Raw genomic sequence first — 72,089 nt, 5'->3', positions numbered from 1 at the left:
GACTAAAAAGTTCAATCAATCAATTCCAACTTTGTGAGAACTTTTTTTTTCTCACGAGAAGGTGAAATTGATTGATTGAACTTTTTTGGGGTACATGGCGGCAGAGGCCTAAATCGAAAAGGTTTTATAAAACCCAGCTGAAGGCCTAGGACTGGGGTGACGGCATGCGTGCCCACAGAGAGGGCTTTGTGTGCCACCTGTGGCACCCGTGCCATAGGTTCACCACCACGGGTCTAGTGGTTAAGACACCAGGCTACAAACTAGGAGATTGTGAGTTCTAGTCCCATCTTAGATATGAAAGCTGGGTGACTCTGGGCCCAACTCTGCCCAACTCACCTCACAGGGTTGTCATTGTGGGAGGAATGGGAGGAATAAGGAGTATCATGTATGTTTGCTGTCTTGAATTACTTCTAAAGTAATAAAGGTGGAATAAAAAATTTCTAATACATACACTGAAAATAAACTATAAAACAAAGACCTGGAAGCTATGTTCTGTAGATTTGTCTACTAATATAGAGAATGAGTTACTCTTTATACAGTGAGTGTTCTATACAAAAGACTAGAATTTATGTGACATTGTACAGAACAGTTTCCATTCTTTAGTAAAAGTAGAAGAATAAAATCTAGGCACTTCCATATTTCAATATTGGTCCAGTGTGTATCATCTGAACAATTAAGGAAAGTTGTGAAATTTTGGATGTGCTACACTGTGGATCAAATTGAACAAAATGTTTTGAGGAGAGATCTAAACATATGAAACATGAGAGTTATGTTTCTTTTGAAAAGTGGAAAAAAGTAAAGCTTTCAGATGGTTTCAAATTTATTAGAAATCCCCCAAACCTGAGGTGATTTCTAATTAACCCACAGAATAGACACTTATCTTTTATTTTATTAATAGTATACTATATAATACTATATAATAGTATCACAAACAATTGTTACATAAATTCAAGATTATGTGATGTCCTGGCTGGCCATCTATGATTGTTTGCATAGGGTTGTACTTATCAAAGTTCAGCTCCAGAAACAGGAGCCATTCTGACTAGTTGTTAACACTGTAGGAATGGCATGTCATGTTATAATGGCCATCAGACATTCTATTCTCATGGATTGTAGCAAAGCTTCTCATGAGAGTCAGTTCATTATATAGTTAAGGCATGCAGCTAATGGAGGAAAAGAATATTCATTACTGTTCTAAAGATAACAAAATAATAAATAGAGGATGCCACGAATGGCTTGAAATACTAGGAAATGTTATGTGTTTATCAATATATGGGGAACAAACTTCCCAATCTGACCAGTTCCAAAAGCGCTAGATTACAAATTCTATTGTTCAGAGATATATTGGTGGTCAATGGGTTTGATGAAGATGCTGACAATTACAGTCCAAGAAATAATAGAAGGCACAAGCTTGGAGGAAGGCTGGTGTAAAAAGATTCTTTACAGGGAATGTATTTTTGAATCTTATTCATCCATAAATTCATTTTTATCTTGAGAAAGTCATTATCTCAACAGCCATATTTCTCCCTTGCAAAATAGGCACAATATAATTTTTCTTAGGGCTTTTGTGGAAGAATACTAGAATACAAAAATATTTTAAAAATTCAGAAATTCTGTATGAATTATAGGTAACATAAAGCCTTGGTGTTAATATTGATATCACCATAAAAAAGTTCCAATTTTTATGTGGAAGTTAGAAAGCAATAAACTTTTTAGAAGTTTTTATATAATAACTAAGAAACACTATGTAACAACACTTTTTCCTTTAGGAATTGAAATTTATTAAGAACACATATTAGAGTTTGGCTTGGCATTATCTAAACCTTGTGTATTTAATACAGAGACAATATTCTTTTGAAAGAATATAATTGATTAGCATAATTGGTTAATGACTTTGCTTGATTTCTATGAACCAGTAAATTTGATTATTAAAATCATATTTTTAGGAACTCTTTAAAAAGATGTCAAGCAACAACTAATCAGTTACCCAATTATTGCTCTTTCTTGAATTTTCCTAGAGATTTCATACTGAGGATTGGTTCACACACTGAATTAATTCATTACATAGTTCCAGCCAACCATAGTACTGTACTTTATAATTTGCTTTTTTGATTTAGTACAATATGTTAATACAGGCATAGCTGATATTAAGAAATGCTCTATCTAGTTGCAGTTGGAAAAGGGTTGCATTAAACAATATTTAAAGGCATCTTCCAATTCTGATTGTAATATACTTAGACACTTCTCCAGTTAGTATAACCTCCCAAACTGTATTCTTAAAACAGATTGTGCAATTCAAGGCAAAATTCCCAGATAATTGGACAATGCTTTTACCAATGGACAAACATTGGCTACTATAGTAACAGAAATGACTATCTCTGGAAATCAAGTAAATCTAAGTTCGAATCCTCAATTACACAGTTCAATACGCATCACTGGGTCAGTCACTTATTAGGTGTTAATCTTTCATCAAATTGTTAGCCTACATGAAAATACCTACTGGATTTATAGGATTGGGGGTAGACTTGAATCTAGGTGCTGGCTCAAATAACTTTATACTACACTATGTGAACTATTAGGTCATAGTCCATGAACTCATTTAATTGTGGTTTAAGAAATCATGATTAATGACTATATGAACTCAATCTACTTCACAGAGTTGTTATTAATGTAAGAACTCCTAGCCTTGAACCAGAGAGCAATAGTGTCTTTAGGCATCAGTTTTTTTCCTAAAGTTTTTTCTCCTGAGAAGATCCAGCTGGACATTTTGTAATGTTTAGTTATTTTTTCGGTTACCCAATAGCTGAAGTTCTCTTGAGTGGTTTACAACCAAACGAAAATCTACAGCAGTCTGTACACTTTGCAAAAACTTACTGTCTGTGATCCCGATGAAAGGTATAACATTAGATGGATTACTCCTCCTCTTTTCAGAATTAAGTTGATTGAGAACATTAAAGGTTTTCAAAGCATGATCCCGATTCCCCAAACTTGGGGCATCATTGTCACAGTCTTCGCTTTCACAAGCTTTTAAAAGAGAAGAAACACATAAAATTCAGTAATGCCCACACTATTGACCTTCTAGGGCTATCACCCTCAGCCCTTACATTTTTATTAGATGATTTATTACATCAAGAAAACATATGCAGCATTTCTTGCATTTCCCAAGGTAGTTTTGATGAATGTTGTCAATGAAATAGGGATGGAGACACTCCAAGAGAGCCAGAGATGGACAAAAATAATGAAGTTTCCTTCTACTTAAGATTTAACATAGTTTTAAATGGGTAACATTGCATTTGTGTCCATTCCCATATATGACATAAGGACAAATTCAGACTTCTAATTTCTCCCCAATTTCCTGGGTCTCTAACTGTTGGGGACTAGTTGCCCATCCCTTTTAAGTGTTTAGCGTTCTAATCCTATGGGAAGTTGTTCTGGCTAAAGCTCTGTATCAAAAAAAGGAAATAGGACTATGAGGGACTCAACACTGCACCATTTGTTAAGCTTTACAAGGAATCATTTTACGGGGGAGGTTTTTCATGGACTGAGACAATTAGAAATCATTGCATAATTACTTACCGTATGCCATCTGAATTACATGTACTGACATGGTCATCAAAAAAATGAAATGGAAGAATCTAAACAAGCAGAAACCATAAGAGCAATTTTAGGACATTTTTGTCATCATTTTCAAACACCTTGCAGTCACAATACATACTAATAGAAAAATGCATTAACAAAAACTATTAATAACTAAACATTATGGTTAAAGCACCAAGCTAGAACCTGGGAGGTCATGAGTTCTAGTCTTGCCTTAGGCACAAAGCCAGCAGGATGGCAAGTCACTTCTAAAAACCTTGCCAAAAAAACGCTACAGGGACTTGTCCAACCGCTCTCAGAAGAAGAAAAAATAATACCCACATAGCACTATCAGTTAGATGGGAGAAAAATGCAGAATGTCATAGAAAAGCATATTTTAATTAAAATTATAAAGTTTGATTTGCATTTTAGGTAATGGGTTATATTCATTTACCTTAAAGTCTGCATGTTCTTTTTAGTAGTCTTCAGAGCAAACAGTCCTGCTGCAAAGTTTTCTTGTGGTCCAAAATACAAGCAACTCTTATAGAGGAATGGCTTTACAGTAATTTATAGAAAAAATAAACAATGGATGCTCTCTAGTTTTCTCCTCCCTTTCTGTCACATGACTTACAATGTAATAATCTGCCTGGGGCTATGTCCTGTGTTGTGAGGTAGGCCTTGTAATTCAAAAGCGTTGGCTCTGACATACATTTGATTTGGATTTATTTCCAAATAAATTAATAGCACTTATTCTGCACCTTTTGCTCTGCTAATAAGATTCTAAAATATATATTTTATATATTATTTGCATTTACCTGATATTCTTGATACATGGAAATGAACTATAAGGAGGTGAGCAGATCCTTTTAAATGATTAGTCTCTCCTTGTTAGCATTTTTAAAGGTGATTCAGCCTCTCTTTTATAGCATTTTAGCTGCTTAAGCCTTCATCCATACCAGGAATTAAACATTTATTAAAATAAATATAAAATTACAGGTCCTTCTGGATGAGTCTTTTTTCAAGTTATTTGTTTTTGCTATTTAAATTTTGTTTTGCTTGCTAGAATATATCCAATCCAGGCAAAATTAGGAATCCTCAGATCTCATGAAAGATGAGATGTTTTAAGCAAACAATCCACACTGAACTCATAGGGTAAGTAGAAGTATAAAACTGAAACATAATCTAACCAGCTGTATTTTAGTCTACAGTAGTATGTTTTATGAACCCAGACTATGTGGTGAGATGATTGATGAGTAAATAAGTAAAGCATAAGTAAGTGTGCCATGCAGAGTACATTTGTATGATCATTTTTTATCAGTTGTGTTTCTGTGCCAAAATTCCAGTATCTCTCACATTGGGCCATGTTGGTTAATTGTCATTAAAAACTATTGTAATAATTGGAAGCTTATTAATTTTCTATCTATGGTTATATTGCAGATGCTGCTAAATGTGCAGCATCCTTCGCTACTGGCCATGATTGCTAGAGATACTGTTATTGTTCATCAGTATGTAGGATGATACAGGTTGCCTGATTCCAAAGTAGAAAATGTAATAATCAGACATTAATTATTATTTACATTATTCAGGTACGTATGTTAGAATTGGTGCCTCACTGCTTCTGTGAATATAAATCCCTATTGATTAAAGTGAATAAAACTATATAATGTCATCTTATGAGATATGGAAAAACTACTTAAGCCAACTTCCACATGCTGGTTTAATTTTTTTAAAAAGCAATTGATATTTCCATTGTACCTAGAGAATAAAAGCCCTAATTATTTGCCCCTAATATGTGATCATCAACGACTTTGCAGATATAAAGCTAATGGGATATAGAATCTGAAATCTGAATGAATAATTAATGAGTACTTTTAAAGAACCAAAAGAGTTCTTTTATGCATAGGTATTGTGTTAAATTAATTCCCCTGAACAGAAATGCCTTTAGTCCTATTCTTCAGAGGGTTTTTTGTTTCCACTAGAAGCTGTTTGCTAAAGTTCATTAGGGCATTGTTGTGTGAGGGAAGATTAATTTCTTTAGACTAATTGTTTTATAATTGATTCTGAAACTACATTATTATTGATCATTTCATGTTGTTTGTTTCCATTTGTGTATCATTACTGCAAAGTATAATACCTAATGGGATTGCCTGCAATTAGGCTGTTGATGATGATGACTTGGGGAACAAAAAAAGGGAAAGAAATGGTTTCTCCTCTGAATTATATGAAATTTAAATTTAAATGGAACAATATTGAGAAAACCCATTCTTTGAGAAATGGGCAATAAGGATTAGTTGCTTGTTAAGAATTAATAGATCTAAATTGAAAAGAGCTGCTTCAGAGGTGCTCTCCTTTGGCCTTGCTAAATGACCAGAATCAAGTTGCCATTTTGCTTTTTCAAAGACAAGATGGAATCTCAGGTGTATCATATCAGGACCATTATTTATATCTCTCTGCCACTGCGCATTAGCTTACCCTAATGAAGTTAATAAAGTTTCAACATATTTATACTTTTGGAAGGTAGGGTGATCATAGCTTTGTTGTTCTTACCTACCTTCTCTGTAAGAAGCATTGCCTCCTTAACACATGCATAAAAGGTAGAAAGTGAACAAATGTCATGTACAGGCAGTGTTTAAAAAGTTTATATTTGATGGGTATAACCTTATCTCATAAATGCTATAAGAATAGAATGCATTTATTCAGACAATGAATGAATTTTGTGGAACAGACAAAAGAATGGTAATTAAAGGAATTTATTGCTACAAGACACAGTGATTAGCAATATTGGGAAAAGCAGAACAATAATATTCTGCATCTATCAATAAGAGCCAAATCAGTGGAGTCCTATATTCCATTGCATACAGTGACTATGTTTGAGTTCATATAAAAAGTAAAGATAAATGTTAATAAGGTGATTACAAGAAGGCATCCATGCAGTTTTCTTAGCAAGAGTATAGAAATGATTTTTTCACCCAAAGTCCTTACCTAGTCCACAGCTTGGATTTGCTGATTTTCTCCTATTTAGGGACTAACCAGATCTAATCCTGTTTAGATTTGTTAAGATCCTCTCCTGTTGCTTAGATATTGCTCCCTGCTCATTGCCTCTAGTCCAGGGCGTCCAACCTTGGCAACTTTAAGACTTGGGGATGTCACTTTCCAGAAATCCCCAGCCAGCCATGCATGGAAATTGAAGTCCACATGCCTTTAAGTTGCCAAGTTGGACACCCCTGCTTTAGCCCTATACAGGACAGATAACCATATTTTTTTAATGCACCAAAAAGGTGAAAGGGAAGAATGTCTTTAGGCCAAATGCCAAGAATAAAAAATGGCAACATGATGAAGTGAGGATTTGCAGCACAGTGGAAGAGGCACTATAGATTCTTTGTATTTACATTTTCTATTTCTTTATGTTCAGTTAGTTAATTTGTGTTTAATTATTTTCTGTATGCCATGCTTAGTTATGCATTTGTTTTTATCAACGTTATGTTTCCCTGAGAAGGATAGGATGCCTCTGTGTTAGATAAATGAGTAAATAAAATTTATTGTAAATAAGAGTTGTGAAAATCTATTTAAATAGAAAAATCATCACTACAATTCAATCAGTACATAGGCTAAAATACTTTTTCCCCCCAAATACCAAGCCAGTAACATTCCACATAAAAGCTTATGGTCAATAAAAAAAGAGATAATTCTAAAGTTTATAAGGAATAGACTTAATAAATATTCCAGTCTGTATTTGTTTTGTCTCTGTAGGAAGCTAATGTTTGAAATAATTTGTCTGCAAGATTGTGATGGCCCGGATATTTTCACTGCAGTGATATTCACAGTTGCATTAAAACATAATACTGGTAAATACTCTCAAAAATATTTATGTTGGTTGACAGACGAAATCTTAGTCCTGTGTTTTTCTAATGTAATTATTTGAAATAACTACATAAAGGCTGAAGCTTAAAAAGAATGCATTACATGGGTGAATATATGGGTGAATTTCTGCTGCACAGATATTGTAAACATTATCTAGTAAATAAAATTCAGTGAAAAGCAACTGAAATGTAATGATTCAGAAGTTGCATGTGAAACTCTGGTTTAAGACTACCAACAATAATAAAAGATCACTGAGCTTTTGGAGAAAGGGGACTATAAATCTGACAAATAAAGCCACAAATAGATATGAACAAAAGAAAAACTTCACTTATATTAAAGAGGTAATGATAGCATTCATTTCTTGCCTTTTAACCAACTTGTTCTATTCTCATTAATTTCATATTCTCTCTCTCTCAGTAGAAATTGACATATACATTTTATGAATACCTTCATATCTCATTATCACACTTATGTTATATTGCCATTAAACTCAGGAATACAAGAGAACAAAGACTTCTTAATTTTAGAGTACAAATTAAAATGTCATGTTGTTCAAATATTTAAGGCAAGAGAATGAATTCAACTTGACTAAAAGAAATCTAGACTAGAGATGCTCTATAAACTGCATAGGTCATTTTAAGACTATGGTCTTATAAGAAGCATAGTTGCATTAAAATTGGCAATGTTGCATAGATAAAATATTCAGAATGCCCCATTGTAGCCCTCAGTGCCTTCTGAGAGTGGGAGAATCTGCAACCTCCATGTTCTTTGCTTGTCAATAATGGTGGCTTTGAAGTCTATTTCACAACCAAAGAATTTCTTCATGGTCTCCCTTCCATGTAATAATTTGAGCCTATTTAAATTTTGAGCTCTACCAAACTCAGATAGGTGCTGCCATCTGGTGTGCATGGAATATGCTGGTTGGCATACACTCTGTGCCATTAAGTGTCTTGCAGTGGATGGGATCCACTTATTCTGGATATGGATCCAATGTCTTTATATCAGCTAAGTGTACAAATTCATGCTTCAAAAACCATGAGTGGAAAAGGTAACAAATGTTGCTAAAAGCCCTTTGGATAATCTTCTGAATTAGGATATTTTTCCTGTTGGCAAGGTTCCTATAGTTGGATATCTCATAATTGAGGGCAATTAAAAGGATGCTTTGCAGGCCTGATGGTTACAAATAAGAGACCAGGCTGATTCTGCTCTCTGACTTTGGTAATCCCTCTTTCTATAATAAACACCTAAATAATTATTTGGGATCCTATTGATTTCATTGATTGATTGATTGCATGCCATGTACGTTATCATTGCTGCATACCAAAATGTATGCTACATTCCCCATGAATAATGTCTTTGCTGTAATATTTGTTTACTGTCCTTTAAAATATAGATATATATCCAATCAAAAAGTGAAGCTACTGGAACCGAGACTTTAGATTTGCAGAAGCAGAAGGCTGACATTTGCTACAGAAAACATTTTCTATTTCTGCCTATCTTGCCAAATAATATGGTTTATTATTCAAGGTGTGAATTTTGCCACATGCTCCAAATATATGTATTTCTGACATAAATAATGCATATAGATCTATCTCAAAAATCCTCTTTGAACTGCAGTATTGCAGTTATAATATTGGGAGTTAGGTTTTAGATTTTACAATTTATCATTCTTATAATCTGGAACCACATCCAGCTGAATTTATTGAAGATTTGGGAATGGGTATAGGGTGATAGCAAGCAATTTTATATCAACATTTCTTTGAGGTCAGTATTCTAGCAATATAAGCTTTCACTTATTTTGAATTGCACCAGAATGGTATAAAATCTAACTAGTGAAAAACCTTGTTTTATTTAATGACGCTCTGCAACATATTTTACTGCACAGCCCTAGACATGTTTCATTTGAACTAATTGCCACTCTGTTTGGAACTACGTGCAGATAAATGATTATAAAATTGAATTCTTAATGGATTAATCAGTATATAGTTTCTGTGGTGGTGTTTCGAGTAGCAAAGTAAGATAAAATTGAACTACTTCTTTACAAAGGCCTGTTTTAATAGCGTTAAATTGTAAGTTTCATTTTAAAAAAGGAATATGCAAGTCAGAAGTATTAAAAACTTATTCCAGAAAGTAATTAATACATTAAAACGTCCCTGAGGGGGGAAAAGGGTATTTCCTCCACCTAGGGGCTAGGCAATAATGATGGTGTATATCCCTGCACAGAGAAGTGGCATACAAATTGCACAAAGTAGACTACAGAACACCACACTATGAGATTGACTGCTGGACTTCAGGATGAGCAGAAGATGACTTATTTACCAAGGGAAGGAAAAGATTTTCCTGTCCTCAACACCACTCCCTTAATTCCTGAGGAAGACCAGTAGCAATGGAGAATTCTTCAGGCAGCTCTTCATATAACCAATTTTTTTATTCCTCCTCTCTAAACTAGACTGAGAAGTTGGGGAAGCATTCCACAAGTAGGCAATGGTAAACCACTTCTTTGTTTCTAAGAAAACTACATGGACACCTCCTTGTCTTCAGGAATTATTCTCCCCGTGAGAATTTATTTTAAAATCAGTGAGTTGTGCTCTTTTTTTAAACCTGAAACTTTCAAGTCTATTTTTTCCCCAGTTTATAATACAACATATAATATATATTCATGTGGCTTGAAAATGAAATTATCTAGTAACATCAAATTAGAAGCACATCAAAGCCATAACTGATGTTCAAGCATTATACAAAGCCTCTCATGTTCCTTTTGAGTTTGAGCCCTGTGTACAGATTATAGTCTTTATGTGGTAATTATTATAAGCTACACTGTTGTCAGTTCAGGGATAGATCGGCCTTTGTGTGATTAATTCTTGTTTCAAAAGGGCTTTGCAGTTATCAGTGTTTCTTTTTTCCTGTACTCACACACTGTGGCACAGCTAAATTATTAGACTGTGAACTGACTGATTTAGGAACTAACTTGTGAATAAGCTCTCATTTGTTTGGAATGTTTATGTAACCAGGTATATTATTAAACAAACACCTGTATACTTTTGAACATGCCCAGGGAACCAGCCACTGCTCATTAAAAGTCTTATTAAGATAATGAATATTGCTGGTGTTTTCCAAACATGGTTAGCCCAGTCTTTGGGATTGTTTAGCTCCAGGGAAAAGCTCAGAAGAAAATAATCAAGAATTATGACATTGCTGGAGTTGTGATATATTCCTGGACATTTCATCACTCAATTCTCTAAGGTTCCTTCTAGTTTTCCTCTTCTTTTCTAATATTTCTTCTCCATCCTCATGTCACCAGCTGTCAGTCAAAGTTCTGCTGCAGTGTATGAAGTATTTGGTGTGGCTATTTGCAAGTCAAAACCACCGTAAATGAAAGACTCAGATATAAAGGCTCCTTTCACATTCTTAAAACTCAATCTTTTGTGTGTTTGCCTGGAACTAAATACCCTTAAATCAGTTGACTTCAGGATGGCCCCTTGGCACCAGATTTCAAATTTGATCACTAAAATGCTCAGAATTATGGAATAATATATCACCTAAGCTGTATAATCAATTTAAAGCAGAACCAAAAGGAGATTCCCACTTTTCATTTTCAGGAGAACTGAAGAATTTTGAGCCATAGAAGAGGCAAATGCACTTTTCACTTGCTAGATATTGGCCTCTTCAGCTGCCTGCAGGCAGTATCTCTAGAATAAAACCCAGGCTTATTTGCACAATGAAAGAAATACAAGGAAATTCTTAACCAGATGCTGAGGCATTTTCCCAACATGCTGAAGTCTTACTAGTATATATCCTTCCTGTAAAGAAATGTAAATTAAGAAGAGGATATTTCTCTTTTGTGGCTTAAATTGGACAGCACTACCATTGTAGTTCATAGGGCATGCAGATAAACTCAATGTAACAGAGCTTATCCTTTGCATCTCAGTAACTCTGGGAGCTCAGTTATTGTAAAGTATATCATACTATTGTAATACATTTTTAAGTACTATGATTGAGTACATCAAAATACTATTTTTATGAATGAGAGTTGAGGAGGTTCTGTGAATAGTTATCAAATTTTCAAGATGACACAAAATACCCTATTATAACTAATAGGCTAGAAAGTATAAATAACATGTATTACAATTATGACAGGCCAGAAAAATAGGTTGAAAATAAGAGAATGAAATTTAGTGGAGGGAGATTTGTTACTTAGGAAAAAAAGTAAACACACAGATATTCAAAAGTAACGGCAATAGTACTTGTGGGGAAAAAAATGAAATAGAAATAGTAGGATCATAGTGTGGCTGCAAAAAATGAATTGTAATTTTAGGCAAATTCAATATAAATATTATTTCAAAGTCACAGAAAGTAATAGTTCCATGATGCTCAATAGTGATCAAATTCTAGTCCAAGGACTGGATCCAGTTCAGAAAACTAGAACATGTTTAGAGAAGGGCATTGACAATAGTTAAGGGACTAGCAACTAAATCCTTGGGGACACAGCTGGACTAATTTGAGTATGCTTAGTCTTGAGAATGTAACATTGAGGAGTTGTGATAGCACTGTAAGTGTGTGAAAGGATCTCACATGGAAGGCATCATCTCGGAATGCAGCACATGGTATAATGAATTTAAGCTACAAGAAGGCAACCCAGTCTAAATGAATATTAGAATAAACTTAGTAACAGCAAAAGCAGGCTGACAGTGGAACCAATTACCCTTCACCCAAGGTGTTCAGACAAAGGCCGTACACCTATTTAAAAGGATTTAATTTGAATTTCTATCCTGTGCAGTGTATTGGACTTAATGTCTTAAATGCACTTTCCAGTTCTATAATTCTGTACTTAAAATCAAAATACTACTTTTACTTATGTGCTATTAGTGAGTTTGAATTAATCTATTGCAGCCTGGTCTTAAATAGGGTCTTTTTTAAAAACTAAAAACATTTAATTCAGTGGCACTTGATTGCAATTGAAGTTGCATTTTTAATAGGGTAAAGATAGGTTGTTGTTAACTAATACATTTATTACAAACTGTATATCCTGCCCTCAATCACATTTTGATAAAACAGTGAATGAATGAAATGATTTTATTGGTTACTAGACTGTGACAAAACAAAAGGCATTTCAAGTGGTCTCATTTGGAAAATACTGGTAAAATAGCCAAAATTCAAAGAAATAAAACAAAATGTCACAAAGAGTACATGAATTATTTATTTATTTACTTGTATCTTGCCTTTATTATAAATATCTCAAAGTGGCAAACATGTCCAACACACATTCCTCCTCCTATTTTCCTCCCAACAACAACCCTGTGAGGTGGGTTGATTGGACTGAGACTGACTGGCCCAGAGTCACCCAGCTGGCTTTCATGGACTTGAGGCAGGACTTGAACTCATGATTTCCTGCTTTCTAGCATGGTTCCTTAACCACTAGATCAAGGTGGCTCTCTGAGTGATAGCACATAATTAAAATCATTATTTTAATTATAATTAAAATCATTCTTTAAATATGGTTTCTTCATAGAATGCCTATGGATACTAATGTGACATTATCTGTTGCTCTAAGGATTCCATCAATATTATTCATAGTGTGCCTTCCATTATTTATATGCAACATCCTAGAAATGACAAAACAATAACACATTTGTCTAATTCATTTCTATTATATTGGATACATTCTGAACACTTTGTTTCTTCAGATGGTTCAACCACATAAGGATGACAGTGGCTAAGGGTGTAATTCTAGCATGTGATTATCTCATTTCCTTTTCTATTTTTAATAATTGTTATTAAAATGTGCAAATACAAAGACAAAAATGAATGTGTATGTGTGTGTGTATGATTCTTCCCTCCCTCCAGACAAGTGAAAACAGCTTCATCAACTTAGTCACTTTCTTTAAAAATACAACAAATGAAGTATCTTCTCATATATTATTTGTTATCTATAAACAAATCTTAAAAAATATCATTCAATTCCAGTAAAAAAAATCTATTGAGAGCTACCAGAAACAACATTCAAATTTTAACCTTGTTCAAATAAATCTACTTTATATTCCTTTTGTTTACATTTAATAAAATTAATCTTTAATTGCTTCAAGTAATATCCCCCAGTTTGATTTCTTATTATTTTCTCTTTGCCTCATCTCAGAAACTCATGTCTCTTATTTAAGTCCATGGTAAGAAAGCTGTTCAAGTTTTTCTTCTGACTTAATATTTGTATGTTCCCTTTAATAGTTAAGACATCAACTGGTTTCATTTGTAAATCCAATGTGGCATTTTTTTTTATTTGGCATTTTAAAATCCACATTCAAATCAATCTCATTCTCTGTTTTGTCCAGTAGAATCTGTTCCTTTTCTGTAGCCTCTTTTAAATCTATTTTTATAATGGTAGACAACCTTAAGGGCAATTTCTGACTGCATTGTTACCAAATATCCTTGAATTCTTCCATAATGAAAATATTGCTCCATTGTGTTAATGGTCTGTTCTTTAATTGTAATTTTTATTTCTGTCTTTTTCCTTCTAATGAATTTTCAAAGTCCCCTCTTATCCTGTGGTTTTTTTCTAACCAACATTTTCTCAAAGGAGGATTTCTTGCTATTAATTTCAAATGATATGTGTGTGTGTGTGTGTGTGTGTGTGTGTGTGTGTGTGATATCAAATAACCTACATGAAATATTCTTTCAAGTCTATCTGGTCCCTTAATTTATTTATAACTTTCAAAAATTAACACTCATGTAAGTTTACAGACCCCTTCATGGATTACTGCCTTGTCGTGGCGAAGGGGCTTGCGTAATTCAATGAAGCTATGAGCTATGCCGTGCAGGGCCACCCAAGACGGAAAGGTCATAGCAGAGAGTTCTGACAAAACGTGATCCACTGGAGAAGGAAATGGCAAACCACTCCAGTATCTTTGCCATGAAAACCCTATGGACAGTACCAAAAGGCAAAACGATATGACGCTGGAAGATGAGCCCCTCAGGTCGGAAGGCGTCCAATATGCTACTGGGGAAGAGCAGAGGGCTAGTACTAGTAGCGCCAGAAAGAATGAAGCGACTGGGCCAAAGCCGAAAGGACGCTCAGCTGTGGATATGTCTGGTGGTGAAAGGAAAGTCCGATGCTGTAAAGATTTTTTCTCCATAGGAACCTGGAATGTAAGATCCATGAATCAAGGAAAACTGGACGTGGTCAAACAAGAGATGACAAGACTGAACATTGACATCTTAGGTATCAGCGAACTAAAATGGACAGGAATGGGTGAATTTAATTCAGATGACCATCAGGTATACTACTGTGGGCAAGAATCCTTAAGAAGAAATGGAGTAGCCTTCATAGTCAATAAAAGAGTAGGAAAAGCAATACTGGGATACAATCCTCAAAATGACAGAATGATCTCAGTTCGAATCCAAGGCAAACCATTCAATATCACAGTAGTCCAGGTCTATGCCCCAACCACCAGTGCTGAAGAGGATGAAATTGACCAGTTCTATGAAGCACTACAGCACCTTATAGAACTAACACCAAAAAATGATGTCCTTATCATCATGGGGGATTGGAATGCTAAAGTAGGAAGCCAAAAGATAACTGGAATAACAGGCAAGTTTGGCCTTGGAGTGCAAAATGAAGCAGGGCACAGGCTGATAGAATTCTGTCAAGAGAATACGATGGTCATAGCAAACACTCTTTTCCAACAACCCAAGAGACGGCTCTACACATGGACATCACCAGATGGTCAACACAGAAATCAGATTGACTATATGCTCTGCAGCCAAAGATGGAGAAGCTCTATACAGTCAGTAAAAACAAGACCAGGAGCTGACTGTGGCTCAGACCATGAGCTTCTCCTTGCAAAGTTTAGGCTTAAACTGAAGAAAGTAGGGAAAAGCACTAGGCCACTCAGGTATGAATTAAATCATATCCCTGTTGAATATACAGTAGAGGTGACAAATAGATTTAAGGAATTAGATCTGATAGACAGAGTGCCTGAAGAACTATGGACAGAGGTTCGCGACATTGTACAACAGGTAGCAACCAAAACCATCCCAAAGAAAAAGAAATGCAAGAAAGCAAAATGGCTGTCTGAGGAAGCTTTGCAAATAGCTGAGGAAAGGAGGGAAGCGAAAGGCAAGGGAGAAAAAGAAAGATACACCCAATTGAATGCAGAATTCCAGAGAATAGCTAGAAGAGATAAGAATGCCTTCTTAAATGAACAGTGCAAAGAAATAGAAGAAAATAATAGAATAGGGAGGACCAGAGATCTTTTCAAGAAAATTGGAGAAATGAAGGGAACGTTTAATGCAAAAATGGGCATGATAAAGGACCAAAATGGCAGGGACCTAACAGAGGCAGAAGAGATTAAGAAGAGGTGGCAAAATTACACAGAAGAACTATACAAGAATGAGCTTAACGTCCCAGATAATCACAATGATGTGGTCACTGACCTCGAGCCAGACATCCTAGAATGTGAGGTGAAGTGGGCCTTAGAAAAGCTGAGCAACAACAAAGCTAGTGGAGGTGACAGTATTCCAGCTGAGCTATTCAAAATCTTAAAAGACAGTGCAGTAAAAGTGCTACACTCAATTTGCCAGCAAATTTGGAAAACTCAACAGTGGCCACAGGATTGGAAAAGATCAGTTTACATTCCAATTCCAAAGAAAGGCAGTGCCAAAGAATGTTCAAACTATCGCACCATTGCACTCATTTCTCATGCTAGTAAAGTCATGCTTAAAATCCTACAAGCTAGACTTCAGCAGTATGTGGATCGAGAACTACCAGAAGTGCAGGCAGGATTTCGAAGAGGCAGAGGAACTAGAGATCAAATTGCCAACATACGCTGGATCATGGAGAAAGCTAGGGAGTTCCAGAAAAACATCTACTTCTGCTTCATTGACTATGCTAAAGCCTTTGATTGTGTGGATCATAACAAACTGTGGCAAGTTCTTAAAGAGATGGGAGTACCAGACCATCTTATTTGTCTCTTGAGAAACCTATATGCGGATCAAGAAGCAACAGTGAGAACTGGACACGGAACCACTGATTGGTTCAAAATTGGGAAAGGAGTCCGGCAAGGCTGTATACTGTCGCCCTGCCTATTTAACTTATATGCAGAGCACATCATGAGAAAGGCAGGGCTAGATGAATCAAAAGTTGGAATTAAGATTGCCGGAAGAAATATCAACAACCTAAGATACGCAGATGATACCACTCTAATGGCAGAAAGTGAAGAAGAACTAAAGAGCCTCTTGTTGCGGGTGAAGAAGGAGAGTGCAAAACTTGGGTTGAAACTTAACATTAAGAAAACCAAGATCATGGCATCTGGCCCTCTCAATTCCTGGCAAATAGATGGGGAAGAAATGGAGGTAGTGACAAATTTTATTTTCCTGGGCTCCAAGATCACTGCAGATGGGGACTGTAGCCAAGAAATTAAAAGACGCTTGCTCCTGGGGAGGAAAGCCATGGCAAATCTAGACAGCACACTAAAAAGCAGAGACATCACCCTGTCAACAAAAGTGCGTATAGTCAAGGCTATGGTCTTCCCAGTTGCAATGTATGGCAGTGAAAGTTGGACCATAAGAAAGGCTGAGCGCCAAAGAATTGAGGCCTTTGAACTGTGGTGCTGGAGAAGACTCCTGCGAGTCCCTTGGACTGCAAGGCGATCAAACCGGTCAGTCCTAGAGGAGATCAATCCTGACTGCTCTTTAGAAGGCCAGATCCTGAAGCTAAAACTCAAGTACTTTGGCCACCTAATGAGAAGGAAGGACTCACTGGAGAAGAGCCTAATGCTGGGAAAGATCGAGGGCAATAGAAGAAGGGGACGACAGAGAATGAGGTGGCTGGATGGAGTCACTGAAGCAGTAGGCGTGAGCTTAAATGGACTCCAGAAGATGGTAGAGGACAGGAAGGCCTGGAGGAATATTGTCCATAGGGTCGCGATGGGTCGGACACGACTTCGCAGCTAACAACAACAACAAAAGTTTACAGAGTTTATCCATCCCCTCTTGCTGTTTATTAAAAATAATAAAGTCTGTAAAACTTACATGAATCTTCTTTCCTCAAGGATAGAAGAAAACTCAACCAGTGTAATGAAATCTGCCATTCTGAAGGTTCTTAACATCCCAAAACAGTGTTAACAAGAATTTTTTTTACGGTAGCCCAGAGAGGAAGTATGTAAACTTAGTGTCTGCTTGAAGCGCTGGATCATGGCTTAGTCAAAATTACTTTTCCCCTAGCACCTGTAGCATGGCTGGTTGAGTTGAAGATCTTAAACCCTGCCAAGGTTGGACACTCCAAGGCATAATGTTGATAAGTACACAATTGTAGATATAGTCACAACATCCTACATTATAAAATTTACACAGTCAGCATGATTTCCCTCTATTATGACTGATACTTTTAAGAAGATTGTGTTTTTGAACATGTCTTTTATTTTTTTTACAATTGTCAATTCTAATAGTCTCAGTTTTAGAAATCTTTTGTGAAAACTATAAGCTTTGTCTTTTCTTCCTTTGATATTTTGTATAAAGACCTTCATGAGGAATTAAAGTTTTGGTCTGTTGTCTTTTCAGCTTGTCATGGACTTTAGTGAGTAATGTTCCTCCTACTGATTAAGAAATTTTCTTTCTTGCCATTTTTAGACTTGAATTTTAGCTCTATTTCCCCCCCCCACTGATCTTAAATTATATTACTACAAGGGGAATACAGTATTCAGCTTTCAGTCATTTATAAAATTGTTCGCCAGATCACTCTTTGGGGGGAAAAAAGAAATTGAGTTTGGGATTTTGGTACTTGTATAAATATAGATAATGTGACCTGGAGTCCTAAATTTACTACCACCAAATCTGATTCTAAAATAATTCATTTAGACATTGCAAGTGAACTATAAGCAAAAAATGAAAACAGAGTTGAACCCAGCAATAAATGTTTCCAATGTCCTCATAAATAAAAACAGAAATCAAAGAAGCTTCACACATTTCATCTAATCTGTCTCACTTTATTTAATTGCTATAATTGTGGCCTCAGTCATATAATAAATAAAATGATGTTCTGATCACTGAATTTTGAATGTTTACATATTACATTTCACATTAAAGTAACACAACACAACACAACTCTAATTGCTCAACTTAATTTTAGAGTACTTTTGTAGGAGGACTCCACATCACTTCAAAAGTAGCTCTGTAACCTGTGATCTCATTGTGTTAGGCTGTGTTCCAGAACTAAGTTGGTTTATTTCTGGTTCATCTACAGTTTATTAGAAAATACTGTATAATTACACAGTTTTTTTTTAAAAAAATGCTGCGCTTCAGTCTGTTCTCCCATTTTTAGGAACTCTTGTTTCTCCATGCTTTCTGGTTCTCAAGTTTCAGGCCTTTCAAGAGGAAAGGCTGCTTGACAGCTGGGCAGCTTTTTCTCATTTGAATTGTTGGGAACCTGCCCTCTCCCGTTACAACTAGACAAAGGCACACAATGTGAAGTAAGGGAGTATATGAGACAGTTACAAACAATTCATTGTACTTCCTTGTTTCATGGAGAGCAAGGGTTTGGCCATTTCTGTGATGGCAAAACCTGTAGTAGCTTGGAGGAGGAACAGCAACATTTGCTTCTTCTCAGTATTACACTATTGGCAGGTTTGAAGATCTGGGATCATTTTAAAACTGCTTTTGAGGGAAATTTAGAAATAAAATTGGTGCAGGGTTGGAAGTGCTCCCAATAAATAGAGTGTAGCCCTCACTCTGTCTAACATCTACTGTTTAAATAAATTGGAAGTGTGTCCCAAGACCACTCTGCTTTGGGCAGTGGGAGAATTTGATTCTGTCAAACCAGATTCTCCTCACTGACCTTCCTGGCCCCAGGTTTCTAGATAAAACACCAACTCAGAGATGTGGATCAGCCTTGGTGATGGTAGAAATGGGGGAGTCTTTATCCTGGGGCAGCAGAAGATCCCTGGGGTGGCCCTCTTGTGAAGAATTGTTGAGAAGGGCTGCCTGGTGAAGCAGGAGAACCATTGTGGCTCAATTGTCCTGGTATCAAGTTTTAACACATGGCTCTACCTATCTGTCAACACTTAACTCCTTCCCCAGTTCCAAATCCTTCCCACGTTGAGGAAATTATTAATGGCTATTTGTTTCCACCAGCTGTTGATGTTTGGTGGGAGGGAAAGGAGGCAAAGCTGGGGAATCCATGAATCACTTAACTTACTCTGCTCACAGGAAGTAAAAACAGCTATTTGAGAGAAGACTACTTTAGCTGAAGAGGGAGTGATAATGGGAACAGCAAATTTTAAGGCATGGTAATTTTCTGTTGGCTGAAGGATGAGTTGATGAGACTTTATTTTGGTCCTGGGAAAAAGCCCTTTGTATGTCACCTCAGGTGGCTAGTGAATGAATGGGTGATGTCAGATTTCTTTGGGAGGAAGGAAAGAAGGAAGGAAGGAAGGAAAGGAAGGAAGGAAGGAAGGAAGGAAGGAAGGAAGGAAGGAAGGAAGGAGCATTTTATAAATATTTAAAATGCTTCTAACATCACCCATTATGGCAATCAAAACAATACAATTGCATCTCCTCTTATAAACATGCAAAGCCAATTTTCCTTAAACTCCATTTTAGATGAGATAGTGGTGATGAGTTATAGTTTTTATTTTATAAATCTACTTATAGATATATTGTAGTAAAAATATTGTATACTGTAACATAGCAGATGACTCTTACCATGTTCCATTATTCAGCATTATTTATTTGCTCGTATTTCAAAGGCATATGCATGTAAGGGAACAAGCAACTTGTTTGTTGTATGACTAAATAATAAAAACTTTATTGGATTTATATTCTGCTTTTTCCTCAAGGAGTGGAAGTAATAAAGGGAATAAAACTGATAACTTCATTCCAATCTTATCCTCCACTCTAAGCAAAAAACAACAACTGTATCAACTACATTTCATTCATTGATATTCACAATTCTGCCTCTGTAAAAAGGCTGATCAGTGATAGTGTTGTTTTTTTTCTTAGTTTTTGAAATGTGGAACAAGTTAAAAAAAAGCTATTGGTAGATTTTCCTATTTTTTTTATCCCTTACCACTGAATGCCATCAATCAATCTCTTTAACGTGTGCTGGGGCAAAGATCAGTGAAAAGAGGCAACTGCTTAGAACAGCTAGTTTAGTCAACTCTTACTGTCACCGACCAACAGATTGAAGACATGGAGGTGTTCCATGCCTGTTTACTATTAGTTTGGACTCTTTCCAAATATTGATTTAGTGCTTTTCTGAAGAAGTGCTAAACCATTATTAAAAAAAAATAGTTTGGCTGGCAGGTTATACATGTGGATAGGTGAGGAAGAACTGGGAGGGAGTGATCCATGATGAACGAGCTGTGTCCTCAACTAGTTCTGGAAAGAAATGGCACTAGTGTGAATAAACAGTCACAGCCAGCAGCACTTATAATATTCTGAGAAGTGGCAAAATACTATCAACCACAAAGAAATAAAACTAGTAAGAAGGCTGTCCACAAATTCTCTTACAGTAAAAGCCAAGTCAGTACACACTCACTGGTATCAGAACTAGCAAAAAAGATAGGTAGAGTTAGCTCTCTTTCCTAGTTTCAGTTGACCATCTTCTGAAGACTCATGCTGGGTTTTTTTTAAAACAGAGTCCTTGTGCTCTTTTTTCCCAAAGAGTAGACATCCATACGAAATTTGTGTAGGACCTGACAAATATTTTGTACACTGGCCATCAAACACTATGTCAGAGATCCCCAACCTTTTGGGCACCAGGGACCAGTTCCATGGAGAAAGGTTTTTCCACGGATCGGAGAGTGAGTGGTTTTGTGTACTGCCTGCATCCCATGGATGCAGCTTTGCTTGTTTGTCTGGACCGGTTGCTGGCATGCCGCAGCCTGGTACCAGTCCACGGACTGGGGGTTGGGGACCCCTGCACTATGTGGTAGATAACTCTGCAGAAGCCAATATCTGATGTCTCTTGCAATAGAAGCCAAACCGGCTATGATGAATAGTATGCAGAGTCAGGAGGAAAACAGTCATGCTAATTTGACTTTACAGAACTTAAGCAGATCATTACTCCTGCTTGTATAATCAACCACACTGTTGATGAAGTACTTTAGATGTACCCATTGGCAATTATTCTGGAAGCAGTGAAAAACATTAAAACCAGATGCCTAAAAGTGACTGAGGATAAGTTGAAGGCAGTGTCAGGAGAACATGAGAAAAAAATTGACCCTGTAACCATTTTATGAAATCTTTTAGGCTGGGAGATAGTGACTGTTCATATATCACCCCACAAACCCTACTTCCATATGATGAGCTTTCTGCCTCCTGGTTTGTGATTCTGGGATTTGGCAATCAGGAAGGCACAAAACTGGAAAAAGCTGCATATATCTTCTAATGTTGTATGACCAAATTCAGTAGATTGTATTAATGATGTCAGAATTGAGAACCACCCTCTAACAATACACCATTAGAGAACAGCTGATAATACTGTTCACATATCTCTGTGTGAATCATTTAAAAATGTACCTTGAACAAAGTTTTTCCTAACTCTTTGTCTTTTTCCATTCTCTCTTTTCTTGTTTTTCTTATGCATATAAAACATGTTTTTTTAAAAAGACAGTAAAACTATCACAAGGCATCAAAGATCTAAGACAGTAACTTGGCTTCACATTATTTATTTAGCTAATGCCTTTGGTTATGAAAAGCTAAGTCTATAGAGAAGGCCTTCTTACAGAGGAAAGCATAATTTATTTTAAAGGTCTGAACATAGTGTTTCATTTCATTATTTCATGTAATATGTGGGTTCCCTTTATAATTTTTTTAAGTGTGGTTGGAGTGGGAAAGTATTAGAACTACTTGGAAGGAGAATTAGTATGTTCCTTAGCCAAATTTGCTTTTGAGTTTTGCCATCCTATAAACCTGATACAAGACATATATACCCTTATTGATCTAGGAATCATGGTCTTCTAGTTACAGTTTGAATCAGCTAAATGAAAACAACTTTCAAATATGTATATCACAAGGACCATATTTCCCACTGATCTGCAAATAGTTAACATTGTATGGCACAGTAGTAACCACAATAAATAATCATTTCAGAATATGGATTGCTAGTAATGTAAGAGTTATTTTAAGCACAAATTTATTTTATAACATTTCTGTATTTACATATTGTTTCAAAAACTAGAATGCTATTAATTATGATAAAAATGTTGCATATAATAAAACCAGTTTCATCAGGAAAGTTTTGGAAACACCAAAAATTGGCATATTTTCAAAAAACTGTGTTTTATGAGTTTTTGCATGCAACCATTTTTCTTTTTTAATATTTTAACATTAAATAAAATATTTACTATAGGACGTGTTCATGCAATTGTGCACAGTATCACTGCAGTGGAATCCACTCATCTATTATCCTGAAGCTTCTGGTTATTCCTATGTTTCTAAAACTAGTTAGATACAGGCAGTGCTTTTTTTGTATAAGAAAAACGTGCCGGAACTCACACATGTCATACAACCCGCCTTGCCTACCCTACAAGGTTCCATCCAAAAAAGGTGCCAGAACTCCGTTCTGAGCGTTCTATGAGAAAAAAAGCCCTGGATACAGGCAGTGTTTGACTTACAACAGAAATGGGACCTAAGGGGGTAGTTGTTAAATGAGTCACGACTGATTTTATAACCTTTTTTTGCCATACTTGTTAAGTGAACCATTGCAGTTGCTAAGTGAATCACATAGTCATTAAGCAAATCCGGCTTCCCCATTGACTTTGGGAAGGTCACAACTGTGTATCCCATTACTCCAGGATGTTGCAAACATCATAAAATCAGGCCATTTTCCAAGACCCTGAATTTTGATCATGTGATCATGGGGATGCTGTACTGTAAGTGCAAGGCCTGGTTGTAAGTCACTTTTTCAATATCATTGTAACTTTGAACACTCACTAAACCAGAGGTCTTCAAACTTGGCCCTTTTATGACTTGTGGACTTCAATTCCCAGAATTCCTCAGCAAGGCATGCTGGCTGAGGAATTCTGGGAGTTGAAGTACACAAGTCATAAAAGGGCCAAATATGAAGACCTCTGCACTAAACGAATGGTTGTAAGTCAAGGACTATTTGTACTTATATAAATAATGGAAAATTGCAGCCAATGTGAGTGTTAAAATAATATTGAATTCTGTAAATGGAATGGAACAGGCCACCAGCTTATCTTTTGCAACAAAAGATAATTTTTCCAATATGTGAAAGCAATGGTGTTTGATTTATTTATAGTGCAATTCTATATGGAAATAATGTTGCTGGCAACATTGTGTAACTGTGTGAAAGGTTGCAGTTTTACAGAACTTTATAAACTCTCCAGTCCTGTCACCATGAACTTAGCAATATGGGAGAGACAGAGGAATGTCTTTTCCTCATTTTTTTTGTTCCTGGAATTAGTTTGCTTTATTTTATAGATAGCTTTGTATTGAAACTGATTTAAGGAATTTATTAGTCTTAGTGGATAGCTGGCACATCTAGAGTCTAGGAAGATTAGATTTACTTACTTCTGTGGCACCTCTTGTTATATCTCCCAATGTCAAAATAATAATGTTAACAATAATAATGCAAGAGGTGTGTGGATATAATGCAAGAGGTGTGTGGATATACTTCTCTTCCAAGAATAAAGAACAGGAGAACAGAGGATATATTTAATGTTCCAAAAGCAAACATTATGTTTTTAATAATATTTATCAGTTGCCTATCAATCTCAGGCATGCTAGGCAAATATACAAAATTATAAATTGATAAGAAAAACTGTATAATTCTGAAAGTTAGTACACTACACTAGACTCTAGACTCCAATAAAGTGGTGGATAAGAAAAAAGCAGAGTATTTTAGTTGAAGACCAACTCAAACTGTAATATAAGCCCCCCCTCTCTCTCTCCCTCCCTCCCTCCCTGTCTTTCAGGACTGGATCCTAGATTGGGGAGTCAAGAGAAAATTTTGGAAAAAGTCAAGATCAAACAGCCATACTGCTACCAAGAAAACCCATAAACCTATTTATGAGATCACTAGGAACTGAACTTCTCTTGCAGGAAACCTTACTTTATATTACATATATTTCCAGCATAAATTCAGGATTGTTTTTAAACCATTCTTCCCCTAAACTGGTGGCCTTCAGGTGTGTTACAGCTACCATGTTGACTGGGAGCTCTGGGAGATGTGGTCCAAAATATCTGGAGAGTATTCAGTTCTGGAAAGTTGTTTTAAGCAAATGCAAGCCAAACACTACAGCTTTGCCTCAGTGCAAATTTTCTTCTTTCAATTTCAGCCATTTTCCAATCAGTGCACATAAACCTGTGCTTTTTCTTCATTGAGGGACTTCTTTCTTTTCTTCATGTTCTTTTATCATTTTTAATCTTTTTTCTAGCATTGCTTTCCATTCGTTTCTGAGTCTGTTCGGAAAAAAGGCAGTTGGTTAGCAGAGGCATTGCTTAACCAGCAGGAGCCTTGCTTTGGCCAAATCAATGGAGAATTCACTCTTTCTATTTTAATTTCCCAGAACCAAGAAAGGTTGGTCTGCTAGCTACAACTGATTTTTAAAATTTTTCTTAAAACCTTTCTAGTCCTATATTTTTCCAATCAATTCTTGCTTCTCTCAACTGGGTATATCATCTTAGATAGAACATAAGGGAGTTTGTTGTAGTGGTTAAGGCATCAGGCAAGAAACTGGGAAATCATGAGTTCTAGTTCCACCTTAGACACAAAGCAAAATTAGTAACTTTGAGCCAGTCACTCTCTTTCAGCCTTAGGAAGCAGGCAATGGCAAATTACTTCAAAACCCTTTTCAAGAAAACTGCAGGAACTAGTCCAGATAATTGCCAGGGGTCAAAAATGGACTTAAAGGAGAAAGAAAGAAAGAAAGAAAGAAAGAAAGAAAGAAAGAAAGAAAGAAAGAAACAGAGAGAGAGAAATAATAATAATAATAATAATAATAATAATAATAATAATAATAATAATAATAATAATAATAATAATAATAATAATAATAATAATAATAATAATTTGGAAGGGACCAACTTTTTGGTCATCTAGTCCAACCCCCTGCTCAGGCAGAAACCCGATACCATTTCAGACAAATGGCTGTATAATCTCTTTTTAAAAACTTCCAGTTTTGGAGCATTCACAGCTTCTGGAGGCAGGTTGTCCCACTGATTAATTGTTCTAACTGTCAGAAAATTTCTCCTTAGTTCTAGGTTTCTTCTCTCTTTGATTAATTTCCATCAATTGCTTCTTGTCCTGCCCTCAGGTCCTTTGGAGAATAGCTTGACTTCCTCTTCTTTGTGGCAGCCCCTGAGATATTGGAACACTGCTATCATGTCCCCCCTCGTCCTTCTCTTCATTAAACTAGACATACCCAATTCCAGCAACTGTTCCTTATATGTTTTAGCCTCCAGTCACCTAAATCATCTTTGTTGCTCTTTTCTGTACTCTTTCTAGAGTCTCAACAACTTTTTTACATCGTGGTGACCAAAACTGTATGCAGTATTCCAAGTGTGGCCTTACCAAGGCATTGTAAAGTGATATTAACACTTCATGTGATCTTGATTCTATCCCTCTGTTAATGCAGCCTAGTACTATGTTGGCTTTTTTGGCAGTTGCAGCACACTGCTGGCTTTTATTTAAGTGATTGTCCACTAGAACTCCGAGATCCCTCTCACAGTTGCTACTATTGAGCAAGGAACCACCTATACCTGTGCATTTGGTTTTCTTGCCTAAATTTAGTTTTCTGGAATCAGAACTGTTTCAGTTCTGATTAACATAGAAAAGATGTGACAGGCTGTTTCAAAGGAAGAAAGGAAGGAAGGAAGGAAGGAAGGAAGGAAGGAAGGAAGAAAGAAAGAAAGAAAGAAAGAAAGAAAGAAAGAAAGAAAGAAAGAAAGAAAGAGAGAGAGACAAAGTCCAGATCTTCTTCTCTATTGGAGAACACAGCTGTGCCTGAAAAATCTTGCCATATTGCCATTGTAGGGAATGTGGTGCCATCTTTTCTTTCTCTGAAATCAGAAATTGCCTGGTCCCATTCTCACATATGTCCTGCATATATTGTTTATGAAATTTACAAACAAACAAAATCAAACACAAATGGTCAACTATGTACTCACTTACTTAGTCAATGCACTTCTCTGTAGACGGTCTTTCTCAGCTTTCAGATGTTGAGTTTGCTTCTCAATGGTTTTTTCCCAGAAGATTTTCAGCTCACCAGTCTCACAGGCAAGGACTTCATAGCGAAAATATTGATTGTTCATTTTCTGTAAAGGGGAAAGAGAAAAATTTCCCCACCCCAAATTAGAAGTTAAAAAACAGCTTCATTCTTCCATAATGTCACTATTATTGTGCAAGGCACTCATAATTTTCACAGAAAGATATTAGGTTATTTTTCATTCCTAAAGCTCTTAAGAATTGTGATCTGTAATTGTTCATTTAGTAGAGGCTGTGATTAAAAAAGCAAACCCTCCATCTTTTGTTTCCATGTAACTGTAAGTATAAGAAAGATGTACCGTCAAGTTTTGCCATCATCCAATTACAATACCTTCTAAAAAGAAACCAGATTACATAATTAGGATTCCATATGATTTGTCCCTAATATAACTAGACTATTAGATCATAGCAGAAATCTAAATGCTCAAAACCCATGATTGTGGAGAATATTCTGCCATTTTTGTATCCCAAAATTGTCAGATAAGAGAAGAAAGGAAGAAACAGCAAGTTAGAAGATTTTTTTGTGTGTTTTTTTAAATGAAGCTTGATTTCTCATGGGAAATTGACACTCTGGAACAACCACAGGGAAATTGAGAATCATAAGTAAATCCTTTCTGATCAAATTAATGGAGAGAAATGATGCAAATACTTTAGCTCACCTTATTTTTAACCAGCCTTCCAAAACATTTGCACTCCTGAAGCTGCTGAATGGTATATTCAGCTAAATATCTTTTGATTACAGAATTTGCATCAGATGCACTAGCAATATCTGGAACTCCTAAACTGTTATTTTTACTTGTGAAAAAAAAACTTGTGATGATTCTAAACCTTCAGAGTTTTATGATGGTACACATGATAACTTATGATAGCAGACATGATAATTTACAAGAAAACTAAAGCATTGAAATACTGTTTTACAAGTCAGTGGGGTAGCATGTCAAAAAATGTAGAAAGATGTCAGTTTGAAAATTGGCCTTATATTTAATGACTTTCTACTTTCTCCAGATTACTCTTCTTTAATGTTTTAGGTTTTAAGGAAAAACTACATGTATAACATGAGGGTGGCATATCCTTCTACCTTGTAATTACTGATAAGAGTTAGGGTCAGAGTTAGGCTCATAGCATGTGACAAAGGAAAATTTAAATTTCCCATGTGTAAAAGTTTTCTCCTCCTCCTCCTCCTCCTCCTCCTCCTCCTCCTCCTCCTCCTCCTCCTCTTCCTCCTCGCCATTGCCTATCCATTGCAGGATGAAGGCCTCTTCCTCATGTTTGTAACCAATACGGTCCTGAGCTTTCTTTTGCCAATTGCGCCCCCAATACTTGCTGATGTCATTAATCCATCTTGTCTTTTTCATTGACACTTTTTATCAAGTGGAATCAGAGAAGGGATTCAGCCGGTTCACACCAGTTCAGCAAAACTGATACCTAATTTTTTGTTGAGTTCGGCCAACCAGTTATGATAAATCTGTGTTTGATTTTCGTTCAACTTCCTTCCAGGCGGGGAAAAAAAAACCAATGCTCCCCAAATGTCCAAGAGAGGAGTGATGGAAACCAAATGGAGATGCAGTGGCTTTGATCACGTCACTCAGCAAAAACTAGGTGGTGCATCTCAGATATAATTTCAGGAATAGACGATTCATCTCTCTAGTTTCCCGATTGGTGCTTACAGGAAAGGGGACAAGGCCACCACGTATTAGCTGGGGTTGTGGCTAAGAGAACTGGTTGTTAAATTATTTGAATCCCACCACTGAGTGGGATCCATTCTATGACTGCCTAGGTCAGGGGTCGGCAACCTTAAACATTCAAAGAGCCACTTGGACCCGTTTCCCAGAGGAAAAAAACCAATGGGAGCTGCAAAACCTGTGCACACGTGTGCACACACACAAAGGGGTGAGCTTGATTGAAGAATTTAATTAAAAAGAAATAGAAGCTACTGTGCATGAGTTCTCTCTCTTTCTTTCTCTCCCTCCCTCTCTCTCTCTCCCCCCTCTCTTCCTCTCTCTGATCTTCTGCTCACCTGGCAAGCTGGCTTCACACTGTTCTTGGACAAGCTGACACACATTCTTATTGGGCTGGCTCTCCTGCCCTGCTTTCTGCTGCTTCCTGTGGAGACGTAGCAAAGGCAGGAGCCCTGCCCAATAAGCTTGTCAGCTTCTCGGAGAACAGCTACTCTCTTTTTCACACACACACACACACACACACACACACAGAGAGAGAGAGAGAGAGAGAGAGAGAGAGAGAGAGAGAGAGAGAGAGAGAGAGAGAGAGAGAGAGAGAGAAAGTGCAAGTGCCTGTCTCTGTCTCTGTCTCTCTCTCTCTCTCTCTCTCTCTCTCTCTCTGTCTCTCTGTCTCTCTGTCTCTCTCTCTGTCTCTCTCTGTCTCTCTCTCTCTGTGTCTCTCTCTCTCTCTCTCTGTCTCTCTCTCTCTCTCTCTCTCTCTCTCTCTCTCTCTCTCTCTCTCTCTCTCTCTCTCTCTCTCTCTCTCTCTCTCTCTCGGTTGCTGACCCATGGCGCCTAGGTCCACTGCCACTAGTTCTTCTTGTTATGTGACCAGCTCATTTCCATTTCAATTCTTTTAATATAATTTCAGTTGTATTAATATAATTTCAATTCTATTACTTTTACTGGCAGGAATAGCCAATACTCCAAAAGACAGGCTTAAGATACAGAAGGATTTTGACAGACTTAAACATTGGGCGCTATCTAACAAAATGAAATAAAATAGTGAAAAAAGTAAGGTTCTACATTTAGGCAAGAAAAACCAAATGCACAGGTATAGTATAGCTCATACCTTGCTCAATAGTAGTAACTGTGAAAAGGATCTTGGAGCCCTAGAGGACAATCACTTAAATATGAGCCAGCAGTGTGCTGCAGCTGTCAAAAAACCCAGTACAGTGCTAGGCTGCATTAACTTCAAGATCACATGAAGTATTAATATATTTTACAATGTCTTGGTATTGCATCCAGTTTTGGTTACCACGATGTAAAAAAGATGTTGAAAGAGTACAGAGAAGAGCGACAAAGATGATTAGGGGACTAGAGGCTAAAACATATAAGGAATGGTTGCTGGAATTGGGTATGTCTAGTCTAATGAAGAGAAGGACGAGGGGTGACATGATAGCAGTGTTCTAATATCTCAGGGTCTGCCACAAAGAAAAGGGAGTCAAGCTATTCTCCAAAGCACCTGAAGGCAGGACAAGAAGCAACGGATGGAAGCTAACCAAAGAGAGAAGCAACCTAGAACTAAGGAGAAATGTCCTGGCTGTTAGAACAATTAATCAGTGGAACAACCTGCCTCCAGAAGCAGTGAATACTCCAAGTCTGGAAGTTTTTAAGAAGAGACTGAACAGTCATTTGTCTGAAAAGGTATAGGGCTTCCTGCCTGAGCAGGGGGTTGGACTAGATGACCTGCAAGGTCCCTTCCAACTTCCAACTACTTCTTCTTCTTCTTCTTCTTCTTCTTCTTCTTCTTCTTCTTCTTCTTCTTCTTCTTCTTCTTCTTCTTCTTCTTCTTCTTCTTCTTCTTCTTTTTCTTCTTCTTCTTCTTCTTTTTCTTCTTTTTCTTCTTCTTCTTCTTCTTCTTCTTCTTCTTATTATTATTATTATTATTATTATTATTATTATTATTATTATTATTATTATTATTATTATTATTATTATTATTATTTAAAAGATTATAAGAAGTGTCAAGAAGGAAACAGCACCTGATTCTAATCCTAATTAGGAATCTGCTATTTCTTAATAACTATAAAGGTAAAAACAATGTCCTTGAGAAAATAAAAACCCATTTAACAAACTACTATTGTATTATAGTTGTCACAAATATTTTCAAAGGATTACTTTTAAAAAAATTTAGCAGTATAATTTTCTTGCTTACTTCTTCATATATATGATCTCGTAACACTATTTTATGAAAAAATATTGCTAGAATAATAAAAGCACGAGAGCTAGCTTGATTACACTGTAGCTTGAAGGAGATCAAGAGGCCACTTGGGGACTACCAGTCATGAAATTGAGATCTTAGGAGGTGGGTTGTTTTATTAGGAGATAATTTTTACTGAATGCTCATTAGTGTTTTTTTCTGAATGACAAAATGTATTGATTTCTCAATTTACCTTTGCAGTATGTAGATTAATTTCAAATTAGAATGAAGAAAGTTAACATTTACTCATGAATGCAGAATCATGTTCCCTTGAAAAGTATAATTTCCTTGGAAACGATAAGCCAATATGTTGCCTACTTTTCTAATGTTATTTCTTTGGCAATCACTTCTAGGAAAATACTGTTTTATATCAGGACAAAAAGAATGCATAGGAGTGCACATCATCACCATCTTCTTCCTGCTTCCTGCTCCTGATTGGTTAATGGCTCTGCAATCAAACCATTAATAAAGTTGAGAAATTATCCTGAGGTTTGTTTTAACAAAGCTTGTTTGCTGCACAATAGTTCTCAAGTTTATTTGTGTATATATAGAACAGCTTTCCCCAAGATAAACCTGGATCGCAGCTCTCATATTTTATAGTAAGCATGAAGTTAACACATTTGAATGGAGTAGCTAATGCTCTCAAAGTTAGGAATGAAATTCAAACTTATTTTGCTAAACAATATCCAATAGGCACTTTAGAGAGGATTCAGAGAAATTGGAACATGTTCAGAGAAGGGCAATGGGCATGATCAGGGAACTAGAAATTCAGCCCTCTAAAGAGTGCAATGGTTGAGAAAAGGCAGTTAGAATGAAGGAACACCTCTAATAGTCAAAGACTATAAAAGAAAAGAAGTATTAGGAATTGTTGTCACTTCATGTTAGACAAAAACTACCTGACAACAAAAGCTGTTCAACAAAGGAACCACTTATCCAGAGATGATGGCCTTGCTTTCCATGTATATGTTTAAGGTAGGAGAGTTGAACACGCTTTTAGTCTGGGGATCTTTAATTTGGATTTCTGCAATGAGCAAGAAGTCAGTGCTTTCGATTAGGGGTGTCCAACCTTGGCAACTTTAAGACTTGTGGACTTCAACTCCCAGAATTCCCCAGCCAGCAGAACTTAAAGTTGCTGAGGTTGGACACCCCTGCCTTAGATGCTCCCTTCCTGTTCAGAAGTTGGGATTAAATTCAAAGTAAATCATAAAATCAGAATGATTTTGACTTCAGCACCCTGCACTGATCAGGAATCCATTAAAGCAGTGCTTTTCAATCTTTTTACAGATTGTACCACTTTTAAGATATGGCAGTATTCATGTACCACCAGTCGCCTAGCAAGGTGTCAAAAACTTGATGGCCAAAAGAAAGGGAAAAAAAATGATAAAGCACACATAGTCCTCGACTTATAACTGTTCGCTTAGTGACTGTTTGAAGTTACAACGGCACTGGAAAAAGTGACTTATGACCATTTTTCACACTTAGGACCGTTGCAGCATTCCCAGGATCACGTGATTTATATTTAGATGCTTGGCAACTGATTCATATTTATGATGGTTTCAGGGTCATTTGATCTTCTTTAGCATCCTTCTGACAAACAAAGTCAATGGGGAAACAAGATTGTTACTAATTTAACAACTCCAGTGATTCACTTAACAAATGTGGCAAGAAAAGTCATAAAATGGGACAAAACTCATTTAACAAACTTCTCACTTAGCATCATAAATTTTGGGCTCAATTGTGGTCATAGGTTGAGGACTATCTGTACACCCACTTATCACACTTTTAATGGGAAACTTACGCCTGTTTCTCTGACACTAATCTTTGCATTGTTCTATCCCCTTCTCTCCCTCTGCTTGTCTCAAAGAAGCCTCTCCTCTCCTCTGTCTCTTTTTCTCTGTCATCTTTTTCTCTCTCCCTTTCTGACCAAAACTTCCTCCTTTTATAACCTCTCCTCTCTCCACCCTCCTCCTCCTTTTCTCTTCTGGGTGCGCCGTAAGCAGTGATCAGCATGTAGCCGTGTGCACAGATCCCTGGGCTTCTGCAGAACCCCGACAGCCCTGCAGCTCCAGCTGACTCTCCCTCAGGCTTGTGCAGTACTGCTGCTGCTTCAGCTCATTCCCTTCCCCCACTACACTTGTCTAGGATGGTCGCGTACCACCTACCAGTTGCCAAAGTACCACCAGTGGTACTCGTACCTCTGGTTGAAAAGCCCTGCATTAAAGCATCTCCAACAGAAAGCTTTCCAGCCTTAGTTCCAATGCATCAAAAAAAAAGGAAAAAAAGGGAGGGGGAAAGGGAATTCACCATCTCCCGTGGCAATCGGTTTAATTCCTGACATTTCCTTAGAAATGTTAGGTTGTACATAGTAAAATGATGTTATTTCCTAAGAAATTTAGAGGTGAAATTATATTTCCTATTCTGTCTGTAGTAGGTGACTGAACAACCTTGTGGGGAAAATAAAATGTATCAGCTTTTCAGTTGCTAGTTGCCTCCCAGATTGTGCCATGCTTGCTTCCTTTCCCCTCACTGTCTTCTAAATTTCTTTTCTTAGAGCAAATATGAAGACTTTTATAGTTCAACCACCCATCATCTCTGCATTCACACAATGATTTACTTTCCCTCTCAGTCAGAGTAAGAAACACAAAGCTGAGAACCACCAATCTTCATATAAATTAAATCACTGGAAATTCAAACATCTTGTATGTCAAGCGCAGAAGTAAACTCTTTGAAGTGGGCAGTTGTTTTCAAAGCAATTGCTTGAATGTGTGCCCTGCAGTGTTTTGGCTTTTTCTCTTTGGAGAACCAGCCTTGTGCCATGTTGCAGGTTTCATGTCATGCTCTGTTCAGTTCTGAAAAATAAAATGGATTACAACAAGGCAAGTGTTAGATGAAACACTGTAGTCCAAACCCCTCAATTCCTCCGGGGTTGCGGGCATTGGGTCTTTTATGGTGGGTTCCTCATGTGCATTTCTATGTGACTACTTAAGTATTATCCTTGACGTCTGAGGGAAGATTTGTTTTCGTACTAGTGACTTGTTTCCTGGATTTTGCTGCAAAACTCTGAAGCGCTATTATTGGATTTCTCAGTGGTTAGCATGATGGCGCCTAAGGGCCCTTCAACCCCTGTACAGTTCTTGGTTCCCAAACTCTCAAAAGCAATGTGAGGACAATCTGTGATTTTCTTTTACTGCCTGGAACAGCTTAGAACAAGGAGAGAAAAATGTCCTCTCCTGAGCTACTGCAGGCTTTGCAGGAAAAAAAAAAACCAACCAAAATTCCCAATAGAAATAATTGCCACCGGTAGTCTTATTTTTAATAATAATTTTATTAATGGTTATAATTAAAAAGAAAAAAAAAACCTAATACAAACTAAAAAGAGAGAAAATAGAAAAAATAAAAATGCAGTAAAGAAAGAAAAATAGAAAATAAAATAAAAAATATAGTAAAGAAAAAAAATATATATAAAAAAATAACTTCCCCTTCCATCACATAAAGTATAATTAGTTTTCATATCACTCTCTCTTAAAATACAACAAATGACCTCTTCTTCTCATATTCTAATCTTTTATTGATAGACAAATCCATAATGCATTGTCAATGCAGTCCTGATATCAGCAAAAGTCCATTAAGAGTTACCAGAGATAGCAACATATTTATTTTAACCTTAATCAAATAAACCAACTTTTGACGATCTTTTGTCTTGTATCCCTTCAAGCTTGATTTATTTTCATTTTTTTGTTTGTACGACAAATCTTATTTCCTGTTTCGGCCTAACCCAAGGCCATCCACAGGCAGTAGTCAAAGCAGTGACAGCATATGTATATATATATATATATATATATATATATATATATATATATATATATATATATATATATATACACATATATATATATATATATACATATACATACATACATACATACACACACACACATACACATACACACACACACACACACACACATATATATATATATACATATACATATACATACATACATACATACACACACATACACACACACACACACACATACACACACACACACACACACACACACACACACACACACATATATATATATATATATATATATATATATATATATATATATATATATATATATATTCACATTGTTCATGTCATTTTTATGACAAAACATACACCTATCATTTTAAAATGCATATTCAAATCAATTTCAGTCTTGTTCAGTAGAACTTGTTCTTCTTTCACAACATTAAATATACTGGGGTAGGGTTGGGTCTATCAGAAGCTAAACATGTTGGGATCTATTTCTTAAGGATAGCATAGCAATTTAGGCTGTTATAACTCACTTGTGTAACAGGACCATAGTTTAACTTAGTGCAATATGCAAATGAGTATAGTCATACATAATGTTAAGCCATAGCAGATTTGTCATTTGTTAATCTGGCAATTGTACATTAGATTTGTACAAACTTTGCCACTGTTACTTAGTAACCAAACCATAACACACACACACACACACACATTATATACACAATTATATGTATACATTTCTACCTTAAGAAGTAAAAAAAAGAATAATGGCTTGAAAGCTGCAAATAGCCTACTAGGTTCACATAGCCTACCCATTTTTGGGTCACCAAAAGTGTGTCTGGATCAAAAAAGTTGCTGTTTGGATTGGGAAAAATGGGCACCTTCAATAATGCACCAATTTTACCCCTTAAACAGACTATGGCCCTGCCTAGTTTTCTAATGCAATGCTGTGCTTCTGTACAACTGCCCTACCTCAATTTTGCCAATTTGTACTTGGAGACCATAATATAGATAATCTAACTACCAGCATACTACCAATCTTTCTTAGTATGGATGCTAAAAAACAAATAAATAAGTAAATAGTCCAAATCTTGTGAGATTGTTAATTCTTGTAAATGCTGATTTCTCATTCAATATCTCATGAGACTTCAGAATAATACTCTAACGTCTTGTGGTGTTTGGCGATTTCAAAACAATTCAGCTTTTTTTTAATGGAATTTTGAGATGTTATGGGAGAATAGGATTCTCTTGTATAGTGTGCTGCCTACAGGCATTGTTTTGTCAACCTTTTGCTTGGGCCATGATACTAAAAGACCTTTACTGACAATAGTAGATGGAACTACACAGTTGTGGGAGTCAAATATGTGAACAACCGGTTCTCTGTGTGGATGCTACTTCCAGAAGTCCATTCTGGGCAACAAAAGATTAGCTACTGCTTCTGCTGAAGTGGTGCGAACCGGTTGAATCCCACCACTGGAACTATGCAAATAAAAGGACTGGGAATTGATTCTTTACATGACAAGGATAATGAATCAAACAAGTTCAAAAACAGAGAATGTAGCTTTAAGTAGGAACTACTCATTGCCCACTTAAATGCTGGATTTTTAAATCTTTGAAGATGAACAAATAGTAATGTTCTGACAGCTAGGCAAACTGTTTCAGGTAGTCTTTCTGTAAATCTCTGGGGTTAGTCCTGACCTGAGCTAGCCTGTTACAGCTGCAGAAGTTCTGACTGAATGAGATTTAATTTAAGCCTACGGTGACAAGCATGCCAAAAGACGACAATGAGAAACCTGCTCCCAGGCAATCATTTCTGACACTGCACTAGTTGTAAACAGGCTGAGCAGATGCGGCGGCTGCCAGATGAAAGAAATAATCGGACAGAGGTCAGAAAACATTTTTACTATACGAGATACCGTAGGAAAGCTTATTTTTAGATTTAATCATATTAAATTGCACTGATTATTTTTAGACTGAATTTGCAAAGGTAGGCCTCGCAGGGATTGGACAACTATGTTACCAAAGAAGTAAATGGAAATTCGGAAATAGTACTAATGTTGTTATGTGGAAAGCAAGATAGATCAAATATATTTCAGTAGCTACAAGATAAAGGAACAGATGAAAGAAGAGGATTTTCCATCTGGCATTTACAGCTACGTCCAGTATATAAAGATTATGGCAGGATAGTTTTCTATTTCCCAGGAGCAGTTGATTTAGGTAATTTCCCCAGTGATCACTTATACCAGGGGTCTCCAACCCCCAGTCTGTGGACCAGTACCGGGTCACAGCATGTCAGCAACTGGTCCACACAAACAAGCAAAGCCCCATCCGTGGGATGCAGGTAGCACACAAAACCATGCCCCCTCCGGTCCGTGGAAAAAATTTTCTCCATGGAACTGGTCCCTGGTGCCAAAAGGTTGGGGACCTCTGACTTATAGCATCTTCTTGAGTCACCCAGAAAATATTAATATGAGTGTGGCATGAATATTTCTAATCCTCATAACTCACGCATAAAATACTTCAATTGGTACTAATCTTCTCTGGCCCTAATGGTTAAGCAGGCCAGACAACGAGCTTTCTGATTGGGTTCACATGCTGGGCTTAGTATGCTTACTTATGCTTGCTTAACTATCATTATTGATCCAATGAGAACTAGCTGGGTTCACAAAACACTAAACCAAATCATACATGTCACAGTCTGATTTAGCACAATATGTGAATCTAAGATATTATGATGATAAACCTCAGAATGTCTCCAAACAATCTTCCTCAGTCTGGTTCTCTCCAGAAATATTGAATTTCAACTTCCACTGTTGATTATTAATATGGTAAAGAATATGCCACCATGGAATTATGGGAACTGAAGTACATTTAGAGATCAATAATTCAGAGAAGAAAAGAACAGAGGGAGCATACCTTTACATAACTCACTTCAGAGTTCGTAATTGTGTTGCAATTTTGCTAAAACCTATGGTTGCAAGTAAATATTTTAAATCAGGAAAAATGTGTGTTCTAGCCTATTAAGGTCTAGAGAAAGCAGGAGAAAAGTATCCAGTTTTGGAAGCCATATATGGAAAATTATACTTTTAGAACATATAAGCTTCTTTCTAGCTTCAGGTTAATTTTTCATTCTTTCTATGCCATAAAGCTGAAAGAACCTTGGGGGTTTCCAGATGGAGACAATGGCAAATGCCAGTTCACTCCTACCATTTTCATTCCACTGAAGCCAATCACTAATCTTCACTTTTGTTTGACCTTGCAACAACAATAACATGCTGGAAGTTTTACAAGCCACCTAGTGTTCACTACCAGCAGACCAATAGGAGAATTAAAAACAAAACAAAAACCCAATCAAATGGCATCCTGCACTGAATTTGACATGATAAAAATCTGCCCATTTCCATTCCAGACAGTAGGGCAATAACATAAAATGCTGATACAGCCATCTATATTTCTTGAAACTGTGTGTGTGTGTGTGGGGGGGGGGGTTTCTGTCTCCATCCATCCAGCTACTATGAGGTGAAGCTCTCCAGCTGACATTCCTCTGTTGTACTTAAAAGGCTCTGTGAGGTACAAAAGGGAAATTGTCAGAATTTTATAAACATACTTTTTTCCCTTAAGCTAAGATGTTGTTGTAGCCAGTGGGAATGCAGGAGTGTTTGTGAGAAGTTCTAAGTACCAACCAACAAATTCCAGGAACTCTAGAATGTTGAACCCTTATGACAGGGGTCTTCAAACTTGGCCCTTTTATGACTTGTGGACTTCAACTCCCAGAATTCCTCAGCCAGCGTGCCTGGCTGAGGAATTCTGGGAGTTAAAGTCCACAAGTCATAAAAGGGCCAAGTTTGAAGGCCTCTGCCTTATGGGATGATGGTAAGGAGATACCTCCCTTGAATACAAGACGTTGGAGGTGGGGTGTTATGAACTAAGAGGGAGAGAGCATCTGGGTTCCCTGAATGTGGATTTCTCTTAAGAATATCCTGAGTTATAATAGAATGCAGGTGATAGTTGAAAAGTAGACTTTTTAGGAAGATTGACTGTTGTTTGCTAGTCACGAAAATATCTTTCCCTGATGACAAAGGTCTAGCTAGCAAATTTATCCAATGGCCAATCCACCTTCTTAATAAACTTTGGTTGAACAATACAGGCAGCAACTAGTTTCTACTCATTAAAAAAAAGGCTTTAGGGAACATTGTTGTGGCATGAGAGTCGGTTTGGTGCAGTGGTTAAGGTACTAAGCTAAAAACCAGGAAATTGTACAATTTAGTCCCACTCTGGGGGCAAACCAATTCAGAAAAATGTGCCAAGAAAACATCAGGGTCTAGTTAAAGGCAGTTTCAAGAGTCAAGACTGAATCAAAGGCACATATAACAAAAGTGTCATGCCTAAATTTAGGTTAGTTTGTTAGAATAGAATAGAGCTGGAAGGGACCTTGGAGGTCTTCTAGTCCAGCCCTCTGCTCAAGTAGGAGAACCTATACCATCTCAGACAAGTGACTGTCTAGCCTCTTTTTAAAAATCTCCAGTGATGGAGTGCACACGATTTCTAGGGGCAAGCTATTCCACTGGTTAATTGACCTCACTGTCAGAAGTTTCTCCTTAATTCCAGGTTGCTTCTCTGTTTGATCAGTTTCCAACCATTGTTTCTGGCCTGCCCTCTGGTGCTTTGGTGAATAATGTGACCCCACCGCCTCTTCTTTGTGGCAGCCCCTCAAATACTGGAATACTGCAGACTACCACACAGTTTACTGAAGAAAAATATAAGCTTTGTTGCAATTTCAAATACATTGGAGCAGAGCCTGACAGAGCTCTCCAAGCTGCTAATAGATCAGATAGGTAGAGCCATGCATTCAACCAGCATCTGCATAAAACTCATGGCCAAAATGAGGACAGAGTAAGGGAAGCGAAAAATATACTTGAATAAGGTGTACTGAAATGGTGCTGGATTATAATTATTGTATGAATCTCTTGCATTCTAAAGATGGTAATGATATATTAATTTATTACAGGTTGTTAAAAAGGTAAAGGTAAAGGTTCCCCCGCACATGCATGCTAGTCGTTTCCAACTCTAGGGGCCAGTGCTCATCTCCGTTTAAAAGCTGAAGAGCCAGAGCTTGTCTGAGGACATCTCCGTGGTCATGTGGCCGGCATGACTAGATGCCAAAAGCGCACGGAACTACCTTCCCACCGTAGTGGTCCCTATTTTTCTACTTGCATTTTTACGTGCTTTCGAACTGCTAGGTTGGCAGAAGCTGGGACGAGTAACAGGCGCTCACTCTTTTACAGGTTGTTATTTGACCTGAAATCAACTAGTATTCTTTTTAGAAAATAAATATGAATAATGGTACTTGCAATTTGCCTAATTGCTGGCTTAATCTAACGCTAGGGTTGTTGTGATAAAAAAAATAATTGGGAAGGAAGGAAGATGCATGGCAGTTTTAGCTGTTTGGAAGAAAGGTGGAACATAAGTGAGCATCACATAAAATAAACAAAAAGGCTGAATTGAATTTCTCCCATTGGACAAAGGGCTGCAAAAGGTGATAGATTTGCAGAGATGGCTAAACTGACTGCTTTGATTAAAGAAAAGAACACTATTAATTTTGTTTCTATCACCTTTGGACTTTGTGCTTAAGGTGGAAAAAATTAAACTTTGGTTTTGCTGATTAGGGATGTTTGGTGTTATAGAAATGGCTAGTATATATTATTATATAACATTAAAAAAATGAGATTTCATGTCATTACTGCACCAAAAGGAATTGGAAGTCAGTGCATTTCCCCCTCTATCCTACACTTTTCTCTCTTCCCCTTTTATTCCCCTATTATACCTTCATTTTCATTTTTCGTTATATATTTATATTTTATGCTTTGATAAACTAATATAATTTTGAACCATGGGAAAAATCTTTTGTTGCTATCATGACTTAAAATTGCAAGTTGGATCAACAGGCCAATGTAGAAGATTCCTGAAGATGTCTCCAACCCAGAGTATAGGGAAGAATCTGTGATGAAGAGCAAAAGAGGAAGTACGTTTGAAAACTGATAAACAAAACCAATCAGTGCATATTAATCTGGTGGATGGATGATTTTATTACTTTAATTATTATGGAAAAGTGTTTCATATTTGGGCTGGTGTGCATGATCAGGAAACCAGGCTTCAAAGAACTACAGATTCTAGTTGCTTCAAAAATGCCTCACGAAATATTCTGATTTTTGAAGGGCTTTTAGGTAGAAATTTATTAGCACTGCAGTGTTGTGCTTTCCTGTGGGAAGCATAATTATGATGGATGTTGCATCAGAGCAGAATGCAAAGCCTCTCCAAAGACATAATGTAGCGCCCGAACAAGTGAGGATTTGACATCCTGAGGGTGAAGCGGGCCCCTCCATGACATAACAGAAGGCTTACACAAGAAAGGTAAAGTGCATTTGACAGCTGCATTGTGCTCAAAGAGGTTCAGCAATACTATTTTGGTTAATCCCGAGGTTCAACCCAGCAGCATCACATTGATAAGAAGGTTTGCTCCAATGTTTCTTCGCCCCTTGTATTTTTCAAGAATAATTGACAATTCAGGTTTCTTCCATTCTGTATCTCAAACAGATAAGAATAAACAATCATTGCATGATTCTGCAAACATGCTATGTGTTTAACGCTAATTCAAATATTTCGTGGCAGATCCACAGTATTAATGCAATTTCCCGGTCTTATCTTAGTTATGTTTATGTGGAATTTAAAAACTGGATTTGATTGTATTTTTTTTTTACTTCTCCCTTATACTTTGGCTAGGCACTCATTTTCTGTTGTAGTTGTTTTTTGCTTTTTAAGTGACAAATGGGTAATCTGTTTATACATATAAAAAAAGTGTCATGGAATGCTGCCGGCAAAGGCTGAATGCTGCCGGCAAGGGGCCCTGGTTTGAATTTAACCTGTGATGTAAAGACAATCCAAGGCTGAAACAAGGAAATAAGTTTCCCCTTCCCTCCCATTTCTCTGACCAAATGAGCAAATCTTAAACTAAGAGTGTCCAACCTTGGCCATTTTAAGACCTGTGGACTTCAATTCCCAGAATTCACCAAACAGCATGGCTGGTTGAAGTCCACAAAACTTAAAGTTGACAAGGTTGGACACCCCATCTTAGATCTTTACTAGTAATGGGTCAGTGCCTTGCATTACATGTGAAGGCAAAAGATTGGTATGCGAGCTTGTGTGAGCACATCCAGCTTTATTCTCCAATATGTTTGCATTGCTCCTGCTTCCCCATACAGGCAGTCCACCCTTAGCAATCACAACTGGGGCTGGCAACTCCGTTCTAAGCATGCTTAGCAACTCCAGTTGCTAAGGGGAAAATCTTGTGACTGTGACTGGTTTATCGTCTCATTAACATTTGGTTGCTAAGCAAACCACCACTGTTTTTAAGTGAAACAGCAAGTGAACAGAACTTTTGATTTTCTTCTACTTTCTCCATTATCTCCTTTGTCACAGGTTGGTCGGGAAGCACATGAAGGGCAATTATGTGACTGTAGGACACAGCGACAGTAATGTGAGGATTGATTGCAAAGTTATTTTTTTACATAATTGCCATTTCAAATGGTCACTAATTAAGTCAATCGATAAACAAAGACTACCTGTATATGCTATTGCAATTGGGTTGATCTGCTTATTCTAAACTCACACTGGCTGGTTAACACTGTGAGAAGAATCCAGAGAAAGAAATATTTTGGGGGATATTAAAAAGGCAGAATATATTTCTCCAAAGGAATAATGGAGAAGATCTTAAAAAAAGCAGAAAATTCTCCCTTCCATCCCCCAGCCAGAAAACTCAGCAGAAACCAGCTTTTAGAAATGTAGATGTAATAATCCATTCAGGAAGGTTGGAGCCAGGAAGTTAGAAGCTGATAGGTTTAGGAAGACAAAGACCCCTAAAATCTACATACCCCACACAAACTCTAAAAAACATGACCTTTGGGAACATTGACCCACAAAAGGGCACACTCAGACTCAGGTCAAAGTACATGACACAGGAAATACAAAGCCTCAAACAGGAACAGGAAACAGGAAACAACCTCAAAAGCCCCAGAAGGTATAAAAACCCACCACTCCCAACTACATGTGGTCAGTTTTCCCAGAGCCATGCTTCTGTCTGGATTTGCTCTTCAGTAAACTCCAACCTTCTTTCTGAAGCAGTCTCCATTTTGTTTATTCCCAGCTTGGACTGGACCCTGATGAAGATTTTTCTTTCAACAACATTATATGCTAAACCTTAAAATATTATCTGTAGAGCACAATGATTGGATTTGCCAAATTCCTAACTTCAAGCCAAACCAGAATTTAGTGGGATGGATGAATTGATTTACCAAATATGGTCTTCATTCTTAAGCTTCCTGTTTTCCTCTGAATTTATTAATGTTTTAAAGGCAGTTGCCAAATGGCTAAAGAAAGAGAAACAGGAAACAGCTTTAGCTCAAGCCCAAAGATATTCACTGGAGTTGGATTTTTTGTATAAGCAGGTCAGGGAGAATGTTTTCAAATCACTTCCATCAAATCTAATAACGGATCTTCTTTCTTTTCTACATTTGATATTAATTTTACTGAGGATACTTACATTAAATATTGTTTTCCAACCAAATTTTTACCGTTAGAGAAAAATTCTCCAGCTTTATCAATTGAAAATAGTGCCAGTTCCACATTTTATTTTCATATTCTCTTGGTTTGCATTGTATATTTGATTGATGAGCAACAATCTTTAGAATGACAAGATGAAGCACGGGACCATTTAGAAAATCAGGGCTCTGTTACAATCTATACATGGACTATTTGCTTATCAACACTTTAAATGTATTCTCTTAGAAAGGAGTTCATATTGTTGTTTTCGTGAAATATATCCTTTAAATGTAATATTTCCTTATTTTCCTATGTATAGCTTCATGATTCCATTGGTATAGTAGCTTTTTTATAAGCATGACAGCTATTCTCTGTGGTGCTAAAACAGTGTCTCATTTTGAGCCAACATCAGCATTAACTAGTACAAGGAGCTTTGAGATGACTGAAGTGTATTTATGTGTGTGCTTAAGTATTTAGATACAATAAGCATGGAAGCTCAAGGACAAATTTATTAGCAAGCATTGACTTTCACTAAAGTTTTAAGAAGATAAGAGTTACAATGTAAAAGTCTTTAAAACATTTGCATTGTACATTTGATGTCTAGATAAAGATTTTAAAATTGTGGATTAATTACTCAACTAATAAGGACAACTTTATTCTGCCCCCAATACCAGTGTGGAATACATACTGTGATGTTGGCTATTAACTGACATTTATCTGACATGTGGTTGATTTTCTTAATTGAGTTTCCCAGTTATCGGAAAGGCACTTCAGTGGAGAAATAGAAATGTTAATTAATTATGTAAAGTCATTTCATCTACAATTGTCTGTGAAATGTTGCTTTTTAGGAATTCAAAGAAAACAATCTTATTTCAGTGAGGGTAGGGAAATCAGAAGTACATTTATGTTCTAGCTGAGATGTTTTGTGGCTGCTAATTACTTCTTTTCCCTGTGAGTTTAAGATTATCTATCTAACTTTCATATCTCACATTTTAATATTATAATTTTGTCAGGTACATTAGGGTAAGAGATGTGCTTCCTTTATTTTTTTTAAATAGAGAATTGATGCATATCTTTTTTGGTTTCATTTATGCTTTCATATATTAAACTTCGAAGACTTTAAGCTATTTTAGTAGCATATTTATTTTAAATTAAACATAATTATATATCATATTATATTTTAATCATCACAAAGCTATCGTGAAGGATATTCTGCACTTAGAAGACAATGCATGTGCTCAGTGCAGTTATACTACAATCATAAACTTCATAATAAGTAATACAGAACTTAGGCTGTAAACTAATACAAGCAATTTGCACAAACATGAATTAGATTTTAAAATATTAATTAGCTGTAATAACAAGTTTGGGATGCCGTATTTTCACATAGATTATAATTAGGAGCCTCTGTTCATATAGATTTTTACTGATTTCCAGACAAAAAGAAGACTTACAATAAACAAACATACACTTCAATTTTTAAAAAAGTTAATACTAACTACTAGAAGCCTAGATTATTTAGAAACTTGTTACCTATAATTTGTTTTGGAGCAAGCCTAACTGTTCCTAGTTAAAAAAATAGTTCATTTGTGCTTCATAGTTCTTTTATTCACTAAGATAATACCAAGCGAAGCTCTAATGAAATGCATGAGACTTTGTCCTAATTCATCCATCTATATCTGTCTTCATGATATAATGACCAACAATCCGAATGAATGAGTGATTCCAGATTCACTGTAAGTGCCGTAACAAGCCATTAAATATTGATTTGCATAAATGTAACAGCTGTTTATGGACATTTTCTATATCCAATAACTAGGCTATCACACCATCAGCTGCAAATGAATGAGTAATACATACGATGTACAGAAATCACTGCTCATTCTTTGTTTAAAGAAAGCATGGTTTGAGTGACTTGGTTCCTTGATAGACAATTACAATTAAACAACATTCTAATCTTGAAGGTTCACAAATCTTTGATTCAAGGTCCCATCTATATCAAAATCAGGAACTGTGTTAAGAAATAAGGTGAAAATCTCCATGTATTTTAATACTGCATATCACTTAAGAATGTGGCTCAATTAATATTACCCAGAAGCATTTGGGGCTATATTGTCCATTGGATGTGGTAAAGGACATAGTAGTCTTAAAATATCTCCTCTGCATCAACAGTGCTAAGTATTTCGGAATGGTGTTAAGCTGAGAATTTCCCCCTGGCTTTTCTTTATGTGTCTTAAATCTATTTACAAGATTTGTATTGATGATTTTATTCTAGTGTGGCCAGCAACATCTTACCTTTGGTTGCCATATATTAATACCACGTGTGATCCAGAGGGCAATCAAAAATGTCTTACTTACTTTTTAGATGTTTTCTGTGTGACCCCAACCGATGAAACTATTATAAAAATGGACCTTGCTTCAGTGAAAGAGGTGTGAGAACAGCAGTGAAATGCACACCTCTGTACTTTTTATTTGAAGTCAGAGTGGGGGAGGATGACATAAATCCTTCATCAAGGGAAGGCTATTTTAGAATAACTAGGAGACCAAACTCATTTCCTGAACATTGCAGCCCCCTGCCTGAGATAACTAAGAAACACAGCCTTCTTGAATAATGCTATCCCTCCTACATTATCTGATTCCACAGGGAGAGGAAGGTGTCCATTGCAAAGTCAGGAAATCAAAAGGACACTTTGAACAATGCTCCTCCTCTTGAGAACATTGTAAAGTATGGAAGGAAGGAAGGAAGGAAGGAAGGAAGGAAGGAAGGAAGGAAGGAAGGGAGGGAGGGAGGAAGGAAGGAAGGAAGGAAGGAAGGAAGGAAGGAAATATATAAATACATCTATCCTAACCTCCAGCTCTGATATTCCTTGATAATCTCTCATTCAAGTTTGTGCCAAACTGACATGAGATCAACCAAGATCCACGAGGAGGCTTATATATAAAGATTACGCTTACGCATGGTGAATATATTATTTTATAAGCCACATTGAAGGCTTTATAAAGTGCAAGATGGTGCAGAAAAGCCTAATCATGGAGGAAAATAAATATAATATATTTATAATATCTGTAGAGTGCTTTGGAAAGTCAAGATGTTTATTTTTAAACTGGCATTTTAATAAACCACATTGGTAATAGACCTATTTGCTCCATTTTGTTACTGAAGTTAGCTCAACCTTAAAAAATCCATGGAAGTCTTGTATCTATTTATTTTAGAAAGACTGCATTGTCTTATAGTATACTGAGTATTTATTGTTCTATCATCGAACATCACCAAATCTTACAACATACTTTCATTTTTTTATTTCTCAGTTAACCCATGCCACTGGCAAGATCTGAACATAGAAAATCCCAGTAGCCTCTTTTTCAAGGGTCCACTTTAACCCTCTAAACCAGTTTTATCATTAACTGAAGTATCAAACAGTCGGCTCCTTAAGAACTACCTGAGGTGAAATCTAAAGAAGGAGCAATTTACACCTCTGCCAACTTTTGCTCTCTGTACTCACCTAATTGTTTTCCAATAACTTATCTGAGATAACTAATGTGTTAATATCGGTGAAATAGCAGAGATTATTAGAATAATCTTGCACCAAAGCTTATCTAGTTAATAAATGAAAGCATTAACTTTATTTGCAAAAGTCAACATAATGCTGAGGTCAGCAAAGAAATTCATGATCATTTCAACATTCAGTGCTAGTTCAGGCTTCCAAAAAATTTTCAACTTTGTCTCTGGATAGTGTGATTTTTAATTAAACTTCTTTTCTTGACCATGAGAATCGTTAAACATTATGATGGAAACTAAGCAGGGTATACTGAAGCAGGCTTATCACTGCTTATACAGCTGCATTCTAGACCAACTGAAGCTTTTGGGCAATCTTGTAGGGCAGTCTCATGTAGAATTCATTGCAGTAGTCAAGCCATGAGGTGACTAGGTGTGAGTAATTGTCTGAAGTCCCACCTCCACCTTAATGTGATTCATCTCAGAAAACAGTTTTCTGTTGGCATTTATACTAAGTTGAAGAGGAACTGTAGATTCCAAACCTACATAGGAACATGACAGCCGAGAATTATTAATTTACTGAATTCATAAACTACCCATAGTAGGAGAAACAGCATTTTATACACTAAATTCAAGATGATGGTTGCAAGATGGAGTCCTAGCTATTTTGTGTTTACATCAACATCACATATAAGTAGAAAGGGGTGAGGCTTTGGTTGCTCTGTTGTAATTTTCCTCTTGACTTTTTTAATCTGCTCCCACTTCCCGCTACTAGATCAAATCTTTTGCAAATATATTCTATGGTACTGATTGTGCAGTTTTAACATATTCAGGAGTGATCAGATATAAGTTTGTAAAATAAATGATTAAATAAGAACTCTCTTATATTAGGTACAAATTCTGCACATACTAAACTACTCATAGTGAGAAACTGACCAGCCTTGTATACAGTTCTTAGTTATTCCAAGCTACCTTTTAAAATGAATTACATTTTCTTTAATTCCATCTTTTTATGTAGCTATGTAATAGCTCAGAGCCTGACCATCTGAAAGACTGCTGCTCCCATTACAAATCTGTCTTGACTGTTAAAATCTGTCCTATTTAAAATGTTCTGGCTGTCAGCGGCCTGTTCATCTGGCTTATAGAAAAGGCTTAGTCCCAGGGTGTGCCATGCAGTCTGTTGCAGGTCTCTTTTGACAGATTTTGATTGATTGCAAAGTAACATTTTCACTGATATTAATTTATACTTTTTCATTTTTAACTAATCCTGGATTTTGTTGATTGTTTCCTACATTCAATGTCCAGTTTCATGAGAAATGTGAGAAAATAAAGAAAGAAAGAGAGAGAGAGAAAGAGGGAAGGAGTGAAGAAGGAAGGAAGGAGAAGGAAAGAGAAAAAGAGAAAAAGAAGGAAGGAAGGAAGGAAGGAAGGAAGGAAGGAAGGAAGGAAGGAAGGAAGGAAGGAAGTAAGTTGAGTTGCTAGTAAAAAAAATCAGTACGTTTATGAAGGACAAATGTCAACCATAATCTCAGCTGCCAAAATTTTTATCTGCCTTGTCTTCCCCAGTCTGGTTCCCTCCAAATGTGCTAGACAACAGGTGTCCATCAAAAGAAATGTTAAAAAATCCAATCATAGACTTCCTGTGTCATTTGTAATCAAGCACTCATTAGAACATGAGTGTCAAACTCATGATACTGGATGCAGTATTCCAAGTGTGGCCTTACCAAGGTGTTATAAAGTAGTATTAACACTTCACATGATCTTGATTCTATCCCTCTAACATCTCTTAATCCAAAATATTAACATCAATAATAGCTCAAGTCTCCTTTTCTGTGTACTGCCTAGAGACTTACTGTCCTTGTTATCTATCTTTTTATTCTCATATAGCATCTGAATAAGGTCCTTGGGGGAGGGAGGGGAATCACAAAAATGGATGTCATGACATCACAGTTCAAATCCTATGATGTTCATACCAGCATCAGGATGCAAGTATAAAAGGCTGTGGTTTATGTCTAAATGTTGTCATTTTTTGTCATTGTGGTTTGTACTGGATACCCATGTCTATGACCCAAAGAGCTAGCAACAGTGATAAAAATGCAATAAAATGACATAACAATTTAACTAAAGAAAAACAAAATGGAGAGAACCCCATTCCATATGGAAGCTGGATTAAAATTTATAAAAATTGAGCTGTAAATAAAAAACATATGTCTAAAAGACATTGCAATTGTTTTTGTTTTTGTTTAAATAGTTGCCATAATGTTCATGGGGTAGGTGGAAAGAAAGTTATTTAGAGCTTTTTCTGGGGGCTAAATCAGCTATCCACTAATGGCTAAGTCAGCAGAAAACTCTAGGGACATGACATTTAAGTCACCATTCCAACTTTAGTTTGCTTCTGTTTTAGCACTAGCGCTAGCACTTAGACTTATATACCACCCCATGGTGCTTAACAGCCCTCTTTACAGAATTAGCATATTGCCCCTAATAATCTGGATCTTCATTTTACCAACTTCGGAAGTGTGGAAGGCTGAGTCAACCTTGAGAGGTCAACCTTAAACTGCTGGCAATTAGCAGAGTTAGCCTGCAATGCAAAACTATGGTGCAGTTTTAAATCATTACAGTAACAACTTTGATAACATCTTGTGGGTAAACCTGACCACCTCTATTTCTTTAACAACTGCATAGTGAAAGACATTTCACAGATGAGCTAGGATTAAAAGAAGGCAGTGTCATGGGAAGATGACAGAACAAAGATGATGCCAGGCCCTGCTTGTGCTGTGGTTAGATGCAAGTTGGAAAGAGCTGTGGGAGAAAATAAATCTGGTAACCAATGTATGGAAGAAGCACATAAAAGGGGGATTAAAAGACTTTATGGTGCTGAACTTTCTTAGAACAGTTCTCCTGGAAATACTACTTTTTCTAAATACCTGAGTTCCTGACCATGCATAGAGGGAGTGCTGCTGTGTTCATGTCCATCCTGTTTCAACATTTCTTATAGGGCTCTTGTGCACTTCCATGGGAACAAAGTGTTGAATTATCTTAAGCCAGGGATGTCCAATCTTGTCAACTTTAAGACCTGTGGCTGGCTGGGGAATTCTGGGAGTTGAAGTCCACAAGTCTTAAAGTTACCAATGTTGGACATTCCTGATCTTAGCTGTAGATTGGGCTAAGAGGAACCCTTGTTATCATCTTATGAGGTTGAACATTAAAATAAGAGGTAAAATGTCAAACAAAGCATAATTTTGAAACAGCCACATCCACAGAATACAGATTTAAGAGTTACATGGAATCTATAAATGGAATCAGCATGCAACTAGTTTACTGTCACCAAGTCCAAATATTGTAAGTGCCTATTTAATACTATTCACATCAACTTCTGTAATATTAATACACTGTCTAACCATGCAGCATTAACTTTTGCCAGTGGGGATATGTTACTTTATGTGCAGCTATCGTGTTATCTTTTCACGTTCAGGTTGCATTCTGATCTTTGTGTGGGTGGATTGTCTGAATTTAAATGACAATGTATTTGCCATTTCTGACAATCATGGAAAATATATCAAATGGCTTATTAAATCTGTGTTTGCAACAGCAGTTGTTCTGCTGTGCAATTGATATCATTAAAAATGAGGCGAAAATTATGCACCTTAGGAAAAAGTGGCAGTTGTCAAAACAAGCAAATTCTGTTTATTGCTGATAACTGTTTAAATGTATAAAGTGCATATAATATTATATGCAATAGAATCCAGATGGGAGATTCCACAGAAGATTGTGGAGAATAAGAAGTACTGTGGGACTTCTAGATTAGACAGACAGGCAGGTACTAGCTAATCAACCAGACATTGTGGTAATAGACAAGACATTGGTGGTGATAGATGTAGCAGGACCAAGTGACAGCAACAACAGGAAGAAGTATGACAACCAGGGGAAATTATGAACTAGAGAGGATATAGAAAGTAAAGATCAAATTGGACCCAGTAACGGTAGGACCTCTTGAGGCTGTGACTCTTGGGAGATTGGCTCTAGTAGATCCTAAGAACAAAGAGTCATGGTATAATAAAAATGCCCCAAATTCTGCTTCTTGATCACACTTAGAAATGAGGTTTTTTAAAGGAGGAATATGCCCTGCTGTTTTCTTTTTGTTGCAAAATCAAGTGGCTTTAACAACAACAAAAATAACACATACCTCTCCAAAGCAGCTCATAATATAGAAAGTGAAGATAAAACAAATTTTGTTGTTGTTGTAATTTCTCAGCTCTCTCTTCTTCATCTTGTCTTTCCTCAATTTCAACAAATAAAATCAGTCCAAAGTCAAATGCTATTTGGGTGTGTCCTGTAGATCAAATGAGATGTGATGAGCAGGGCTCATATTTACTGAAGATTCTGGACATATAGGAAAGTTTGCATGGAAAATTCTTCATATTTTAAATCTTTATTTAGAGTCAAGAGGTCACACTATACAGCCTTCTCTTTCTTTCTCTGAAACCTGTTCCTAATTTACACTTCCCACAGATGCAAAATAAATGCACTGCCAGCTTGGCTGTGATTCAATGCCTGAGAACAACAGCTGAAAGAAACTGACATATTTCTTGGCTGTAATCTCTGATCATATGATTCCTGCTCAAAACCAAATCTTAATTGTTCAGTACAGTACTATATACTACTCTGTCTCCATCCACTTTCTTTCTTTTTCTTTGTTCTCTTTTTCAAAGGAAAGATGAACGATTGCCAACTTTCCAGGTTCAAGGATTTTGTAGATACTCCTCAGTGAAATTTCCAATGAAGTACAGCTTCAAATATGCTCTTGTGATCTTGGCTGATAATACAGACCTGAAGGTCAATAGAATAAATGATATCTTGTTTATCCTATAAAATCTGCTGGCAGTTTTGAATCCTATTATTTAGGAAGCGTTTGTTCATAGATTGTAAAAGGTAAAGGTAAAGGTTTCCCCGCACATGCGTGCTAAATGTATTGTTTTAGAATATCTCAAATGGCTGAGCGATGCAACTGCTCATCTTTTCTCAGCATACATTCTGTATAATTTCTTTTGTCTTTTATGCCTTGTCTGTTGTTCAAAACTAAGCACAAAATTAGAATGTGCAGTGTGCTGTCACTTGGTTGAGAGGATTTTCTTTTGTTTTATTCTGTAATCCACATGATTCAATTGCAGATTAAAAACAAAAGATATTTAAAATGAGAGGCCTTGAGTGTGGGTCTGTGTGTACTGTATGTATGTATGTTTCCATAAGAATCACACACCACACAAGTACATTTGTACAGAAGACACCAAATAGGATTGGTACCATGTATGGGCCCTTTTTCATTGCCATATTTCTAGTCCAAATCATGACCTCTCTTTGGCACCAATGACACTTTCTTCTCATTAGAAATATGCAATATGAGAATCACTGATTTTGATGGACCTATTAGTGGGATACAGATATTCCTCAATTTATGACCAAAATTGAGCCTCAAATATATATTTCTAAGCAAGGCAGTGGTTAAGTGAGCTTTGTCCCCTTTACAACCTTTCTTGCCATGGTTATTAAGTGAATCACTGCAGTTGTTAAGTGAATCATATGGGCATTAAGCGAATCCGGCTTTCCCTATTGACTTTGTTTGTTGAAAGCCAGCTGGGAAGATTACAAATGGTGATCACACATGATCCCAGGACAGTGTGCCATGAAAAAACCCAATGAAAAAGACACGAGACAGCAACACAAAACAATAATTCTTACTTTAAAATTCTAATAATTTGGATCATAGCAAACATAATAACACATCACTTACATTAATAACTCATTGCAATGTGGTCCAATGACATAGCAATTCCAATAATGACAGCTATATAGGTCAATGGCAAATCAATCAGGTCCAGTCCCAACTCTTTATACCCTTTCCTGTTCTAAGACTGTAGTCAGATGGTCAGCAATCTTATACTTTCTGCTGAGTTTTTTGCTGACTTTTTGCTGACTTCCTGCTGACCCTCTGCTGAACATAACTTTCCATGTACTCATGTACATTGGAACCCGCATCCATCAGCTACTTTCAGTTCCCTATTTCTTACTGTTTCAGTCTTTATATTCTAAATATATTTAAAACAAGCAAGCTTAGCAAAATCATATTAAGTAAAGTACAATTGCCAGGGACGCGGTGGCTCAGTGGGTTAGGACGCTGAGCTTGTTGATCACAAGGTCGGCAGTTTGGCGGGTCGAATCCCGAGTGCCGCGTAACAGAGTGAGCGCCTGTTACTCGTCCCAGCTTCTGCCAACCTAGCAGTTTGAAAGCATGTAAAAAAGCAAGTAGAAAAATAGGGACCACTATGGTGGGAAGGTAACAGCGTTCTGTGCGCCTTTGGCATCTAGTCATGCCGGCCACATGACCACGGAGACGTCCTCGGACAAGCGCTGGCTCTTTGGCTTTGAAACGGAGATGAGCACCGGCCCCTAGAGTTGGAAACGACTAGCACGCATGTGCGGGGGAACCTTTACCTTTTACCTTAAAGTACAATTGCAAACTGCAAAATTAAGCATAGCACAGACTTCGGTTCAATACTTTTTCCATGAGGCCTGGTTTAGTTTACCTGGGCCTAAACCTTGCATAGAAAATTGATAGCCAATATTTTCATTTTCCACAAGTGCAACTGTCATTGGTAAGCCACTTTGAGGTAAGGTGGGCTGCCTATAAATTTTATAAATTAATTCATTAACACATGCCAGTTGCTAAACATTCAAATTCTGATCACATGACCATGGGGATGTTGCAACTGTCCTAAGTCTGTTTCAATTGACTTTAGGTCATTTTTTTTCCACTGACTTTGTAACTTCAAACAGTTACTAAGTGGATGGTTTTAAGTTGTACATATTTAAACCTCATCACCATACCTGCCACAATGGAATTAATCCAACTAGTAACCTGGTTACATCCTTTGTTTTAAATTAAATGCGCCAGATGGATGTTGCAGCTAATATTTTATCTTTTAGTATTGAGGTGCAACCGAAAGAAACATCGAACAAAGATTGCATTATTTTTTTGGGGGGGAAGATCCTAGTTTTTCAGCATTTGAATTAAATAGGAATTAGGTGGTTTATTGGGGATAGTGATATTATATTTTAATCTTACATATCATATATATTTTCTCTATGGCAAGCTGATACAATTCACTCTTAATCCTACTGTTAGAAGTACTAATATTCAAACCAAATAATAATATAGGTTATTTAATCCATGGCGTATTTCTAAAATTAAATTAATCTGTTGGCAAAACCTATATAGGAAATGTAGACTTTCTTATTAAATATTGAACATACTTTGTAAATTTATAATGCTCCTATTTTTCAGCCCAGCTCAGAACAAATAAGCTGTGCTACCAAATTAGGATTATAAAAGTATTTCTCAGCAATACAAAAATAAGAGCAATATATAAAAACAAGCACCCACATCATTGCCTTTTAAGCTTTTTAATACTACCCTGAAAATTAGGTTTTGACTTTGCTGCTATCTTTGTGAGATTTATACTGATTTTTTCCCACTCCTGTATTAATTACAAGTCTTCTCTTGGTCTCTTTGGTTGCTGTTGAAATATAAAAGTACATATCTGATTTTAATATTGTTTTACAGAAATGCTGAAGGTCAGAAGTCAGACCAGACATTTTTTTAGCTGACTGCAAGATGCATTTTTTATGATGAAGGTATGGGAGTTACACAGTCACTTGGTGTTCATTGCAACAATAACCTTGCTTTTTAGGTAAATAGATGAAACAAGAAGCTTGCAAAGAAAATATCTCTAATATTTGAATATTCTCCTAAAGGAAATCAAGCCTGACTATAGTTTGGAAGGAGAGATAATGAGCTGAAGTTCAGATGCTTTGGCCACCAAATGAGAAGAGAGGACTCATTGAAAAAGACCCTGATGTTAGGAAAGATTGAGGGCAAAAGGAGAAGAGGACAGCAATGGATGAGATGGTTAGATAGTGTCAATGCACTGAGCATGAGTCTGGGCAGACTCTGGGAGATAGTGGAGGACAGGAGCTTGGCGAACTGTGGTTCATGGAGTCAAAGAGAGTCAGGCATGACTATGACTCCACCGCAACAATCTAGTGTTCACTGCTTGGCCATTCAGGAGGACAAGGACTGAATTCCAAATGTGTATGAACATGTTAGAGGCAGCAGAATGGACACTATTGGTGAAACTAATTCTTCCTCCTCACTGCAAGCTACTGTATATATCTGACACAGTTGTCTCAAAGGATTGGAGAATTCTCCAGAGCATTTTTTTAGAAGGTATGCAGAGAAAGAAGAATGAAGAGACTTTCTCCATAATTAGGAGTCTGCTGTAATGACATAAGATGTTCCTCAATGTCTTTTTGATATTCTCCTTCTGATATTCATTCTAGATGATGCTGCTGCACTTGGATCTTGAACTAATGCTGGCTGGGGAATTCTGGGAGTTGAAGTCCACAGGTCTTAAATTACCAAGACACCTCTAGGCTAGAGGTTAAGGTTAATGTTTTTCCCCAACCACTTTTCTGAAAATCTGTGCAGCTGCAATTATTCATTGCAATCTCAGTGTATGAAGCAGTGTCATCTGCACATTTTCTTTGATTGACAAAAATCCATGCCCACATACTGTACTTTAGAAAACTGAAAGCACATCAGAATAATTTTAAAGGATACGATTAAAGATAACAGAAATCTCCTTTGTTCTACTTTCTCTTCTCTACCATGCAGACATTTAAGTAATGGCTACCTAGAACAGGCCTTTTCCTTTTTTTGTACAAGTTTTATTAATTTTGTAATATTTACATTCAAATATTTGTGAAGCAATACAATACGGTGGTTGGGTAATCAAAAATAAACAATGGCAGATAACAAGTTATTTGTAAATAGTTCATCAACATCATCAGCATCAAGAACTCCCTCTCCGATTCCCTTAGTTATAACATAGTCAAAGTAATTAGATTAATATATTTCTAATTGTAACCTAGCCAATTAAAAGAATTTTCAATATATTTTCACTAACATATATCAATATCCTGTTTTTAAGTTTTAGCTAATTGCAATAAAATAGTCTAGAGTAGCCTATGATATATTGAAGAAAACTTAATTTTTGGGTAACCCACATTTCCCTTTTTCAGTAAAGAATAATTATCATGTCTACAAAACTTACATTGTTCATTTCAAACATTCTTATTTTTTAGCAGTAAAGTCTATTTATCATCTTAACAATTCACCAATTATTAGAAAGATATCTTTTGTTATACCTTTCCAAATTCTGTGATATACATCAATTCTAATAGCCAACTTTCCTTTAAGGGTTAAATATAAGATGATTTTCTATCACTATCATTACAACTAATATATGCTATATGTCATCTTAACAATAGATAAATTATTAAAATACTATCTTTTGTTATATCATTCCAGATTCTATAATATAGTTCAGAATTATATTGTAAAAGCTTAATTTTGTTTTCCCTTAAAGATCTAAAGCCTAAATATAAAGTCAAGTTATGTTTTTGTTTTGAGATTCGCCTTAATCCATTAAAAGAAGTTTTTTAAGCTCTATCCTTACAAATCCCAAAAAAGAGACAAATTTAATTTTTTAAATCTGACTCTCGCCTTCTTTTTGTGCCAATCAATCTTTCATATTGGTGCCTTTAAATTCTCAAATGCATCTTCCTTTCTTCCTGCATCCCTTATTTGGATACAGGGAGACCATCCAAATATCAGTTTTGAAAAAAAAGTGTACCCTTTGTAATCATTGAAGTGTTGCTTTAATAGCTCAGTTTTTGATGTTTGATGTAAAATAGTTGTCATTAATTCATTCTGGTCTTTTTCTTCTTCCAGTTCCATCTGGCTTAGGTAGAAAGTAGTAGCTGGTGTTAAAGTTATAATTTGATTAGCTGAATCCTCAATGTACTGTACTTGAAGGCTTTTAATATCTTCTCTCTTAATGTTGGTTTCTTCGGGTGGTATATTTTGAGTTGTAAATTTTGTAGCTGAAGTTGAAGTTTGGACTTCAAGGTTGTCTGTAAGTTGCATTTGTTGTTCTTTAGAGCCTCTTATTTTAATACTAGTTTCCACTTCTTCTGTTTGTTCTTGGATTGTCAGTTCATCATTTAGAGTTAAAGTTTGATTTGGTGACTTTAAGTTGTTCAATTATTGCCAAGATTGTGTCTAGTATCAGTTTATAATCAAGTGGTGGGATATATTCATCCATTCTGTTGGTGTTTACAGCTAAGTCTTCCATGGAGGCTATTTTAATAAAAGTCAGTGACTATCGACCTTCAATATTCTTAAGAGTTGTTTTCAGTGCCAGGTGTTCCCACTCTTATCTTGAAAATACTGTCAAGGACAGCTCTGTTATTCAATCAGCTCTCACAATAGGAAAAGGTTTACTTGCTGTACCAGGTTTTGCCACAAGATGTCATCAACAGCATGTGTTGATTTCTTTTAAGGCTTTAAGGCTTCATGGTTTAAAAAAATTGTTCCCCAAGTATACAATTGCCGTTCTTTCAAAGGAGGGGGAGGAAATTTTCGGAAAAGTTCCACAGGAAGATGGTCAGGGGAATAAGAAAGGTAAAATCTCACCCATGTCCTCCAGATTGCTTCTTAGTGCTAGGTAGTGCTTTGGGCTTTCAGCAGGAAGCAGCTTAATGATCGGCCATGTTAATGGCTGATATCTTGTTCGGGTCAAAGGAGCTGCTCTGGATTCTAGCGGAGGGCTGTCACCCTTCTGTGATCACAGGGAGGGCCTCCTCATGGTGGTCACCCCTCCAGGGTGACTTTCGACTCTTTTCAGGGTCCTCCAAGGAAGAGAGATAGGATGGCAGGGAGCGGACTCTTCCTGCACATCCGCAGGCGCCATATGCGCAAACCGGAAGCCTCTAGAACAGGCCTTTTCCATGGTCACACCACCTCCAGAATTTGAAACATTCTGCCCAGCAAAGTGTTCCTACCACTGTTATTGATTTTTCCACTTAATAAAGACATGTTATTCTCGCAGGCCTTTAAATATATTCATGCCTTAATGTTAAATGCATTGAAAGGGACTATTGCTTTTATTGTTGGTGTGACTGTGTCATTCAAACAATTGTGTTTATTTTATCACACATTTTAATTAGTTAAGTGTTGATGTATTTTAATCCACATTGGAGGGGGAAAACTAAATGTGAAAATGGTATACAAAAATTAATTTGTTAAAGCAATTCAAAAGAAAGAAAAAAAGTTCCCTGGATAGAGCAAAACAAGAAAAGTCAAGCAAACCATAGAAATAGGAGGCATCATTTAGAGGACTCTTTTGCTGTTGCTGATAGTTCCAGTCACATGAAGATAGAACTTCTTCAGTCAGTCATCTTGTAGCAATGCAGACCTTTCACATGGGAATAATATTAGCCCAGTATTGTACACCAATTAATTAGCAGCATAAATACTGTACTCCTTTGAAATCCATGGAAACGTCTTAAATTCTTCAAGACAATCATCATGTAGACTGCATGATAAGAGTTTTTCTTTGCCTGTTTTAAATAGGTTTGGCTTTCTATCATAGCTAATCTGGAAGGAAGGAAGGAAGGAAGGAAGGAAGGAAGGAAGGAAGGAAGGAAGGAAGGAAGGAAGGAAGGAAGGAAGGAAGGAAGGACCTGTGTTCTAATTATATTATTATTTACCCGAATGTGTTTGCACACTAGAATAATTCATAAATGTGTGGTGTTTTTCTGTTGCAGCACTCAAAAATCAGTTCTGTTGTCTCAATGTCACAATAAAACATCACAGTTAAAGCTACAGTATCCTATATTGTAGTATTCTGCTGTTGTAAATTTTGGAGGATTACTAATTGAAATATTTATGGCTTGGCAGAATCAAGAACATTACAGCAAAGTCAAAAGAAAAGAATTCTTTTCCTCAGATTGCATTATAACAACAAAAGATACTGAACAGATACTAAAGACAGGCTCTCCTTGGTATCAGTGATTAGACCCACAGTTATTTAAAAGAAGGTCTCTCGGACTTTCCAGGATGGCACTGTATTTCACAGAGAAAGTACACTTGTGCCTTTTCTGTAACTCAATAACTTAGATTAATGAGAGCTCTTTAATATTTTCTTCAACATTATAAAGTTCACTTGGCATAAGATACTAATAAGCTTTCATTTAAATCAGTGTATGCTAATTTAGTGGCTAATGAATGTAGTTGAAACCCTGCACTTTGCTTGCTTGAAGATGAAAAGAGATATGGCATGAATCAGGCTTTTGCCAGCAACTTTTCTGTTGTAAACAAGGGGATATCAAGCCTTAGAAGTCTTCGTTAAAATATGTTTGATGTGAACTGCCCTTGGAACAGAAAACCAGATGTGAAATGGAACATACAAGAACACCTTCTTTACTAAAAAGCCAAAGTCTTAACTATTATATTGATGCACAAATATCCACATTTGCTAACAATATTACATAGGAAGTATCAGTTACTGATAGATCTTTCATTACTGTTAATTTTAAGGTGAGGTGTTCATCAGAACTTTATCAGATGAACAGAAACTTACTTGTGCGATTACATGAATTACAGAAGTCTTCATTTGGTGAACTATTTATATCATATCTATTTTCTGAAATGATGTGAACCACATTTTCTCCATTCATTTATATTTATATCTTGTCTTTCTTCCAGGAGCTCAAGTCATGTACATTTTACTCCTTCCACCTATTTTTCCCAAAACAGGTATTCTATGGGGTAGAATAAATTGGTCTTAAAGAGTCTAGGTGGCCAAGTCACTCAATGAGGTTCCATGACTGATGGTAGATCTAAATCTGAGTTTTCTGCAGCCACAGTCTGATACCTTAATTTCTACATGTAAGGGGGTATCTAGCTGAGTATTATTCTTATTTATTTTGGTCACCTCCCCTATTTTAGAATATACAAATTCTATAGATGTAAATTCTACAAGCAAATTTTATGTGCCTATTACGCTCATTTTTTCTTGACTTTTTTTCATGACAAAAATGGAATTTGCATACTGCCTCCAGTTTCTTAAGACAGTGTACAGTATATTATTCATCCACACAATCATCCATACCTTTGTGACACTACAGGTAGTCCTCGACTTACAACTTAGAACAGTGCTTAGTGATCACTCGAAGTTACAGTGGAACTGAATAATGTGATTTATGACCATTTTCACACTTATGACCGTTGCAGTATCTCCATGGTCACATGATCAAAATTCAGACACTTGACATCTGACTTGTATTTATGACTGTTGCAGTATCCTGGGGGTGGGTGGGTGTCATGTGATCACCTTTTATGACTGGCAAGCAAAGTCAAAGTCACTTAACGGGTGTTACTAATTTAATAACTGCAGTGATTCATTTAACAACTGTGGGCAAGAAAGGTCATAAAATGGGTCAAAATTCACTTTACAAATGTCTCAACAACAGAAATTTTGGGCTCAGTTGTGGTCATAAGTCAAGGACTACCTGTATTAACTAAAAGGGGAGGAGCAAACTAAACTAAAAGTGCCTTGTGAGGTTTCACCTAGGACAGCTGTGTGTGCATTAAATGTGCTTACTAAAGTTATACATGTTACAAATTTAATCAGATGTAATGTGGGAATCGTGGAAACTGCAGTTTTGTGAGGTAAACTAAGAATGTTTTCTAGAACCATGAAAATTCTCACCCGTTTTTATTATCCAGAATTCTTGAAGGCCCAGAAGAAATCTTGTATTGCAGTGCAGTGATATAACTTATCACACCAACATTTTCTTTTTGCATGTAATTTATTAATGCGCCCATGCACTTAGACACATTAGTAATCAGGACAATGGAGAAATATATAAAATAATGGTAAAATGTTAATTACCAATAGCGGATGTTGTGGGAAGAAGGAACAGAAATTCTATAGGCTGAACCTAAACAAAGGAAGAGCAGAAAGAATGGTACATATGGTGCATATTTTTAATCTAGATTGAAAATTTTAAGAGAGGTGGTATTCTCAAAGGGAACCCTAGGGAAACAGAATGGCCCTGAAAGAAGGTGTCCAGGAAACATAAAGAAGAAGACATTCACTGATGTTTTTATATATGCCATTTCACATTTTGTTTGTTACTGGGCATTTTCTTTTCACAAAAGAGATTGGGCATTTGTGCATCTGTCAAGGCAGATATGAGAACAGGCTGACCTTTTACAAAGATCGCAGAGAGTCAGGGGGAGGGCAGAAAGAGGAATCAGTTATGAGGAATAACTTCTAGGAAGTTAGCTTCTTTTAAAATTAGGGAAAGAAAGTAAAATATTTATGCAAGATCGAAGCTGCAGATTTGCATTTTAAAGCCAAACATTCATACTATTGAGTGTTTTTTTAATGTTTGATAGATAAAGATAAAATAGTCAAAAAGAAAAAGAATGTATTTATATGCAAGAAAAAGGGAGAAAAATAAAAATAAAACATTATAGAGAAACGCAGTGCTTTTTTTGTAAAAGAAAAAGGTGCCAGAACTCACACATGTCATACAACCCACCTTGCCTATCCTACAAGGTTCCATCCAAAAAAGGTGCTGGAACTCCGTTCTGAGCGTTCTATGACAAAAAAAGCCCTGGAGAAGCATCTTAGGTCCAAATTATACTTTTCCCTATCATTATGCCCTGATATTTGCAGTTAAAACATTTATAACCATTAGAAATTGTCTCTGATTTCTATTTCATCTCTTCCTGTCATGGAAATTGTCTCTAAAGCAGGGGTGTCAAACTGGTGGCCCATGGGCTGGATGCGTCACATGCAGGCCACGCCCACGCCAGCTTCACAAAGGTAAAAAACATTGCGATACATCATGATACGTCACGTGAGGAGATTGTGATTGACACCCCTTCTCTAAAGTATCTAAATTTGCCTTCTGCTATGTCTCCTTTTAGAATAAAGTTGGTAGTTAAAGCACCAGGCTGTGAGTTCTACTCTCAACATAGGCAGAAAACCATCTGGATGAGAGGTGTGTTACTCTCTCTCAGTCCTAGGAAAGAGGCAATGGCAAAATCTTTGAAAATCTTGCCAAGAAAACTGCAGGGACTTGTTATTTTTCTTAACTCAGCAGTATTTAGCAGGATGCTAATATGATGCTTTACTGCCAATTGAAGATTAAAGTACATTATTTCTTCATTGTACCTGCTGCCCTAGGTGAGTTCTTAGCATTCAACATTATTAAGTATAAATTATTATTTGAATCTTATTATACTAGGAGTTTCCACTGGCTGATTGTGCCTGAGCTAATAATTCCCTTATGTGGTAATGCTATTCAAATAAAAAATTCCCACTTGTTCTGTACCAGCCTGCTACCGGCCCTGCAGAAAAGGCAGGGACAACCCCTTTACAAACAGCAAGAGGCTGGAATTAAGCCTGCCAAATTTATTAACATAAAACAGAGCAGAACAAGACACCAACCATGAAACAGGAGCTATGAAACAGGAACTATTCAAGCGGTTGCCTTCAGCAAACCAGCCCTCCCACGCATTCCCCTTTTATACAGTTCAGGGCATGGCTTCTCTCTGCCTCCTTCCGAGGTGCCCCATTGCCTTCCTCTGTTTACTCCTGATTGACTGCGTCCTGCGTCGGGTGTCCTTGAACAGGGCCAGCTGTGGGTCATCTTCATCCACGCTGTCAGGCTCACACAGCTGGGTCTCCGTCGTGACCAGGTGGGAGGGGCCTGGCTGAGGGCTCTCATCAGCAAGCTCTTCAACCCCCTCAGCAAGCTCTTCAACACCCCCCTCCTCCTCTGAGTCGTCCGACCCAACTGCCGAACCCACAGGCTGACCCTGAATCACAACACCACTGGAGTTATGTATGGAAATAGTATAAGGGGAAAAAAAGCCCAAGTCCAAGGCTGTCAGTCCAGCTATAAGCTAATATTGATTCTTCCATAACAGCACTAAACTGGTGTTTGGAAAGCAGTCTGAACAACAGCTGATGGTTGTGGGGTGAATTGTACTATGAAGCAACAGAGAGATGCTCTTTCTCCTCTTTTCATTGTGCAGCCTTTCTTTCCACTACTCATCTACTAATGAGACTGATCAGGGTCTTCAAGATGGAGACTAGTTTGGAAACCTGTTGGGTTCTGTTGTCTTGGTTTGCAGCTCTTCCTGTCCTGTTTCAGTCCTCATGCAAGACATACATGGGAATTTTCAGGACTTTATTGACAGTCCAAGTCCTTAATGTTACTTCTCAGGTCCCCACTCTCGCCCGATGCATAATCCTACTGAGTTCAGCACTGCTGAGTCTAGGCATAGAGTTACCAAGTCCAATAGCAAAGACAAAAGTCAAGAAAGTCCACATGTGGTAACTAACCAAGGTATGAGTTCAGAAATAAATGAACAAGTTCTGAGGTCCAAATACACAATCCAACACAGCACGAGTCCAGAGGCAAGGAAACCGAAGTCACAAAGGTGAAGTATCCACCCAACAGGAGAATGGGTAGTTGTTTCTAACATCCCCCTGCTCCACTCGTTAGACTAAATAGGTGTTTGCTGCTGTAGCTCATTAGGAGGGGTGAAGCTGCCTCCTTGCAAGTAGCCTCACCAACATCCATTGTGCCTACCACCTTTCTGCTCTACACATCTGTGGATCTAGTGGAGGAGGCATTTCCTCCTCATCTCTGTTGACTGGTTATAGCTGTGTACCTTCTCCACCACGTGTTTCCAAAGGGGCCTCTGAATTCTCTGGCTGCAGCTGCACTTCTCCTTTTTTCTTTCCAATCAGGCATTTGTCCAGTCACTCTTAGAGCAACCCTTCCAATGTACCTGACTTCTCCACTCCTGACTCGGGGGCCTCAGCAATTTCCCAGCACTCATCTGCACTCCTCCAATTTACTGTAGCCAGTTCTTCCACATCATCCAAGCAGGCATTCGCAGAAGCCATCACACTTTCTCTTGTTCTTCAAGGTTTTTCTTCAGCTCATTACAGGCACAGTGGCAGAGCTAGATTTGAAAGGACCATGCTCCAGAAAGAAATGTCCAGGAAGCAGAAGAAAGAGGATGATGACACACCTGTCTAAAGTGACCATAAGTGTTGGCTGATGTCATTTCCTAGGGGGGTACCTACAGAATACTTGCTGCAGTATGTTAGCTTGTAACCACAGCAAACTCTTTATTGGGATGAGCAATGGCAACAGCACTTAGATTTATATACCGCTTCACAATGCTTAACAGCCCACTCTAAGCGGTTTACAGAATCAGCATATTGCCACCAAATATCTGGGTCCTCATTTTACTGACCTTGGAAAGATGGAAGATTGAGTCAACCTTAAGATGGTCAGGATCAAAGTGCCGAACTGCTGGAAGTAGGCAGTCAGCAGAATTAGCCTGCAATACTGCACACTAACCACTGTGCCACCAAGGGGCAAAACATAGTTTGAGCATGAGTATAACTAAGGGTGACTTAAGTCAATATTATGAAGCTCTGGAAAAAAAGAAAGGTGTGTATCTGTGCCTTACATTTCAATGCAACTATTTTGCTTGAAGCATTATTGAAACAAATTACCACTTCAAAGCTTTGTACATCTTTGTTATCTAGGCAGTTCGTTTTATTCCTACTAGTTTCTATGGATGTAGCTACTGGCATTTAATATAGCATTCTGGATAATCGTTATCCTATATTTAAAATAGTTAGATGCCATAGGGTCTTATACTCCATCTTTGTACCTACTGCCAGTTTCATCCTTCTTCCCATTTTCCTTCTTTTTTACAGCCTCAGGACCTATTCAAATGCTTAAAATTCTCTTTCTTCACTGTCTATCTTTGAATAAATTATTTATTTATTTCGACCCCAAACCACCCCAGTGATGCCCTCGACGTGATGTCCCGCTGCCTGGAAGCGGTCCGGGTCTGGATGGGGAGGAACAGGCTTCGACTCAACCCTGACAAGACTGAGTGGCTGTTCGTGCCGGCATCCCGGGAAATTCCGATTATTCCATCTTTGGCCATGGGGGGTGAGCTATTACCCCCCGTTGATAGGGCGCGCAACTTGGGGGTTCTTCTAGATTCACAGCTCTCTTTAGAAGAGCATATCGGAGCTGTGACTAGGGGGGCCTTTGCCCAGGTTCACCTGGTGCGCCAGTTGCGACCCTATCTAGACCGGGATGCCTTGCGTACAGTCACTCATGTGCTCGTGACTTCTTGTCTAGACTACTGTAATGCTCTCTACATGGGGCTGCCCTTGAAGTCCACTCGGAGGCTCAAACTGGTGCAAAATGCAGCCGCGCGAGTTGTGCTGGGGGTTTCCCGATACTCCCATGCTACACCTTTGCTCCGCGAGCTGCATTGGCTGCCGGTTGCCCTCCGGGTGAGATTCAAGGTGTTAGTAATGACTTACAAAGCCCTACATGGCATGGGTCCGGATTACCTACGGCAACACCTGCGGCCGGCGTCAACTTCCCTCCGTCCAGTGCGCTCCCACAGAGAGGGCCTCCTCAGGGTGCCTCCGATCAAAGAATGCCGATTGGTGGCCCCCAGGTGGAGAGCGTTCTCTGTGGGCGCGCCAGACCTATGGAACCGCTTGCCGGTTGAGCTCTGGACGGCCCCCGACCTTCGCTCCTTTCGGCGCGACTTAAAAACATATCTATTCGAGCAGTCTGACCTGGTCTGATGGGTTAGGGTAGGGGTTTTAATATGTTTTAATACTGTTTTAAACTGGGCTAAATATTTAATCGTTTTTTTAACTTTTGTATTCTGCTTTTTTATATTTATTGCCCTGTACACCGCCCTGAGTCCTTCGGGAGAAGGGCGGTATAGAAATATAAATAAATAAATTAAAAAAAATTAAAAAAATTACATAACTAAACTTCATTGAGACCTTAATAAGGGAAATCTGAAGCACTGGAATATCATTTCTGTGGACACAGTTTTGATTTTTAAAGTATTCCTTTAAAAAAAAACACCTTTGCCTTTCATGGAGGATCATTCAAAGGTCATTTCAGGCCACTTGAATGATTTCCTATGATTTCATCGGCTGGATCAACTGTATCAAGAATACCGAGAAGAAGCCCCTCAGGGACCTATCACAAATGGAAAACAGAGTTGGGTATCAACAAATATTTTCCCTAAGTGTTGATGTGAGGCGTGAACATCCCACGTGAACTTGAAATAGAAAAAAAAATTATGTGCTCTTAGTCAATGGCCTCATATCACTTTCTCAATTTATTTCAGTCTTTATGGTATCAATCCGTTCCTGCATTTAGCATTCTGTATAAGGAAATTAAGCTACTTTGGAGCTTCAGTCTGCTGATAATACAAGGGGACTGTCATTAATGAGAACAGATTTCATAAATGAAATGCAACTACGTAAGTACAAAAATAGGTGATTCCCAAATTACATTAATATTTTATATTTTAATTTTGTTTTCATCCTCAGTTCATGGGACCTATAGTCTAGTAACAGCTATGAACTCAGTTTCTGATTTCCATACTATTTGCAAAAACTATTTCCTTTTTGCAAAAGGGTGGGAGGAATGACTGATTTTTCCTGGAGACTGGAATTTCATTTGATAGATTTAATTCCTTTCGCAGTAGCAATAAGCCTGGGGCTCCTTAAGAACTGCATGTGAGGTATCTCAGTGAAAGATAAGTAATGGTGGATAAAGTTTGTTCAAAGCACTATCAATCTTCCTCCTTTAATGCATAATTCTAGGAATTCTGCCACAGAGGCAGTTTCCTCTGAAGATGTGAGTGTGAAGAAATTTCCCTGAGGGTGGGCAAATTGAAATGCACTGATCAGAAGAATCTTTCTAAAGGCTAATATATATATATTAACCCCAGGAACCTTTTTTAATATTATAGACAGGACTATATGTTGTGTACTGTTAATAGCTTTTAATGGCCTGGTCTTACAAGCCAGTCCTGAAAAGAATTTCCTCTTTGCACCAAATTTTATAAATATGAGCAACTTCCATTCTGCCTTTCCCATAAGGATTGTTTTGATCATGCCCAAACATTTAAGATGGAAAATACCAAACATTTGAAGATGTTTAAATCTATTCTGACCTTTCATAAGAAGCTTTCCAATATATGTTGAAAGTCAACTCTGTCCCATATGTTAATTTCAGCCCAGAAATAAAAACAAAGAACCAAACAATGTATTTATCATGTTAAGTACCTAGAGTACTTTTACATCTCTGAACATTAAAATAAGAAAACAGCAATGGGATCATATAATGGTGTAGAAAAATGGGGTCAGGTGAGTATTCATGGCAGTGCCATTAATCAGAAAAGATACTCTTTCCCCAGACTAAAATAATTGTAGGTAAAAACAAAGTGGCATAAATTTCTAATGCCAGCTTCTGATGCCATTACTGAAAGTCTGAAGCAAAAATCACAATGTTTATGTTATATACCTACCAGTAAATTAATAGCAGATATAAAGCTTAGACTCCACATCCAACCACCTAATTTAGAATGGATATCTTTTTTTCTGCTAACCAAATTATCCTGTCCTTCATGGACTTGGTGTTCTGTAGGAATAGCTGCATGCATCTAGCAGCAGGAACAGCTATATATCAATAATACATGAATGGAAAGGAAAAATTATTAATGGATGCCTCCAAATTAGAAGGCCTATCACGTGGTATGCTGTTTGTTTAAGCTCTGTAGTAACTTGTGAGGAGCCAAAGAGCAAATCATTCAAGGATCTGTGAAGTACTTGATAAATATTTCTCTTTGCCATCCCCTCCCACAAAGCCCAGTTACATGGCAAGCGAAGGGGATATGATGAATGTGAGAAAACAGTGGCCAGGCTGGCTGCAGCCCTTCTCATTTAACTGAGCTAAGTAAGGTTGTGCAGAATTGTAGAGCAAACATTCCTGTTTGCTTTAAACAACCCTCACTCAAGTGTTTGCAATTTGCTTTGTGTGGAGAAGGGGACTTGGGCTCTGGAATAAAGAAAACCTTTCCTTTTATCTACACTCCCAAACAGCTGGAAAGAGATAAGGATGGAGACATGCCAACTATGGTCAGTCTGCTAGAATTCCTTTGACTTTATTGCTTTCAACTGGATGCATAAAGGCAGACATTTTTGGAGAGCTGGTGTGGTTTTCTTCACCTTGGGTCCTCACTTCGATTAACATGCATAGCTTTTCTTTTCTTTTTTTATGAAATTGAATGGTGTGGGCTTGACCCCGAAGCAGGCTGGTTTTTGTACCAGAGAGATGCATGTTTTTTTCAATATATATTTATATATACAGTGTGTGAGATATATATATATGTATATATATATATACACACACACACACACACATTATTCAAATTGCTAATAAAGAATTTTTTAGGGAGGCTGAAATGATCATTTCGAACTTCTTATGTTCTCATCAGTCAGTCATACCCTTTTTATCTGAGATTCGAACCTGGGCTGATTATATATTAGGCAGTTGCTTTAACTTCCTGAGCCACAGGTTCTTTCTCTATTAGCTAGGAAGCAAGGGAGATATATGTGTTAAATATTTGTCAAGTCATTTGAATACGCCTTGCTAATTAACTCTTTCTTTCCTGTTTAGCCTAACTCAAGGCTATCCACAGGATATACACTAATGAGCTGTCATAAGTTGTGACAGCGTTTGTCCGAGGATGTCTCCGTGGTCATGTGGCCGGCATGACTAGATGCCAAAGGTGCACGGAACGCTGTTACCTTCCCACCGTAGTTGTCCCTATTTTTCTACTTGCATTTTTACGTGCTTTTGAACTGCTAGGTCACTCTGCTACGTGGCACTCGGGATTTGACCAGCCAAACTGCCGACCTTCTGATTGACAAGCTCAGTGTCCTAACTCACTGAGCCACTGCGTCCCTTAAATCATATTACTTTGTATTTAATTTGCTCAGTACAATAGGAAATAATCTTTAATTTGATCCAATCCTCCATCATGAACTAAATTTAGAACTTAAAATTTATTTAAGCCATGACAGCTATTTACATTCTATTGCTTGATTTAGGAAATTTCCAATCTGGGTTTGTATATTCTAAGTAGCTAATCTGCCATTCAATTTTTATTTAACAAGCTATGATCTGTAAATGGTAAATGTTATTATTATTATATTTTACCTGGGTGAATTATCTATGCACATGCCTGTAGGCCAAATCTTCTTACTGAATCTGCCAGTTTAATAATTTTTTTTAAATTCCATTTATATCCCGCCCTTCTCCGAAGACTCAGGGCGGCTTACAAGCTTAGCAGTAGCTAATAATAACAGACAAATAGCACAATCTTTGCAATTTGTATTCCAACTTTGCTCACTTGGGACTACCTTTATTAAGTGAGCATGGAAAGATGGTAAGACTCCTTTTAAAAACGTTACCTTGAATTCTGTAGATGAAGCAAGGATGCATCATTTCACAGGCATTATTTCCTATTCAGATACGGACTGGACTAGGATTGCTTTTTCCCAGTTACAAAATAAATTGTGCATTGTGTCCATAAAGGGACATGTCTGAACAGCAAAAAGGCAATCTTGGAAGAAACTCTGCAGCTTATATGCAAAAAAATAAATGCACAGTCATCATGTCAAAAAAACTAAATAAATCATTGCACAGCCATTGGAATCCTGAGAAAAAGCTTCAAGATGAGGAAAGAACAAATTTAATTGACTCAAAATGTAATTTCTGTCCTCTCCTGTAAATACCAGCCATGCATTCATAACCCCGGAATATAAATTCCTCAATAGAGGCCTGAATAATTAGGCCCCTGCTGGGGGCATTGGAGTCAACATGTCTGCTTCTCTGTAAACAGTAACACAGGGTGGAGAATTGGGGGTGGGGGGGGAAGACTTGTTTCTACAAAATTGGTAGTCGAATCTGGCAAATTTCTTGAGGGAAGATTGTATCAATAGGTCTGGCTGCTACTCCCAGAGAGAGAAAAAAGATCCTATCATGAAACAAATCTCAAATAAGAAATTCAATGATTGATCAACTACAGATAGGTGGTTTTTGGGAGTGGGGGGGGAGTTCAAACTATAGCAGGGTTTGGGCAAAATATTTTGTGCATTGCATTGACCTGTGTCTCTGCCCATCCATTTTAGAAAGAGAACTGAGACAATTAGAAAAAAGGTCAGGATTTTTTTCAAATCACTGTTAAATAAGGGCTTTGATTTCCATTATATGCAGACCCAAAGATGCTTTTTCATGGGGCAACTGGACTTTCTTGTCCAAGAAAGTCCAGTTGCCTCATGAAAAAGCATCTTTGGGATAACTATGACCTGGATGACTGAGAATCTCCATAGACATTATATACAACAGAACTCACTTTGACTTTTTTCTACTTTGGGAATGGTCCATTTATAGTGGTAAACACTGAATTTCACAAAGTGATGCTAACAGGATCACTCAAGTACACAACAGAAACACCAAAACTAAAAGTTGGCTGCCCAAAGGCTGCATCATTTCATGGCAGAGGAAGAGAGAGGGAATAAGGATATAAATCAAATGAACCCTAAAGAATAAGAGAATATTAAAAAGGAATAATTACAATTTATCAGTAATCTTTATATTACTGGTTTGAACTAATAACAGATTTATTAGACCAATAAAGATCTGATAGTTTGAATTTATACAGAATAATCATACTGTAATCTTTATAAGTAAGGAACTTGAGGGCAGTCTTTATTTAGCTATGTTTCTCTTCATTATCATTCATTTTACCCATGCTCTAGAGCAGTATTTCTCAAGCTCAGCAACTTTAGATGTGGGGACTTCAGCTCCCAGAATTTCCTCTCAACTCCCAGAATGGGGAACTCTGGGAGAGAAAATCTACACAACTTAAAGCTACTGAGGCAGAGAAACACTGTGGAGCTATGGTGGACCAGCTAAAGGCTGACCTTTCTCTTACCAGTCATGACTAACCAGATGTTTGTTAAAGGACATGAATACATCAGTACTTCCTGTTTATATTTAGAGGAAATTAGAATCACTTAGGAAAGATTAGAATCATTTAGGAGTAGAAATTTAATGAATAAAATAAAATTCAGAGTATGTTGCTTTGGATCTGGTGAAACTATTGCTGTTTTTGCAAAACAAAAAAACCCATTCATTTTATCTGAATGCACTGTTGGAAAGTAGATAAAGAATAAGCAGAAATCAATCACCATCACAGGGACATTTTCCTGTTGTTTTTAAGCTCAGCCATTCCTCATTTTCTCAGTAAGAAACAAGGAAACAAAACCGTGCTTGGTCTATATGCATTTGTTATATATATCAGCTACATTTTAAGACACGTTTTAGGTGGCAACAAAGTCTGAGTGAATGGTATTGCTTTGCCACAGTTATTTACCAGCAAACCTTTGTACATTTGTAATGTACATATGCCTTTTATGAAACAGACCAAGATACATGTTCAGGAGCAGACAAAATTGTTTTTAAAATTCAGTACACTGAATCATTTCATCTATGCATTTCAGTATCAAAACTGTTGAACACCCTGGCAGCTAACTATACAGTTCTTGATCTCGTGTATCATTGTCCTGCTGTTGAAGTAATTTCTCATCTAAGCATTATCTCACACGCAATAAAAATCACTCAGATTTCCAGGCAGATGCATTCTGTATGACTGTATCCATGTAAGAAGTTTTGTAAAAATCTTTCTGAGAAATCAGTGTTCCTTTTTTAAAAACTCAATTTATCCCCTCCCTGTAACTTAGTCTTCTACTTTTTAAATCAAATACAGGCTTTTTGGGGTCTTTGATGAGGTGTTTAAAAGAACTGAACTTGGTTACTTCAGTCATGTAGGCTAGTTCAATACACACACTACTTGGTTGAACATTCCACTGGCCTATTCATGTTTATCCAAATGCACAAAAGTGACTGCAAGTTTGATGGATACAGTTGCAAAAAAAAAAATCTTTTGGGGTGGCTGGTATACAGTGTAAAGTTCCAGGAAGAATCAGATGCATATAAGAAACATTACAGCTAGGGCCATGGAAACAAAGCAAGTATAATATAGTTCCAAGTTTTCAAGTTGGAGGCCTTATATTTTAAAAAGACATGCTTGAGGAACTGTGACATTAATCTGTTAACTTTTGACATTTCTCATTATGTAATAAAGGCTGAGACTATATTGAATGGAACCATATATTGAATAACTATCAAATTTACACGAAAGATTTCTGACAAATGAAGAAAGCAATGCAGTCAACTGGCTTGTTACATGCAATTTTCATATTTTCACCACCCAATTCTGTTAGCACCTCTCCTGTGCTGGCAACATGTGACCTCTGGCACCCTCAAATCAATTAGTTAGATTTTTTTTTACAGGTGGGACACTGTCACTTTTTTTTTACACCATTAGAAAATATATTTGTTAAGGCCTTATTTTTGCAGGCCTCTACAGACCAGCCTTGCAAGAGGCAGTTAAAGCTCTAATGAAGTTATTCAGGCTTCATGGTCCTCTGGATTACATTTAGGATGTAGACAAGAAAACCAAATGCAGTCAAACATGTTGTGTGAACATGACCATCCATATGGTGATTTGGAATAGAATGGATTGAAACAAACTTCCAGGATATGAGATTTTACCTCAGCTAGTCAAAACTGAAACATTTGCATTTTATGAATTCTGATGTAAACCTAACAGATCACAACACATGAATCTTGATTTACAAGTCTTTATATTT

At 37.0% G+C, this 72,089-nt stretch overlaps 1 protein-coding gene across 1 annotated transcript; it reads right to left on the bottom strand.

Annotated features, from left to right (window-relative positions):
- Positions 1–24,615: 24,615 nt before the first annotated feature.
- LOC308661326 (protein FAM240B-like) lies at positions 24,616–52,304 on the bottom strand. The gene is made up of 4 exons (XM_081316249.1): positions 52,259–52,304; positions 50,654–50,800; positions 26,561–26,703; positions 24,616–24,849 (listed from the first exon to the last, which is right to left on the bottom strand). The coding sequence occupies exons 2-4, from the start codon at positions 50,735–50,737 to the stop codon at positions 24,765–24,767; spliced, it is 312 nt and encodes a 103-aa protein (XP_081172375.1). The 5' UTR covers positions 50,738–50,800; positions 52,259–52,304; the 3' UTR covers positions 24,616–24,764.
- Positions 52,305–72,089: the final 19,785 nt, after the last annotated feature.

Source organism: Vipera berus (assembly GCF_964194415.1).
Source record: "Vipera berus genome assembly, chromosome: 2".
Taxonomy (NCBI): domain Eukaryota; kingdom Metazoa; phylum Chordata; class Lepidosauria; order Squamata; family Viperidae; genus Vipera; species Vipera berus.
The sequence above is the reverse complement of the archived record's forward strand: the minus strand, read 5'-3'. Positions and strand labels throughout refer to the sequence as shown.

Bases quoted from the DNA above. Each gene is read 5' to 3' on its own strand.
- LOC308661326 (XM_081316249.1), bottom strand. From the start codon at position 50,737: ATGAAGAAGAGAGAGCTGAGAAATTACAACAACAACAAAATTTGTTTT. The intron at 26,704-50,653 runs GTATGTGTTATT...TCCCCTTTACAG, and splicing joins TTATGAGCTGCTTTGGAGAG to AAAATGAACAATCAATATTT. The intron at 24,850-26,560 runs GTAAGTGAGTAC...TTTTCCGAACAG, and splicing joins CAGAGAAGTGCATTGACTAA to ACTCAGAAACGAATGGAAAG.